The sequence below is a fragment of the Coenobita brevimanus genome, chromosome 8, assembly GCF_032717465.1.
Source record: "Coenobita brevimanus isolate Jiangsu-jjx chromosome 8, ASM3271746v2, whole genome shotgun sequence".
In the NCBI taxonomy this organism is placed as follows: Eukaryota; Metazoa; Arthropoda; class Malacostraca; order Decapoda; family Coenobitidae; genus Coenobita; species Coenobita brevimanus.
In genome coordinates this window covers 24,266,028-24,338,116 of record NC_136961.1, presented here as the reverse complement: position 1 = coordinate 24,338,116, position 72,089 = coordinate 24,266,028, and positions in this window count along the sequence as shown.

The window sequence follows — 72,089 nt, the reverse complement described above, 5'->3', positions numbered from 1 at the left end:
TAAAGATAGAAAGCAGGACGATGATTTCTGCCAAGAACTGGTTGAAATGGACACTCATAACAAACTGGTTGAGCGAGTACACAGGCTTGAGACTGCTTTTGAAAATGAAATTGATGAAATTAAAAAACAGATGCACTTGCAAAAGGAAGAAATAGAAAAATTAGGAAAGGAAGTCAACAAGAAAGACATAACAATAGGAGAGCTAACAGTTGAAGTGGGAACACTTAGTAGAAAAATTAGTGAAATGGCAAGTACAGTGGTCAACAACGAGAGTATTATGGAAGAGTTCAAAAGTGATACAGAGACAATTAGGCAAGTAAGCAGTCTGATAGATCAGAGCAGTGATATTGAGGAGAAGATAACACAGGTGAATGAAGCTGTGCAAAGCTAGATGTGGAAAAGACATATGCTGAAATGGTGAAAGTAAAGAAAGACTTAGAAACAAGGGTGGAAGAAAAAAGCATTAAAAAGAAAGTGAAAAGAATAATCCAAAACAATCCTAAGTTAGTCAGAGATTCAGTAGATATTAACAAATCTATAGTAGTCACTGGTATAGAAGAGAAAGAAGTAAAAAACAAGATCTCAAGAGACAAAAAGGAGATGGCAAATGTAATGGGCATTTTGAAAGAAGTATCAGAGGAAATCTTTAGTAAAGACATAGAGGAACACAAAAGGTTAGGGAAATACGAGAGAAGTAAATCAAGACCCCTAAAGGTAACCTTCCAGAGTGCAAACACCGTGCAAAGAATCTTATGGAAAAAGAGGAGTTCAAAAATGTATGGATACAAAGATGCCTAACACAAGAGGAACTGGAATTACTGAAAGAGAAGAGGGAGGAAGCAAAAACAAAAAAAAAATGAGGGAAGATCAGAGGAGGAGAAGAACACATTTTTTTTTACAAAGTAATTGGATTGCAGGTACGAAAGTGGTACATAAACAGGAGGGAATAAAAAGGAGGAAGGTAGTAGAACCAAATCATGACAAGTATATAAACGAGATTAAGTTGATGTACTCAAATGTGGATGGAATGGTATGTAAATTATTAGAGATGAATGATTATGTAAGAGAAAATGAACCATATATAATATGCTTAACTGAAGCAAAATTAACACCAAGGATATCGAATGACATCCTAAACTTAGAGGAATAAAAATATGGAGAAGAGATAGGAACTTAAAAAAAGGAGGAGGAATTATAATATTAACTAAGAAAAATCTAAAAGTCAAAGAAATAGAATTAGATATACCCTCACAAGTAGAACTGATTGCAGTAGAGATAAATACATCTGAAGGAAAAGTAATTGTAGCCAATTTGTACATGCCACCCAGATCAAATACATGGGAAAGAGACGATTATGAGGACCTGGCAGAGAGTACAGTTCAGAGTTTAAGAGCATTACTACATAAAATGGAATAGAAAAAAAAAGAATTATACTAACTGGAGATTTTAATACAAACATTAATTGGAATACTCTAGATATAATAAGCCAAGAAAGCTGTTGGGACCAAAAGCTCCTGGATCTTGTGCAAGAGTTTTTCCTGACGCAACATGTAAGGGAAAGCACCAGAAAAAGATGACTCGATGTACCCTCAATGCTAGATCTCATATTTACTAGGCAAGAAAACGATATTGACAATTTAATATATCACCCTCCATTCGGCAAAAGCGACCATGCAGTACTAAATTGCAACTTCAGGATTGCATATGACATAGGTAACAGCAACGAAAGTTACAAAAAGAGCCTAAACTATAAAAAGGGAAAGTATCATGACCTAAAGAAGTACTTCTTAGAAATTGATTAGGAAAAGGAGCTTAGAGGACAAGATTTAAGTGCTACATATGAAAAATTCTGTGAACTTTATGAAATAGAAGTCCAGAAGTACATCTCACAGCACAAAGAAGCAGAAAAGAAAATAAAGTAATGGTTCAATACAGAATGTAAAAAAATCAAAAGAAAAAAGAGATTTGTTGTGGAATAGATACAGAAGACACAGTAGTGAAAAGGCATGTAATAATTACAAACAGGCAAGAAACGATTATACAAGAATCCTCCCCAAAAACAGTTTGAGGAGGATATCATAAATAAAAGTAGTGATCAACCAAAGCTATTTTACAGCTACATCAGAAGCAAAAGTAAACTAAAAGATAAAATACAGTCCATTACGGACGATGGAATCACCTATACACAAGAGGAGGATACTTGTGAAGCACTAAACAAGAATTTCCAATCAGCGTTTACAGAGGAAAACAATTTTGAGAGGGATTATGTGGAACATGCATGCCCACACATACTACCAGATATACAAACATCAGAAAAAGAAATACAGGAGGAGCTAAGTAAATTAGACATAGGAAAAGCAAATGGTTCTGATGAAATTTCATGTTGGGTGCTATGTGAATATGCAGAGGAGTTAAGTAAACCATTATTTTTAATTTTCAAGAAATCCTTGAGTCAAGGTAAACTACTTGATATCTGGAAGAAAGCAAACATTGTTCCCTTATTCAAGAAAAGGAATAGACAAAATCCACTTAACTACCGACCAGTATCACTAACCAGTGTTGTAAGTAAGGTATTAGAAAAGCTTATAAGAAAAGCTTGGGTAAATCATCTGGAACACAATATGATAACAGAAAGACAGTTTGGTTTCAGAAAAGGAAAATCATGTGTTACTAATCTGTTGAGCTACTATGACAGAGTAACAGACACATTACACGAAAGAGAAGGATGGGTGGATAGTATCTATTTAGATTTCAGGTAAGCATTCGACACAGTACAACACCAAAGATTTTTATGGAAACTATACCATCAAGGAGGAATTCGAGGCAAACTGTATTGTTGGATGCAAGATTATCTCATAAAATGAAAAATGAGAACAATACTAAGGGGAAATTACTCCTCATGGAAAGAAGTGACTAGTGGAGTACCACAAGGCTCAGTGCTAGCACCAATCATGGTTTAAGTGTATGTAAATTATATAGACAGTAACACTGGAAATGAAACCTATCTAAATATGTTTGCAGATGATGTAAAAATACAAAGAAGAATTACTAACACAGACTCTTGTAAAGAGCTACAAGAAGAATTAAATAAACTTCCTGAATGAAGTAATACATGGCAAATGGAATTCAATGTGGATAAGTGTCATGTAATCAAGTTTGGTAAAAGTGAAAAAAGACCTGATTTGGATTATATGTTAGGAAATAAAACCCTACATACATCAGAAAGAGAGAAGGACCTAGGTGTGATTGTCAATAAGAGACTATCTCCGGCTGACCACATCAATGAGAAGGTACGGAACATGTATACACTGCTTGCCAATATGAGAATAGTGTTTATATACATAAATGAAGACATGCTAAGAAAAATAATAACATCATTCATGAGACCAACCCTGGAGTATGCATCAGTAGTCTGGAGTCCTCATCTCAAAAAACACGTAGATAAGATTGAAAAAGTTCAAAGGGCCGCTACAAGATGGGTACCAAGCTCATGGGATCTAAGCTATGAAGAAAGACTAAATAAACTGAATCTACCAACACTACAAGAGAGAAGGAAAAGAGGTGACATGATTTTGCTATATAAATGCATATCAGGGAAGGAGAAAATAGACCTAAATGATTACGTAACATATGGGGGAGCATCAGCAAGAGGACACTGCAAAAAATTCCATAAAAAGAGAGATGATAAAGACGTAAGGAAATTTAGTTTCCCAAACAGAGCAATTTATTAGTGGAATGCACTACCGAATGCAATAGTGTGCGCTAAAACAATTCACAAATTTAAGGATATGTACGATAAATATGATTTAAGACAAGGGACAGTACGAGCTTGACTCATTCCTGTAAAAATACAATTAGGTAAGAACAATTAGGTAAGAACAGACACACAAACACACACACACACACACACACACACACACACACACACACACACACACCTAAGCCTGGAGTTGTAATCCCCCCCTCACACACACACAGATATACACACATGCGCCTCCTTTCTTAGCATATAAAATCTAATGATTGTTCTTTGTAATTTTAGGGAATGTTTGCAGTGTTTGGAATGGGATGTGCAGCTGGATGCCTGGTCTTTATACTGGAGTACATCGTGGCCCATATAAGGCCGTTGTCTCAACAGCAGTGAACCAACAAGATTCTGCCAAAACCCCTCGACAGCCTATGGGAATCACAGCACTAATAAAGCTTTGAGCATGTTTCTTTTCAAATAATTTATTATGCTTTTGTGGACGCTAATTCTTTACATAATCTTCTAAAGTCTTAATTTCTGGGACGGTAGAGTAAATGTAATCTAATTTTGATTTTCATAAAACATGTAATGCGTGGAATACCTACATATACTTTAGAGTATGCATCACGCTAGACATGTTCTGTATAATCAGATACAACGTATGATATCGATTACAAACCAACCATAACACAAACAAGAATGATTATCTCATCTCATCTCTCTCTCTCTCTCTCTCTCTCTCTCTCTCTCTCTCACACACACACACACACACACACACACACACACACACACACACACACACACAATCTAGGCCACTGGTTCTCAAACTGGGAGCCATGGCCCCCCAGGGCGATACAGCAGGATTTTATGGGGGCCATGGCTGGCTAGTGTATTTCAGTAGTAAATTGGAGTGTGTCAGTGAAATCATACTTAGAGTCCTCTGGCCATTTCCCACAATATATATAAGTGCGTTATCAGTGACTCAACCTCGAATCTCTACAATGACTGAAAGCAAACAGTTCTATCTATGCCAACGATAGGAAACAAAATATGTACTGTGACTGATAGCTGTAAGCATTAAAATAAATGGAGAATAGTACCAACACATTTTTTTTTTCATCATTATTTACGAGAGGCTTGAAAGAAAACTGAAGGGGGGCCACGACAATGGTATCCCCACAAGTGGAAAATGAAATGAAAAAGTTTGAGAAGCATTGCTCAACGCTGACCTAAGCCCCCATGACTGAGACTCAATGAACGTGAGGGATCTAAGTCACTGTCAGGGAAGCTAGCGTCATTTATTTACAAATATTTTCATCTAGGTGTCTTTACGCATGTTCACTTCTTTAGCCCCAAATCAGATTCAGTGACGTATGCTACGATTTTGTGACCCCCTTTCTATAACGATTTATTCTCCAACTTTTAACTCAGTATCCTCAGATATGTTACTGCTTCCAACCATGTCAAAGCATACAAATCATACAAAAGGATACCGGCACAAAAGAAGGATTCTTTGCAATATGCTGACAAGTGGTGCCAGGCACAACAAACCTCGCCCGACAGCAGTTAGTATATTTTCAACCGTTTTCAACTTCAAACCCTCTGAAAATCCGTAATCTTGCGTTTGACCTTTCAAGGTAACTCAAGATCAAAGGTCATGGTGCCAAATGAAAGCCCGTATGAACTTACATCTTGATTATAGTAAATATCTATATCTTCAACCATTTACGAGTTACAGTTCCCATAATATCCGTGACCTTAAGTTTGACCTTTCACTGTCACTGAAAGTCCAAGGTCATTGTATCAATTAATAACCCATATGGGATTTCATTTATACTGAAAATAGTAAATATCTCAATCTTCAGCCAGCTTCGAGTTGCTCTCTGAAAAACCATGACCTTGAATTTGACCTTTCAAGGTCACTTAAGGTCAAAGGTCATGGTACCAATTAAAAGCCAATATCTGCAACAGGTTTCGAGTTATAGCTCCCTGAATATCCATGACCTTGAGTTTGACCTTTCAAGGTCTCTCAAGGCCGAAGGTCTTGGTGCCAAATGAAAGCCCATGTGGGAGTTCGTGTATGCTGATGATAGTAAATATATATTCAGCGAGTTTGAAGTTAGAGTCCTCTGAAAAACCGTGAACTTGATTTTGACCTTCCAGTGTCACTCGATTACTTGCAATATTTAATTACTTTTGGCGGGACCAGTGTCCACATATCCTGAAAGTTTTATGTAATTTCGTTCAGCCGTTTTTCCGTAATGTTGCAAGCAAGCAAAGAAAATCGACCAAAAACAATACTTCGCTGGATTCTGTCCGGACAAGATGAAAATATCTACGCCATCTGGCGTAGAGGTTTTACTCAGGTCAGTTCAGGTTCATTCAATGTAGGTCAGGTGCAGCTGTATCCATTCGTCACTTCAGGCAACTTCAGGTACATAAACCCACACAGGAACCATAACTCTCCCTCTCTCAGCTTCGCTACATCATCTGGTGTTAGTTGGAATGGAATACTAATCTTGTTCCGACAGTGAGAGGGTTTACGTTACCAGTATTAACACAATCTGGCCTTTATTATGCCTCTGATAAAAAAAATGAAAGAAAAAGAACAAAAAAAAAAAAATGTCAGGCGTTGGCTTATATACAGTGGAATACTAGAAGTGTTTTGACCATTAGAGTATAAGGCAACGTTGGCTGATATACAATAGACTACTAAATGTGTTTTGACCATTAGAGTATAAAGCAATTTCCCGATACAAAACATATCGGTACTTGTATTATATTGCGGTTAGGAATACATATTATTTGATCATGGTGTATGGTTAACTATACACGGTTCCACGGAGTCTGACGCACTGATTTTGCCAGCCGAGGACAGGTGGATCTGGTAACACTGCTCGACGTACTCGGGCTGTGATTGGTGGATTTCCGTTGTGTTTGAACGTGCACAAATTGACTTTGTATTTCAACCAAGGCCTCATTGATTTGTAAGATACTGGATTATACAGATACAAATTAAAGCAATGATATCTTTAATGATAGATATGTGCCTTTTAAATTACTAGAGATAAACCTGAACGACAATGATAAAAAAAATTAAGTAAAGTCGCGACTGGACGCATGCGGACAAGTCAGCGACTGATTTAAATTCATTTCATTATGTTTGATTTCGTTTATTCCCTACGCGGTTTTATTATAGCAGCATATTTCAACTATTATTTTCTCATGGAGTTTGCTTTTATCTTACTTTCCTTTCTGCCATCATTAACAAAATTTCGGTTCATTCTATAATGACGTAATCCATTACTTTCCCGGCTCTTTGTCGAGGGGGCAGAGATACATGCTTGAGGATGCACTGTGACCAGGGATAGGGTGTCCATCTGTATGTCTGTCTCTTATGATACAAAAATGTTATGGAAAATCAAACACCAAACTTATTCATGTAAGAAATAATTCTACTGAATTTGATTATGAATACAAACAAATGCAGATTTTTAAAGCTACTGTTACCTATGAAGGTAATGAAAATATGTGTGTACACTATGTGTATTAAGAATAGAATTGCATGTATTAGCCCCAGTGAGGTGTGTGTGTGTGTGTGTGTGTGTGTGTGCTTACATAAATAATTATCAGAAGCTAAGCTAAGCATATCTAGGGCCAGGTTGTATATTAGTAGATGAGGTAATGAAGGGCATAGTGCAGACTGTAGACTGTGACACTGTGTAGTGTTGGGAAAAACATTCGTGCCTTCACAGGACCTCGGAACCACCTCGCTATGAACGTCTGAATTCCCGCCACAGTCGCTGACTTGTCCGCATGCGTCCAGTCACGACTTTACTTACTTTTTGTTATCATTGTCGTTCAGGTTTATCTCTAGTAATTTAAAAGGCATATATTTATCATTAAAGATATCGTTGTTTTAATTTGTATCTGTATAATCCAGTATCTTACAAATCAATGAGGCCTTGGTTGAAATAGAAAGTCAATTTGTGCACGTTCAAACACAACGGAAATCCACCAATCACAGCCCGAGTATGTCGAGCAGTGTTACCAGATCCACCTGTCCTCGGCTGGCAAAATCAGTGCGTCAGCCTCCGTGGAACCGAGTATAGGCTCTAGTGCCTTGCGCAAAATCATAATGTTTGTTTCATTGTACCGCTTTTATGTACTGAATCCATTATGGCGTAACAAAAGCTGTGCAGGTGATGCGACAGACAGGAACGAGTGGACCGAAATGAGAAAGTTTCGTGAAAAACCACACTTGCATAGAATTACGAGCGCGCGAGCGTGCATGTGTGTGTGTGTGTGTGTGTGTGTGTGTGTGTGTGTGTGTGTGTGTGTGTGTGTTTGTTTGTGTGTGTGTGTGTGTGTGTGTGTGTGTGTGTGTGTGTGTGTGTGTGTGTGAGGAAGAAGGAACCAAAGGCAATCAACCCGCAAAACTGTTCCTTCCAAGAGATAAACAAAATACAAGAGAGAGCCAAATTCAAGATCCATTCATTTTGAGATGCCTGGACACATTGCGTTTGAAAGACTGGAGATCATAGGAAGCAGGAAATACAGACAGAAGGAGACAGTTCCAGAGTTGACCTCTTGCATAAATGAAGGACTGGTAGTAATGGTTAACTCTTGCATTAGAGAGTTGGACAGAAAAGAGGTGAGAGTTTGCTGCTAGACGGGTGCTAAGCGCCCGTCGTAGAGGTGGAGGAATGCATGCAGACAGTTCAGAGGAGCAGTGACCATTGAAGTAGTGATAGAAAAGAGATAAAGATGTAACAGTGCGGCGAAGAGACAGAGGTTGAAGGGAGTCAGTAAAAGGGGGAGAGTTAATGAGACGAATAGCCTTTGACTCCACCCTATTGAGAAGAGCTGTATGTGGGAAGCCTCCCCACACATGAGAGTTGTACTCCACGCAGGGGTGGATAAAACCCCTGTATAGAGTCAACAATTGTGCAGGGGTAAAGAAGGAACGGAGTTGGCTTAGCACACCCAATCTCTTGGAAGCAGATTTTAAAAGAGATGTATTATGATCTTTCCAAGATAAGTCCCGAGTAAATGAAACCCCAAGCATGTTCAAGGATGATGCAGGATTAAGCTGAATATTATTAAACATTAGTGGGTATACTTGTTGAAGATTTTGTCGGGTTGATAGGTGCAAAAACTGAGATTCTGATGCATTAAAAACAACCAGATTATTTTTACCCTAGTCAGAGATACAAGCCAAGTCAGACATTAGGTGTGCCATAGCCTCATCCCTTGTTTGTTGAAGTAACTTCTGAGATGGACGTTGTGGGAATCGAATGGAAAGGTGAAGGGTGGAGTCATCGGCATATGAATGGATAGGGTTAGATGTACAGCTTAGATTAGGTCATTGATGAATAAAAGGAAGAGAGTTGGTGTTAGGACAGAGCCCTGAGGAACACCACTGTTGATAGATCTAGGAGAAGAACGATGGCCGTCTACAACAGCGGCTATAGAACGACAAGAAAGGAACCTCGAGATGAAGGCACAGATAGAAGGATAGAAACCGTAAGAGGGCAGTTTGGAAATTAAAGATTTATGCTAGAGTCGATCGAAAGCCTTTGAGATGTCAAATGCAATGGCAAAGCTTTCGCCAGGGTCCCGAAAGGAGGGTGACCAGGTGTCTGAAACGTAGGTGAGAAGATCGCGAGTGGAGTTCCTTGACGGAACCCATACTGACGATCAGAAAGAAGATTGTGATAGGAAAGATGCTTTAAAGTTTTTCTATTAAGAACAGACTCGAGAACATTTGAGATACAGGACATTAAAGCAATTGGACGATAGTTATAGGGCTGGGAATGGTTACCTTTCTTTGGGACTGGCTGAATGAGAGCAAATTTCCAGCAAGTTGATAGGCAAAGGCGAAAGAGTTTGCCTAGGCAGGGTGTAAGCACAGAAGCATAGTTCTTGAGAACAACAGGAGGGAGTCCATCAGGCTCATATGCCTTATTAGTATTGAGGCCTGTGTTGGCAGAAAATACATAAGCTGAAGAAATTTTAATGTTAGCTATGAGGAAGTCAGAGGGGGGAAGTGTGTGTGTGTGTGTGTGTGTGTGTGTGTGTGTGTGTGTGTGTGTGTGTGTGTAAATAACTGGACCTGAATGACCGTATCTGAGTCTACGTGAGCTTAACCTGACTAAAGTGAACCTGAACTGATTTGAATGAGCCAAACTGAATGCAAAGTTTTCAGTGAAATGTCTTCGATTCCATAAGAGCCTAACGTCCACTAAGTGTATCTGCAATAAACACTCTTCTCCCATATCTACCCAATCCTCTAATTTAAAGGATACCTGGAATGCTCAGCCCTGCTTGAACGCCTTTAGCTACCTTTGGATATGTCTTTTTCGATATGTCTTCTCGTCGGCTAATGGCCTCCAGTCATTCAAGTGCAATGTGACAAAATATTTCGTAATGAATGGATCTTAATTTTGCAACTCCTAGTATTAAATCTTTGTTAGAATTAATTTATCGTAGACTGTCATCCTTTCGCTTATTTCTTTTGCATCTCGAAATGCAATGAATATAAACCGTATTTGCTCTACAATTAGAAAAACTAATTAGTTGAATGAAAGAAGAAAGAAACAGTGTAATTAATGAAATCCGGTAGGAACCCAAATATGGACAACACTCTTAGACTTGTAAATACAGTCATGGTGGTAGGTAGTGGATACCATCATCCACTCATTTAATGTAGGGCTACCTACTTGTTTCTACATCTTTACCATAATATTTCTTTTCTGTATCTTTAAACCTCTTCTCTTATGTCTCCCATCCTGCTGCTACTTTTAATACTACTCTTTCCAATTTAGGTGGCTTTTCACTTAGTGTCTAGCCTAATGGTTTCCTGTAACCCCGGAAGATAATTACAATGCTGAGTGATAAACATTTGAGAAAATGGCAAGGTAATGTGGAACCTATCATGGTACCCCTGTTAACTGGGTGGAGAGACACAAATGCGACTTGCATTCGGGAACTCTGCCGAGAGAACATCGGTTCTCTGCAAGAAGAACCTTAAAGCTAGGGGTTTGCTTACCTGAGGTTGATGGATCAGCAACATCGACTAAAATGGTCATCCCCGTCGGGTGAATAAAAACAAAGAAACATGGGGATGGATTAGTTTAAGGAAAATTGATATTTTTTTTTTTTACATTTTGTGTGTATCTCTGTAAATGTGTGTGTGTGTGTGTGTGTGTGTGTCTGTGTCTGTGTGTGTCTGTGTGTGTGTGTGTGTGTCTGTGTCTGTGTGTGTCTGTGTGTGTGTGTGTGTGTGTGTGTCACAGAACTCTCTGCTATCATCTGAGCTTGTATGGTCAACGAAGGGACTCCTATAACGCCCGAGTGGGGCAGAAAATAAAATGTATGGAAGATGTAAAGCACTGGCTGTGTAATGGCAAACAAAATACTAGATAACTGGTAGAAACTTGGAAAGGAAAGATCGAGTGTGGTTTGGGATAAATTTATCTAATATCTCAGATTCTGCGGTACGTCTACATGCATCACTGCATTAATACCCATTATCGAAGCTTTAAATACATTTCATGACAGATAAAGCGAAATTTTACAGTAAAGAAGATGCAAAACAACGGAAAATGTAACATACCTCAAGCCTACTAGCTTTGAAGATCAGGATGATGCATAAATACATACATATATATACATACAGAGAGAGAGAGAGAGAGATGCAGCCTCTGTGGTACAGTGGTAAAGTGTGCGTTTTCGTACACAGAAGAACGAGGGTTCGTGCCCCGCCAGGGTAATAAACTTTGGGAGCGTTCTTCAGGCCACGTACTGCGTTAGCAGACACAAGAGGTGCTGTGGCTGAACCAGTGTCGCGTACTATAAAGTATGCTTGCACCCAAACGGCTTGCGCGGGCCGATTACGCTTGTTTCAGAGACTACACGCACATCCAAAGCCAGTCCAACACTACAATTACACTTACAAGCACTTCTCACTCTACATACAATCTCTACTAGACAGCCTAAGCTGCTTGGTAGAGATACATTGGCTGTATCGTCCCCACTTCGGTCGGGATAGGCCAGTCATGCAGTGGATACTCAAACGGCTGATATATATATATATATATATATATATATATATATATATATATATATATATATATATATATATATATATATATATATATATATATATATATATATATATATATGTTTGTATATTAGTCAGTTTGTGAAAACAGTGATTTTATGAAATGCCAAGCGAATTCGTGAAATGAATTTAAAATGGGATGGGTTAATTTATGGTAGGTTAATTTAGGCTGCGGTTGGGTTAGGTTGGGATAATCTAGATTAAGGTTAGGTTATGTTGACTAACCCAGCCTAACGTAACCTAAACTTAACCTAGATTATCCCAGCCTAACTTAACAGCAGCCTACATTAAACTAACCTTAATTAACCCATCACAACTTAAATTCATTTTATAAATGCACTTGGGATTTCATGAAATCACTGGTTACAAAACTACGTTCCTTGACAGCAAGCAAGGTGTGGCAGAAATAATGTGTGGACCCAGAGGTAGTTTCACAAAGTATTTTTCTTATTGCCATAGCAGCCAATATCGTGTTAAAATGTCTTTCATGTGTGATCATCAGTTAGTAGAGAATTATTGCTATTCTTGGTAGTGTTTGGATTAAACGAGGATACAGAGACATTCGTTAGGGATTGGATTTTACATTCTTTTAGCTTAATGGTTTCCATTATATTATTTTTGTGCTAAATGTTATGTGCCATCTTCTGCCTTCCTCTAACACCACTCATTTCTGTAAACTATATAATGCTTACTTAACCATCATACTCAGTTGGGGAGATTTATATAACTGGATTTAAACGTGTCAGTCCTTCAGCACTTTGATATTACCAACCCGTTCATAAAATCCGCCTAGAACATTGAGGAGTGTGATATTTTCTACAATTACTTCTAGTCACTTAGTGATGGCCAAGGTAGAGCTGCAAAGAAAGTGGTTGAGGAGACGAAGGGGAAGACAGGAGGAAGCAGCTCCTGTGAGAAGAGTGGAGAAATTGCAAAATAGTGAGAAAATGACAGAGTATAAGAGCATAGTGGAAGAAAGATTGGGAAGGTATGAGCTAGAGCAGATGGAAAGGGTGGAAGACGTATGTAAGATATTCACGGAAAAGATAGGCGCAGCGTGTGAGGCTGTTTGTGGAGTGAGGAGGAGATGCAAGGGTGTGCAAGGGAGAGCATGGTGGAATGATGAGATGAAACGAGCTGTGGAACAAAAGAAGAAGGCATATAGTGAATGGTTAGCGAGTAGAGGTAGGGGAGAAGATGAGAGAAGAGAGAGGTATATGTGAGCAGGAGAAGGGAGGTTAAGAGACTGGTGAAGGAGAGTAAGAAGAAAGTGGATGAAGAGTTTAGGAGGAATCTGAGTGTGAAATGGAGGAAGAGTAAGAGATTGTTTTGGAAGGGGGTAAAGAAAGTAAGGCAGTGTGAAAGGGGAAATAGTGGGGGAGTGAAAGATAGGAATAATAGATTGTTGGTGGAGAAGAGAGAGAAATTGAGGTGATGGATGGAGCACTTTGAGGATTTGTTGAATGTAGAGAGTGAGAGCAGTGAGAATATAAGTGGTTGGGGAATGGCTGGGAGAAGAAGAGATGAGAGGAGGGAGGAAGAGATCAGTAGGGCGGAAGTAGTGGAAGCGATGAAGAAGATTAAGTTGGAAAAGGCCCCAGGAATTGATGGAGTGTTTGGTGAAATGCTTAAGTATGGGGGTGAGATTGTTGTGGAGTGGATATGGAAGTTGTGTAGATTGGCTTGGGAAGAGGGAAGGGTTCCAGAGGACTGGAAATCGGGTATAATTGTTCCTTTATACAAAGGAAAAGGGGAGAGAGACGTATATGGTAACCATAGGGGTATTTGCCTTCTAAGTGTGACTGGTAAAATATATGGTAGAATACTCATTGATAGGGTTAGGCAAAAGACAGAGGAGCTAGATGGAGAAGAACAAAGGGGATTTAGGAAGGGAGAAGGGTGTGTAGATCAGATATTTCTTCTAAGATGTTTAGTGGAGAAGTATCTAGAGAAGGGAAGGAAAGTGTATGCTGCCTTCATGGACTTGGAGAAAGCTTATGACAGAATAGATAGGCAAGGTATGTGGAAGGTATTAAGAATATATGGAGTGGATGGGAAATTGTTGAGTGCTGTGAAGAGTATGTACGAGGGATCTAGGGCTACGGTGTGAGTGGATGGTGAGCTGAGTGAGTTCTTTGATCTCAGTGTGGGACTGAAACAGGATTGTGTGATGTCTCCATGGCTGTTTAATATACAGTATATATGGATGGGGTTGTAAAAGAGGTGCAGGGTAGGGCAGTGGATGTGGGGGTGGCTCTAATGAATGAGGGTGAGATTTGGAAGCTTCCGGTGTTGCTGTTTGCTGATGATACAGTACTGTTGAGTGAAGATGAATGGGAGTTGCAATGTTTGGTGAATGAATCTGGGACAGTGTGTAGGAGGAGGAATCTGAAAGTTAATGTAAACAAAAGTAAAGTTATGGTGTTTGAGAGGAATGAAGTCACAGAGTGTGCAGTGAGGTTAGATGGTGAGAATATGGAGAATGTGAGTGCATTCAGGTACTTGGGTAGTGTGATGAGTAAGGATGGAACTTTGGGGGACGAAGTGCGTGAAAGGGTACAGCAGGGAAGGAAGATTGTTGGTACACTGAAAGCAGTGATGAGAAATAGGGAGGTGAGTATGGAAGTTAAGAAGTCACTGCATGTGGTTGAGAAGATTAGGAGAAATACACTGAGGTGGTTTGGATGTGTGAAGAGAATGGAGAATGAAAGACTGACTAAGAGGGTGTATGTAGGTGAGGTGGCGGGAGGGAGAGGGTGAGGTAGACCGAGGATGAGGTGGAGGGATGGAGTTGAGAGGTATATGAGGGAGGGGGGGGTGAGTTGGAGGGAGGGTAGTCAAATGGTGGGTGACAGAGCGACTTGGAGGCGTTTTGTCTGCGGCCACCCTTTGCGGGAATAGGGCGTCGGGCTATAGATAGATAGATAGATAGACTTCTAGTCAAATTCAGTGTAAAATATTGGGGCCCGTTTTGAGGCAGTTGGCCACGCGGTTCCAGCAAGGCATTACACTAGTCACATCGAAAAGAGCTGGAGGTCACTATCTTATGCTTTAGAGACATTGCTTTGGATTTTTAGTGAAGTCAGTATTTTCTCCTGCAATGGATGGACCTATAATGCTCCTAATGATTAATTATTTTTATGCAAACAGTAGCTCTGAAAAGTGAATTAGCTATGAAGCTATGAGAGAATGTGAGAGAGAAAAGAGGATACTGCAAACCTCGGTTTTTATCAATAAGGTCGCCAGCATAAGAATATAAAAAAACAACAAGAAAAAGACACCTACTTCCCCTAACAGCTCTGACTTCCAAACTAAATGTTCCTCTCACGTAACTGGAAGTCCACCACCTATATGGAATAAAAAGCAAATTAACCTGCCTCATGCCAGCAGACTTTGAACCTTCATGGAGCAGTGGTGCAGGTCAATTTTTGACCTTTTTTTTCTTTTGCTCGATGGGTTAGAAATGATGAGAAAACATGGAGAACAACCATAAAAGTATTCACAGAAGCCATTTAGGTCGATTTTGAGGTCAAGCCTCCTTGACCAGGCACCTGAAAACTTCAGAGTAACACCCATAGACTTTATCGGCCGCCTCCGACACCCACTGAGTTGAGGTAGGAGATCTTCGTCTTCTTATTTGTTATCTATGCTATTCGAACAAAAAATACTCTAGTTCGGTATACAGATGATATAGGAGGGCCTAGAGAGGCCTAGACAGATGCAGGAACATCCCAGTTGATTTTTTGATGCCTAATATGAAATTTAGAATATTGGCAAATACTGCACGTCAAATTGCCAACATTCATATATGTTAACGACACTGTCATTGCACATAGGGGCCAACGTACACGTACGTCATTGGCAGGGGGCGGGTTAACCAGCGCACCACAATACTCTAATCATATTTATGTTTTACTCAATGACAGTGGCCGTGGAGAGGATCTTTGTACGGTGCCACTGTAGCCCTGTGTGGAGAGAAGCAGATGCGACTCCTGCCTAGGAATAGAACCTCTCATCCTGCCCTGCGTTCTCCTGCATGGTAACTGGTCCAGCCTGACAGGGTTCTCTTTCCTGCATATGTCAAAGGCCACCAGATGTCAGGATTATGTGGCCTTGATCTTTTGTTATGGAGAGAGATGATTTATATTCTCATCTGGTTGATTGAAGAGATCCAAGCAGAGAGAGAATTAATGGTGAGGCATTATAGAGTTATCAATGTAGGCCGTCTCTGTTCCGTAAATAAAGTGAGGTGATGAAATAGGCGGATTGGAGTCACTGGAGTTTATTTGTCAGACATTTGCTTGACTGAGAATGTTAAAGAGCATGGCATGACTCGTTTTTATTCTCAGGTGCAGTTTGTGATGGCTGCAGTCCTCCTACTTTACTACTCCCTATCATTCTCTGGGAATATATCTCCTTCTTTCTTGGCCACCTCTGGAAGTCTCCTACTCTTTTGGCTGTCTCTGGTTCTCTCATTCCCTCTCTTATGACTTCTACACATGGTTTAGGACTTATTTTTCCCCTTTGACTTCCAGCTACAGTTTACGTGCATGCGTGTGTGTGCGTGTGTGTGAAGCACATGTGAATGGTAGCTTCCATTAGACCATCCTGTGTTTTGGAATACTTGAGTGTCTGGCTATGGGGAAGAACAGACATAACTACCTATCTTACATATTGTTACCTATTGCTATATAGTTACACAGTTGTATACTGTGTTGTAACATATAAACCCTTTCGCGTGCTGATAAATTTCTAAGTTTTCTATTCTACTACATGTCTGCTTTTCTCTCCTCCCCCCCCCCCGGCCACTGTACGTTCCAAAAAAGTGTATTCTCGGCTTATTTTCACCACCCAAACATATTTATTTTGCCACAAAACCCACATATTCCTATTCGTCGATGTTTGCTCTACACGAAAAAAAAAAAAAAGCACACACACACACACACACACACACACACACACACACACACACACACTATACTACATTAGAGCCATGGGAATAAACACTCGGGAACATAGATCTCAATTCCCAACATCATAAGTCGAATGTTTACTAATCAATCTCTGCATGTTATACAATCATTGGAAAGAGAATTTTATTAGCTTTCGAATGCCGGGGGTCCCAGTTTGATACGAGGTATGGTGTTCGAGCAATAATGGAAAAAGTAAAACCCATTTCCGACAGACAACAGATTTTTTATTCGGGGAGCTCTAGTAAAAAACTTTCCCCGGAACTGTTATTTTTTTATTTTATTATCCTATAGAGCATTGCATTGGCTTTCATTTAAGACCAAAACAGTGATCCTAGGTCTCATAATTTTTGGGAAACATGCAAAAAACTACAATGTATTTTCCTGTGCGCTGAACCCCTGTCAGCAGCACTCACATTATTTTCCTGTAGTGTGCAAACATTTTTATGCTTGCTAGCTACGTTTTCTTTGGTTTTACGCCAACAACTATTTTATATAATTGCTTCTGTTTTGTTTCTAGTCCTCTCAGAAACCACACATGAACACTAAACCTGTTCCTAGCAACTGAAACTGAAGCTGTACTTATTTCCCTGTCATTTATGATGAGGTAAATAACAATATAAATGTATGTGTAAATATACTGACATAAAGATAGGTACACAGATAAATAAAAAAAAAGAAAATCCCGTACTTCTCCAGTGGCGATGATCTTCCTGCAGGACCAGATGGGTAAGGAGATGAGGAGTTTTCTAGAGTGTGTGTGTGTGTGTGTGTGTGTGTGTGTGTGTGTGTGTGTGTGTGTGTGTGTGTGTGTGTGTGCCTCCACTAGTGAAGGTATTGCTCAATATGGTACTGGTCAAAACAATCACCCATGCAAAGCGGCACATCAAATACAGGACACATGTTCCTTGTGTCCTTCTTCACCCCGAGCTTGAAGCACAAGGTACACATGAGCCTCTTCCTGTCGAGGATCCTCGCTCGGTGGTGGCCCAGAATGCGATCCAACCTCATGTCGTCATCAGTCACCCAGCAAAACTTGCTTGGATGCCCACGTGCTCTGTGGTCCTGTCGTGTGGGAGCTGCAGGCCCAGGCACGGGTTCTCCTGACAGACCAGCAACTGGATGTGATGGCAGGGCTGCGACCTGTGATGGACCTCCTGTAGAGGGTGCTGGTGGTGGTGATGGTGCCCATAATGGCCCTGCTGCGGGCAGTGATGGTGGGGGTGGTGGGACCTGTGGTGGTCCTCCTGCAGGCAGCGCTAGTGCTGGTGGTGGCTGGGCGAATCCAGGCACTGGTGCCTGTGTCTGCTGGGTGCCAGGTGTTGCAGGTGCTGGCCACTGGGTAGGTAGGTGTTGGGAGTGGTGGATTATGTGTCCAGACGTGGGCCAGTCCTCTTCATAGAAATCCAGATCATAGATGATCTGCTCCACAAATTCAAGGAGAGTTATTGTCCTGGATCTGTACTTTTTCTACAAGGCAAACATGTTGAAGAGTGCCATGTCGACGAAATAGAAGGTGATCTTCATGCACTTGATGGTTCTCAGTTGGATGGGGTAGTAGTGGACCATATGATCAAAATGATCAACCCCACTCACGTATTTGCTGTAGTCCTCCACAGTGACGGGCTTGTTGATGACCTTCTCCACATAGGTTGTCTGTCCATCATTACCCCGCACCTTCCATTGAACCCTCTTTGGAATGGTGTCAGCGATATAGAAGATGGAAACCACGTTGACAATGCGCTTATCCCTCCATAGCAAGACGAGCACATTGTCCTTGTGCCTGTATGCCATGCCCACCTCAGGCAGGCTCTTAGCCCTGGTGATGGACTGCAGCTGGCTTGGTGCTCCAGTAGGCAGCCGTAAGGTCCCACACAAGTAAAGACCTGCAGTGAAGGGTCGTTTGCACAGGGCTACAGAATTATAGTAGTTGTCCAAGAACAATTTGTAGCCATGGTCCTTCATCAGTTCCACGAGGCCTCACACAGTGTTCTTGAGGGTCCACTGCACCCCTGTGTAGACCTCGAGGACCTAGATGTAGCCCGAGGACAACTCAGCCAACATGCAGAGTTTGATGGAGTACTTGGTGGGCTTCAGGGAGTTGTACATGTGGAAGGACAGCCTGCCCTTCCACGCTAGATAGCTCTCATCCAGGCTGAGCTGCTCCTTGGGTTGATATGCTGACTGGAACCGCTGAAGGAGATTCTCCATGACCGTGCAAACACGGATGAGCCGATCTTGATTGTCCTGGGGTATGGTGAGCAAGTTGAAGATGTGGAAGTGCTTCAGGATCGTGTTGAATCACCTTCCACTCATCACCCGCTGGACCCTAGGGTAGTTGTGCGGCTCGGAGTTCCTCCAATAGTGCCTGATGGTCGGCTTGTGCACGACCCCCATGAAGAGATACAATCCCAGGAACGCCATCTCCTTTTTATTGTGGGAAAACCAAACATCCATCTGAATCCCCAGGAATGTGGCGTACTGGTTCATTTCCACAGTGAGGTATGACAACAACTACCGCGTGAAAAAGAGCTGGAATAACTGCAGGGGAGTTGTTGGAATATCCACCTTTATCCCTGGGGAGCCAGTGTGTCACGACTCAAAAATATCTTAATACATAACAGCTAACAACATACACATATAGTCTAGAGATTAGGTCAATGTCAAACCTAAGGGCCAAAAGGAAATAACATTAGCACCTCTCCAGAATGCCTCATACAAGCACAATAGCCCACAAACAGCGCCTCGTGACCATAGACACACATACACACATACACACACACAGGCTTCTAGAACATTTCCATGATAGTATAGCCCATGTGACACGTCCCCTGCTAAACGAGAATGTAGGGATCAGAGCTCAGAAAGGAACTGGCTATAGAACCGGCAGGTAGTAGGGAGAAGGAGGCTAGCAACAGGGGCGAGAGTGTGGCAGAGAGAGAGAGAGAGCGAGACAGGGAGGTAGCTAGCGGGACTCTACTTTATACTTCACTCGCATGTGAGAGACTGTTAATATTTCCAAGACAAATATAAAATAGTCCCATACTCCTCTTTACCTCTCCTGTCATTGCATGACAAAAGGTAACGAAGATTATCTACTTACAAAAACTACAGTACAACTGCTTGTCCACGAGTCTAATATATGTATAACTGATCTACAAAACACACTACAAGAAGCTACGAAGTTTATACAAGAAGTGAACGGCCCATGGTTCGGTATGAACAGGCCACTGCTCCACCCAAGATCCTCTTCAGGGACGGTGGCGGTTGTGGCAGCTGGTTGGCCTGTCTACACACTTTGGCCTGCCCTCCAACCCCTTGGACGTTCCCTGTGTCCAAGCAGTGGACCAAGGCATCCTCATCTAGGAGGGGATGCCTCGGATGAGGACGAGGACGAGACAGAGGGCTCTGGGGACACCAGTCTCCTCAGCCTGGCCTGCAAGGATGTCACCGTAGCATCCTGCATGGCAGATGAGGGTGGAGGGACCATCACAACGAACGATGGCCCGGCTTCTGGTGACACTGGCTCACCGAAGGGGGCAGAGGGGAGTGAAGATTGAGAGCCAATGAAGTGTGGTGGGACCGGCAGGTCCCAGAGATGGGGAGTGTTCTCCAGTGGGGCTGGCCGCTGATGGTGGTGTGGTTTCTCGTGGTGGAAGGCGGCGGGGCAGCTCCACTTGCTGACCGGATGGCGTCGACTCAACCTCCTCCACCCCAGAACGGTCACTCTCGCTGTTGCTTTCCGACTCAATCTCGTCAAGGAGTTTCTTCCACCGCTCTGGTGCCAATCCACTTTTCTTTTTTTGGAAGACTGATGTCGTTGCAAGCCAACTGGAGAATGAATTGCTGTCAAAGGGCACTGTAGTGGAATGCTGTGCTAGGGGTGTGAGCTGAAGTAAAAGAGTCAAGATATTTTATTCACAGCCAGCCAAGATCTTTGCTCAACACTGGCACAATGCAAGGATTGATGATATACGTGTATGTCCTTGAAAAACATCGTCTCCATTATGTCTGAGCTAAGGTGTAGCAAATGATGTTTCCCTTATGAGGAGATGCTGCAGTGTTTATACTTTTTTCACATTACACATAACCAAGTCCATCATTGTATGAGAATTACGGTATATTTCACTACTAGAAGTGCATGCACGTGTTCCGTATCTCACATTGCATTTCACTACCTTTGTGCTAACTCAGGTGTACGAGATGCTCTCATTCTTATGAGCATGTGGTTCAGTCTTTCACTTCATTTTCACAGAAAACATAGGCAAATCTATCATTTTATGAGATACACAATATATTTCAACAATAAAATGTAAATGCATGTGTTCTGTATCTCACGTTGCATTTCGCCACCTTTGTGCTAACTCACGTGTACGAGATGCTCTCTTTCTTACGAGCACATGGTTCACTCTTTCACTTCCTTTTCACATGAAACATAGCCAAATCAATTAATATATGAGATATACAGTATATTACACCATTACAAGTGCATGCACTTCTTCTGTAGGTCAATTACGTGGCCCCTACCTGGGCGCTAAGGTGTAGCAGATGATGATTTTCAGACGATCATGTGGTTCACTTTCACTTTCTTTTAACATTACACATAACCAGATCTATCATTTTATGAGATACACAGTATATTACACGATCTAACATTACGTATCTCACGTTGCATTTCGCTACCTTTGTGCTAACTCAAGTGTATGAGATGCATTCTTTCTTACGAGCACGTGGTTCACTCTTTCGCTTCCTTTTCACATAAAATATAAAATCTATCAATATATGAGATACACAGTATAATACACCACTACAAGCAGATGCACATCTTCTAGAGGTGAATTACGTGGTCCCTGCCTGGGAGCTAAGGTGTAGCAGATGATGTTTCCCTTACAAGAAGACGCTGCAGTGTTTACGCTTCTACTTCACATTACACATAACCAAATCCATCTTTTTATGAGAAATACAGTATTTTTCACCACAACAGTACATGAACGTGCTCTGTATGTCATATTTGGAATACCTGAGGTATCACAGATGATATCTTCTGATGAGCACGTGGTGCAGTGTTTACATTCTTCCACACAAGTATACGATAAACATATCACTCTAACACTCATGGTATATTTCACACAAAAAGCATACAGAATAAATATAACAATATGATAAAATCAAATATCCCTATAAACCTCCTCTATTTATCCCCTCCTGATAATGGCGTGCCATTGCTGTAAGGCATTTGAGACTCATGCCCTAGCCAATATTTTATCAGGTACACTCGTTGCACTGTGCTCCTATCTGTTGCACAGTAACACTATCCACCATATATCAGCATAAAACAAGGACTTCATCAACACCTTGGCAAATATTCCATTCAAGACAATGCTGTGTCGTAAGGCGGTTTCCCGCCTCCCCCTAACAAAGCTGCTAAACGTTTCACCATGTTCTTGCTCACTAGCTATTGCACACTATATTCACCTGATTCACAGTCACTATTGTTCAATGGTTGAATACTCACATTTGGTACTGGGTAGAGGCAGTGTAGTTGTTGGGCCATGGAGAAAAAGGGGTATTCCTAGCACAATCTTCATTGGGCCAAAGGCTGATAACGGCCAGGAATGATTCCCCTATTGCAAACACCAAATCTAATCACAATAGTGCCCAAAAGTGAACACAAGCACTATTGGTATCGTGGAATATGATGCGCGCCCGGGATGGGGGTAAACAAAGGAGAATTTAACCCCTCAAACGCGGCCGTGTACAGTCACACACCCCCGAGTGGCGTGGTTGTATCGCAGTCTGAGTACCTGTAGGAAAATATTCGCCAAAAATCAGAGATTAACCCTAGAACATTATACTTGGTATGGCAGATAGTACTTACATTCAGCTTTCTCCAGAGAGAGGTGTTGAGCCTTCGTGGACTACCCAAGGACTTGTGGAGACTTGCAAAGTTGGGTAACCAAATCTTCACTTTCACACCTCCAGCAACCCGGTTTCCCCTCTACCACAGCCTCATTCTGTCACAGTAAACTTTATACTACAACGTAAAGGTAGTTAGGAATCCGTATTTGTACAATAAGCACTGAAAATGAGGCTAAAATCAATGGAGCGTACGGCCGACATGCAGTGCGGTGGCGGTATAGGACTACATAATAGATAGATAGATAAATAGATAGATAGAGAGACAGATAGAAGCAGGAAGTCAAATGATGAGAAGGTGTTGTGTTTGCGAGAAGCGAGCAGCGCTAAACGCTTACACGGGGGAAAGCTGACGACAGCGGCCAGTAAGGAGATGATTCAGTTAGCTGTCAGCAGTCCTCTCGTGAGAAAGATCTAGTCCACCCACGAGGAACACATGTGACACACCCCTGCTATACCAGAATTTAGGAAAGAGAGCTCAGACCTAGATTAGCCACCGAACAGGCTAGACAGAAGGAGACAAGCGACCCTAGAGAGAGGTCGAGACGGAGATTAGCTTTAGAACAGAGAGAGAGAGAGATAGCGAGACAGGGAGGTAGCTACCCAGGACTTATACTATTATACCTGTTTAATATTTCCAAGACAAATAAAAATAGTCCCATACTATTCTTTACCTCTCCCGTCACTACATGACATCTGGTGGGGAAACTACTACAAGATATAAAAGCCGCTCGACCACAAGTCTAAAATATACTTCTCTACAATTAACTACAAAGTTTTATGACATTTGGTGGCAGCGAACGTATACGAACCTCGTCTACGAATCAACATTAAAATCCTACAAAATATCAAGATTGACAACAACCAACAATATCAGCTCCTGCCCCCTCCGTCTCCCAGATCATTACGCTGATGCAGAGGTCAAGAGATCACTCGACGCCTTGCAAGTAGCTTAACGACAAACCAGCAAATCTGCGGACATCGTCTCCGAATTAAAAGCAAATTTCTACAAAAGCAACCGAGACTACAAGGTTAGCTTCAGTTCTACAAAGTCTACAGCCATCTACAATCAACTACAGCCATCTACAATCAACTACAATTAACAACTCTACGTCGTCTGTATAATCTTCTACACGCACCTACAAGTAGCGGCAGTCTTCATCCCACAACGAATAAATCACTAGAGAAAAGGACAGAGAAAACTTCCACATAGAAAAAAGGGAACAAACAAACGAAGAGTGAGACACGATTTACAACTCATCTTACTCACTCGTCTTCACTCAAGTTACTCATCGCTACTCATTCACTCACCACAGCTACCAGTGTGGGAAGCCGACGTCACCATGTGCTGAGATGACATCACAACGCGAGTCTGCCATGCCAAGCAACGTGTGACGGACACCAGGCACTTCTCACCCACTACTCATTACTCATTATTCACATAGCTCCTACTCATATTCACTTATTTTCACAGTTAAGTTGGAAATTCGACGTTCTATGTTGAGGTTTGCCTGGGACAGCCGTTAACCACTACAAATACCAGGCCATGGAGTTTCCTGAGTAATATCGTCCATCAACACACCACTAGAATTATCAAGAGATCTTCAATCAAACCTGTATTTTCTTCCGAGATCGACTTTTGTATCGACACACCTCTACGATCTGTATCAAGTGGGTAAAATTATACTTGCTCATTTCTTCTCAGTGCTAAAATTAGCTATATTCAACTTATTTAATCATCTAGTTTGCTAGGACATAAATAAACAAGAGGCGTATTTCATAACATCATATCTTAATGACAGGAATATTTTCGCAACCACCCACGTTAATACCAGATGACACACAAATTGCCACAACATCAGACTCACAATTAAGAGACAGCCCACCCATTGTACAACCCACACCACACGTTATAGATAAGGAAACAAATACGGGAGTTTCGGATGATGAGGGAAACCCCTTCAGATGTTGAGAGTATCGACTTCGCAGCTGCCTTAAATACGTATGCCAATATACTTAACAGGGTTCACCGGTCCGGTCATACATATTCTACCATTCCCTCACATAACGATAAATTCGTACAAGTTGAATTAACAGGGCAATCATTAAATATGAATCAAGAAACAAATACTGCTGATCTAAAAACCACACCTCACGTTTTTGTGTATCACGAGGATAAGACTGCCCCAAAATTCTCTGGCACAGACAAGGATCGCATTGATGTCATTTCATTAATCAGTCAGTGCGAACAAATGTTCATCAAGCGCCACATACTAGATGAACAAGAGAAAATTGCTATTTTTTCATCTTGCATAAGCCAGGAAAGATGTCCAGCAAGCAATTTATTGCGCTCCCGATAAGCTACATCGTGCTAGGACATATGATGAATTTAAAACTGAATTTCTGAAGAAATTTTCTGGAGGTATGAACTTCTTGCCAGGTATAATTCCAGAATTACATAAAATTGTAGATCTTGTAAGGGAGCACACTACAAACCATGTGCTCAGTGAAATAACTGCTGATGTCTCCACAATCAAGAGAACCCTATTAGCTACTCTGGAGAATTCTAAGTGGATAACAGATGATGGAAAGATGTCCCCAGACCTCGTCGTGGACATCATTGGTTATGTAGCTGCCTTGTGTAAATTACCTGACAGAACCCTTAAGATCGCCAAAACAATCGCGTACATCCCTGGAATGTGCTTACTAGACTTAATGAACGAGGTAGAGATGCAGTGCAGTAAAGCAGGTGTGGTCGACACACATGCACATTCTGGTAGAATCAGGGTACCTGAGACAGTATCAGCTGTGAAAACATCAACACCGACCCCAAACAGAGAACAAAATCGATCGCGACCTGAAATGAGGCAGTCCAAACAGACAAAGACGCCTAGACCTCGTTCCCACACGCCTTCCTACAGGCAGTTTCATAAGTTTTCGCGCAGCCCGAGCAGGTCTCGCGCTATAAACAACACTTTTTATGGGAAATCACCTCGTAGGTCACAGTCAAGGGATAGGTCCATTCTGTGTCATTACTGTGCAAAACCAGGACACACAAGGTATGAATGCTTTATCAAGGCAAAAGAGGATAATCAAAAGACACAAGGGTTTGGTCCTTACTGTAGGCATCATAGATACCAAGGGCACTGGACTAGTGATTGCAAAACAGTAGAAAAAATTGTGTCTATGTTCAAATCGGGGAAGACCAAGTCATGACAAAAACGAACAAACATAAAAAAGAACAAGGTTAAACTTCACATAGGAGGCATGTTGGGAAATGAGTGTATCTTGATACCAGCTGTATGTGAGGATCAAAACGTTTCCTTATTTTTAGATACAGGCTCTCCAGTGAACTTAATAACACATGAAGAACTAAATAGAATTCTTAAAAATAAAAAGAAAGTAACTTTTCTGGATGAAGCTGATTTAGAATTAAACACAGTAGATGGTCAAGAGATTACAGTAAAAGGTATGATAAGATTAAATCTCAGTTTCACAGAAACTACAAGACCATTCTCTGCATTGTTCTATATCGTTGAAAACTTAGCAATTAAAGCTCATATGTTACTGGGCTTAAGATCCATGAGAACTGAGAACATAACTATACTCCCACAAATGAATGGAATAGACTTTGATAATGAATTTATAGAGGAAATAACTTCAGAGCCCTCACCGATTGGTAGAAGAGAGCCAAAAAGAATTGGTAATATTAAAGGCTTAAACAAACATACACAAACAGATGAGTGTATAGATCCACTTACACCAGCAACCCCATCCTCCAGAATTAGTGACCCAGCTAACAGTACTGATTTATCAATTTTTCCAGCCCATCTCACTAATGATTTGGTTATACCACCTAATTCATACATGAAGGTTACCATAAAGAGCAAATTACGGAATAGTACTGTTCTTGTCTTAGAAGAATTATGTAAAGTAAAAGGATTGTCAGTAGAAAACGCATTATGTCATACGAACGACGAAGGGCTAACTCAGATATTCATTATTAATCACATGAATGGGGAAGTTCAGGTTGAAGAAGGGAACTTGCATAGTTAATATTGAAAAATGTTTCGCCCCTGTAAAGGAAATAAATATTGGTGGAGTAACAAGTGAGATAAAATCTACGGATAGAGAAAGAATAAAAGAGAATTTAATTAACTCATGTGAATTTGACGAATAAAATGATTTGTTAACCCTGATGGAAACACACAGGGACACCGTAGCCTTGCCCGTAGAACGATTAGGGTGTACTAACTTGATTAATCACATGATTAATGTGCACCCAGAAACACCACCAATTTTCGTACCAGCTTATCGCATACCACACTCCCAACGTACACTTGCTAATCAGTATGTCGATGAAATGTTAAAGCTTGGAATTATTGAGCCTTCAGTTTCTCCGTGGAACGCTCCCCTTTTCTTTGTGCCCAAGAGAAATGGAGAAATGCGTGCGGTAGTAGATTACCGTAAACTAAATAATCACACCATCCCAGACAGATTTCCCATGCCATTGCTAAGTGATGTTCTACAGAATATTGGTCCTGAGAATAATATATTCTCGACCATCGATCTCCTAAACGGATACTATCAGATTCCGGTATCTCAGGAGTCACGTAAATACACTGCCTTTTCAACAAACAGAGGCCATTATCAATATACAAGAATGCCAATGGGACTGAGGACAGCCCCTGGTACGTTCCAGCGTCTTATGAATTACGTATTGTCCGGAATTTTAGGACAAGGAATATTTGTTTATCTTGACGATATTATTATCGCAACGAAGAATATTAAGGATCATCTCAGGAAATTAGACTTACTCTTACAAAAGCTTAGTGATGCTGGATTAAAAATTAAACTTTCTAAATGCAAATTTTGCTTTAAGGAAATAAATTTCTTAGGCCACAAATTAAGCTCTGATGGTATTCACACCACTGATGACAAAATACAGGCAGTGAGAGATTTTCCTGAACCCACTACGACTGACGAAGTTAGACAATTTTTAGGTCTGGCTGGGTACTATAGGTCCTTCGTACCACAGTTCTCTCATATAGCCTTCCCTCTATTCCAACTACTCAAAAATTGCTGTATTCCAATGGGAAGAAGAACAAAAAGGGCATTTAACAATCTAAAAATTAAACTAACGAATGCACCTTGTTTAGCATATCCAGATTACACGAAATCATTTCTTATTTGTACAGACGCATCAGTTAAAGGATTAGGGGCTGTACTGATGCAGGAAGATAAAAGAGGAAAGAATCAACCAATTGCATTTGCCAGCAGACAAACAAGAGGTGCAGAAAAAATTATAGCACTACAGACTTAGAGGCACTTGCAGTGATTTTTGCATTACAAAAGTTTCGAGATTTGGTATATGGTTACGAAATCCACTTATTCACCGACCATAAACCACTGGTGGGTATGTTTAAAGAAAAACTCCTTTCTGGGAGGAGAGCAAGATGGAAATGTACAGTTGAAAACTACAGTGTACAAATACATTATATACAAGGTAAAATGAATATAGTAGCTGACGCATTATCTAGGAACCCGAACACAATTCAGGTTGCGGCGTTAGATCTCAAAGGAAATATCCCAAACCACGAGGATATCGCAAAGGCACAAAGACTTGACCCAGTATGGTCAAAGTAATATACAAGTTAGAAAGTGGAGATGACATACAATTACCCAAACTGCATGTCCCACTTGAACAATTCACAATGGTCAATAATACATTATACAAAATTAACTCTAAACAACCAAAACGCCAAAGAAATACTAACCAGTTGGTAGTACCTAATGACATGATACCCCAAGTATTACGAATGATACACGACAGCCCACATGCAGGACACCCTGGAAAGGATAAGACATTCAACCAAGCCCAGCTATTATATTACTGGCCTTCATTACGAAGAGATATACACAATCATATAGACAGATGCGAATCATGTGCGAAACACAAAGGATACCCAATCACACCTGCACCGATGGGTAATTACCCAGTACCACATCAACCATGGGACGTTGTCGCTGTTGATTTACTCAAGTTGCCATTATCATACAATAATAACCTATACTTATTCGTAGCAACGGATCATTTTTCCCGTTATGTCATTTTAGCTCCAATTAAAGATAAGACAGCAGAGACAGTAGCAAAGGCAATAACAGATAATGTAATATGTCGCTTTACTACCCCAAAGGTATTAATAAGTGATAATGGAGGAGAATTTAATTCTGAGATCTTACAAGAAATATGTAAACAATACAACATTAAAAAGGTTAACGTTTTGGCCTATCACCCAGCATCGAATGGGTTGGTAGAGAGACAAAATAAAAAGGTATTAGATGTGCTACGACACATTCTCAGTGAAAATTATGCAAGCTGGGATGATTGGATTCCCAGAGTAGAGGCCTCCATTAATGGGTCTATAAATAAATCCATTGGTGACACACCACATTTCATTATATATGGCACAGATAAAAAATTACCATATGAGCTCCTAGAAGGTGACAGCATGCCTATATACAATTACGATGATTACTCTAAACTCCGTTTACGTGAATTCCAGGACATACACAAAAGAGTGCAAAAACAATTAACGATGTCCAAGGAAGAAATGACGGAGGCATTTAACAAAAAGGCAAAAGATTCACCTATCAGCTTAGGAGACATTGTTTACGGAGTCATTCATACGAGAGACAATAAATTATCCCCTAAATTTGAGGGCCCATACAGAGTAATTAACATAAAGGCAAACAAAGTTTTAATTAAGTCACTTTCAAGTGGCGAGGAAAAAAAGTTCATATTGACCATTTAAAACGAGTTTCAAGGGAATTATCACATAATTATTCAGCCTCGGATACAACCGAACAGGTGAACGTACCTCAAGAAACCAAGCAAGAACACAACAATGATTACAAAAAGAAATTAAGGTCATATACCAAACAATCGAACATAGGTGCAACTATTCCAATGAAATCTACAGTACATCATTTACGAGAATTAAATATCGATTTAAACTCCTTCTATAAATGAAATAACAGCCAACCGTAACGCACATCATCACTATCATCAACCACAGCTTTATAGGAAATTAATAGATTTTTTTTTCGGTAGGTTACGATGAAGGGACTTATGCTATGGATTCTCCTATACATAGTAAGAGTATATGCGCACCTAGACCCCAAGCATATAGTACGACAAGGATGCCTCATAGCTCCAACGGCCACGACTACAATCGTCAAGGATGTCATGAGTACTGAAATAAGTCTAGATTACTTGTATGACTTACCTACTTATATAGAAAGACTTGCGACGCCGATGCGAACTCTGGACTTCAAGATAGGGAATTATGTTTCACAATCACATATCACCAAGGAAGTGGATGAAATGGTGAAGTTAGCGAAATGGAAACTAGAACAGGCGAAGTCAACTATGCTCGTCATGATCCAAGATCTCCCATCTTCTGGAACAGAGGTGCTGAGCGACAGGAACAACATCACACGTACTCGCCAAAAGCGCGGTTTGTTCGATCTGGGCGGCGCAATTCTTGGGAACATCTTTGGATTGGCTACAGAGGATGACCTTAAAGAAATAAACAAAAAATTTAATAAGATAACTCAGGTACTAACATACCAAGATAAATTCATCACAGGACAGAACTCAGCAATGAAAACAATTGTGAAAAATCTGAAACAAGCAGAAAACGTAGCTCTCGAGAGTATAGATAAAATAAATAACTTGGAGGGTAACGTTACCCTTTTCCAGCACTTCTCCATCATCACAGAACATATTGACACGATTCTACTACAATTAGAGAACACTAGAGATCATTTCAGGGCACTTATGCAAGGAATTTCGAATGCTGGTGATGGCAAGATCACAAATGACTTACTCCCAGTTCATGAGCTACGTCAGATAGTTAGTCAAGGCATACATACACATAAATTGAAGCCATTGTTCCGCAGTAGGGAATTTATGCAATATTACCCGTACTTGGAAGCAACACTAACACCAACATCAGTGATAGTTCATGTACCATTCATCACGGAAGACCTGTTCACAGTATACCAAATACACCCCTTCCCCTATAGAAACAACAACACTTTAGTCATCATCAACATCAACACAGACACCGAACTCATCATGGTCTCCAAGAGACGAGACACTGTCACTTTCGCAAGTGAGTCAACGATTGAGCGCAAGTGCCGCACATCCTTACATGCTGTTCATCTTTGTCCTGCGTACATTTTCACGTTTCAGCCTACTGATACGGTCCCTTGTGAAATGGCTATCATCAGCAATAACAATATTCATCATCATTGCAACTTCACTTTTGCTCCAGATAAACTTGTACACCATCAACGCATTGGACACTCGCAGTTTTTATTTCCCTCATAACACATCAGTTTACATAGTCTGTCCAGATATACCACCATCTCATACATCAGCCTCAGGATTATACATAGCACCAGACTACTGTGCGGTATTTACACCATCCATGTCTACTTTTTCCACCATCAATCACTACGCCATCCTCAATCATACACACAAACATTTCCACCCACTGCCTGATATGGACTTAAACATGAGCACAAGTATTAAGCTGACTTCACCTAAGTTTGAAACTATGCAGCTGATCAATGAAACAATGAAGCCCTGGGAAGATTTGAGTTTGAGTATGTTCAACCCATATTATGTGTATAGCCAAGCACCTTCTGTCTTCATAATTATCTGCATTGTGGTTGCAGTATTGCTGTTGGCCATGCACAGAATGCATGCAAGAATTGCTAATTTGGAGTCATTGTTTAGTGGGGGGAGAGTTAACATCACAGTTAACCACCCTGAATGAAGTGTATATATTTTGTATATAGTATTAATTATATATATAAAAAAAAAAATAATAATAATAATAATAATAATAATAATAATAATAACACAAAGAAGAATGACCCATATATGGCAGACCAGTACCATTATTTTTAAATGAAATATTAGTAACTCTTACAATACTCTTAATTTTAAACTATTTTTATTCTTGCATGTATGCATTTCACTATAATAACCCAAGTACATACTGTATTACAGTTAAATAATTTACTTTAATGCATTTATTCCAATATGTATTCAACTTATTTAAAATGTAATATTACTGAATAATCACTATTTACTATGAATAATATATGTATACAATATTCATACAATTATGTTACTTTACAATATTATGTATTTCACTTAATTAGCTTATAAGTTCATTATAATGTGTATGTAGTATGTATTAATATATTATAACTATTAAATGTCGATGGTACGTCATTTTAGCGCGGCCGAGCAATTATAGGACTACATAATAGATAGATAGATAAATAGATAGATAGAGAGACAGATAGAAGCAGGAAGTCAAATGATGAGAAGGTGTTGTGTTTGCGAGAAGCGAGCAGCGCTAAACGCTTACACGGGGGAAAGCTGACGACAGCGGCCAGTAAGGAGATGATTCAGTTAGCTGTCAGCAGTCCTCTCGTGAGAAAGATCTAGTCCACCCACGAGGAACACATGTGACACACCCCTGCTATACCAGAATTTAGGAAAGAGAGCTCAGACCTAGATTAGCCACCGAACAGGCTAGACAGAAGGAGACAAGCGACCCTAGAGAGAGGTCGAGACGGAGATTAGCTTTAGAACAGAGAGAGAGAGAGAGATAGCGAGACAGGGAGGTAGCTACCCAGGACTTATACTATTATACCTGTTTAATATTTCCAAGACAAATAAAAATAGTCCCATACTATTCTTTACCTCTCCCGTCACTACATGACATCTGGTGGGGAAACTACTACAAGATATAAAAGCCGCTCGACCACAAGTCTAAAATATACTTCTCTACAATTAACTACAAAGTTTTATGACAGCGGTCTTCCCGTCACTCAACAAACATTTCCATTTTCACAGCTAAAAACAAGTATACTACATTATTTTCAATCATATTACTTCCCAAAAGATCACCACAGTGTGCTTTTTATTCTGCCTTACGCCCGTCACTTTATTCTCGTTCCTGTCGGCCGCTTGCACTGACTCGGAAGAGCTTGAACTCGCCATAATGTCACTTTGAAAGCCTGCAGTAAACTGACGCTAAACAGGGGCAAACCGTGAGAAAAAAAGCTAGTGTTACAACTGGGGAAACAAGCGTTTCCTATTAGCATAAACTGCTTGTGAGAGGAGAGTGTAGATTTACAGTTCTGAGCACTCAGAGCGCTGCCATGTATCACAGCCAGGCTGGCAGGGGCCGTGGTGGGGGGGAGACGGGGGAAAAACGTGATACTTGGCAACAACGGAGGTCAGTGGTACAAAGGTCAAGTGTGCTAAAAGTAGCTAAAGGGTGGTGGTACTTATAGACAATACCAGCTGGAGCCTGCCTGCCCGTGGTTATTCAAAATTTACTAGAATCGCAAACGCGACGATCCGCCGTTATGTCCTTTTTGCTGAGCGTCGCAAACGCGACGATCCGCGTTTAAAGGGTTAAAGGGACCGCCACACGCTACCTTCTCCCTTGACAGCCAGTATGGTACTAATCAACCTGTCTGGGCTGCCGCATGTGGTTGGCCCCACAGTTGCCAAATCCTTATTTTTGATGAGTGGCGCAGAGACTACAACGCCTCCAAAATTGACGCCAATCAGCCAAAAACTTTTTCTCTAAGGTTTTTATCTTAGCCCTTTCACACGCAATGACGCGTTTGTCGTCATTTGGGGCATGTCTGTGACTATACTCGATGACGTGTTTGTCGTCATTTGGGGCATGTCTGTGACTATACTCGATGATGTGTTTGTCGTCATTTGGGGCATGTCTGTGACTATACTCGATGACGTGTTTGTCGTCATTTGGGGCATGTCTGTGACTATAGTCGATGATGTGTTTGTTGTCATAAAAGCATAAAAATCTTCGTCAGAGAAAAAGTTCTTGGCCGATCGGCGTCATTTTTGGACGTGCCATAGTTTCCGCGCCTCGTCAAAAGTAATGAATTGGCAACCTCATGGCCCGAGATGCTCAGCAGCCCAACCAGGTTGATTAGTTCTGCATCAACTGTCGAGGGAGGAGGCAGCACGTGGCTGGGCATTTAAATCATATTGTATTTACCCCATCCTGGGACACGCGTCGTATTCCACTAAACCAATAATGATTGTGTTTACTTTTTGGGCACTATTATGATTAGATTTGGTGTTTGCAATAGGGAATTAGGTTTTGGTGAATCTTTCCTGGCCGTTATCAGCCGTTGGCCCAACAAAGATTGTGCTAGGCCTACCCTGTTTTTCAGCATATCCCAACAAATACCCAGCACCCAATGTGGGTATTCAACCATTGAATAATAGTGCTAGTGAATCAGGTGAATACAGTGTGCAATAGCCAGTGAGGAAGGACATGGTGAAATGTTTAGCAGAGAGAGGTGCCTGATGACACGACTTTGTCTTGAATGGAATATTTGCCAAGGTATTGATGAAGTCCTTGATTTATGCTGATATATCGTGGATAGTGTTATTGTGCAATAACTAAGAGTATAGTGCAACGAGTGTCATAATGAAATACTGGCTAGGGCAGGAGTTATGTACGCCATACAGCCACAGAGTGCCGTTGTCAGGAGGGGATAAAATAGAGAAGGTTTATAGGGATATTTGATTTTATCATATTGTTATATTTATTCCGTATCCTTTCTGGGTAAAATAAAGCATAAGTGTTACTGATATGTTTATTGTATGATTGTGTGGATGAATGTAAACACTGAATCATGTGCTTGTCGGAAAATATCGTCTGCGATACCTTAGGTATCGCAGATGTGACATACAGAGCACGTTCAGGTACTGTTGTAGTGAGATATACTGTATGTCTCATAAAATGATGAATTTGATTATCTGTATTGTGAAATAAAATTTTTAACACTGCAGGTAAGGGAAACATCATCTGCTACACCTTAGCAGACAGGTAGGGGACATGTACTTGTAATTGTTGTGGTGTGATATGCTGTTTATCTCATATATTGATAGATTTGGTTATGTTTTATGTGAAAGACAGTAAATGACTGACCCAATTGCTCATAGGGAAGTGTACATCTCGTACATCTGAGTTAGCACAAAGGTAGCGACATGCAGCGCGAGGTTAGGAACAAGTGCATTTACATTTTATTGGTGAAATATACTATGTATCCCATACAGTGATATATTTTGCTATTTGTTTATGTGAAAAGCAAGTGAAAGTGAACCACGTGCTCCTCTAGAACTTACAGGCCAGGAATGGGCCACGTAATTGACCTACATAGGACGTGTGTTTACATTTTATTGGTGAAATGTACTGTATATCTCATATATTGATAGATTTGGCTATGTATTATGTGGAAATAATGTGAAAGACTGAGCCACTTGCTCGTAATGAAGTGTGTGTGTCGTACTCCTGAACTATCACAAAGATAGTGAAATGCAACGTGAGAAACATAATGGTAGATGGTGTGATATGCTGTGTATCTCATACAGTAATATATTTTATTATTTTTTTATGTGAAAAGAAAGTGAAAGTGAACCACGTGTTCCTCTAGAAATCATCGTCTGCTACACCTTACCAGCCACGTATGGGCCATGTAATTGACGTGCATTTACATTTTATTGTTGAAATATACTGCGTATCCCATTTATTGATGTATTTGGCTATGTTTTATATGAAAAGACAGTGAAAAATGGATCCACATGCTCGTAATGAAGAGTGTGTGTCGTACACATGAGCTAGCACAGAGGTAGCAAAATGCAATGTGAAGTTAGGAACACGTGGGGGGGTGAAATATATTGTGTATCCCATGTATTGATATATTTGGCTATGTTTTATGTGAAAAGACAGTGAAAAACGGACCCCCATGCTCATAATGAAGAATGTGTCTTACACCTGAGCTAGCACAAAGGTGGGAAAATGCAACACGAGGTTAGAAAAATGTGCATTTTTTGTGGGGGGGGGGGTGAAATATACTGTGTATCCCATGTATTGATATATTTGGCTATGTTTTATGTGAAAAGACAGTCAATAACGAACCCATGTGCTCGTAATGAAGAGTGTGTGTCATACACCTGAGCTAGCACAAAGGTAGCGAAATGCAACGCGAGGTTAGGAACACGTGCATTTTATTGGGAGGGTGAAATATATTGTGTATCCCATGTATTGATATATTTAGCTATGTTTTATGTGAAAAGACAGTGAAAAACGGACCCACGTGGTCATAATGAAGAATGTGTGTCGTACACCTGAGCTAGCACAAAGGTGGGAAAATGCAACACGAGGTTAGGAACATGTGCATTTTTTTTGGGGGGGTGAAATATACTGTGTATCCCATCTATTGATATATTTGGCTATGTTTTAGGTGAACAGACTATGAAAAACGGATGCACGTGCTCGTTATCTCGTAAGGGAAACACCGTGTGCTACACCTTAGTGCACAGGTAACGGTCTACGAAAGATGTCCATTTACATGTTACTGGTGAAATGTACTGTGTATATCATAAAAATTATAAATTTGGTTATGTGTAATGTTCAATGAAAATGAAAGAGGTACCCACGTGCTAATGGCCCCTACCTGTGCGCTAAGTCAGGTGTAGGAGACGATGTTTTTCAAGGACATACATGTATATCATGAACCCTTGTATTGTGCCGGTGTTGAGCCAAGTTCTTGGCTGGCTGTGAATAAAATATCTTGGCTCATACAAAGTGATAGATTGGGTTATGTTTTATGTGTAAAGACAGTGAAAGACTGACTACTGAAGTGTGTTCTTGTAAGGGAAACACCGTCTGCTACACCTTAGTGCATAGGTAACGGCCTACAGAATGCATCCATTTACATGTTACTGGTGAAATTTACTGTGTATATCATAAAAATGATAGATTTGGTTATGTTAATGTGCAAAGAATATGAAAGAGGTAACCTCATGCTAGTGGCCACTACCTGTGTGCTAAGTCAGGTGTAGGAGACGATGTTTTTCAAGAACATACACGTATATCATGAACCTTGCGTTGTGCCGTTGTTGAGTCAAGTTCTTGGCTGGGTATGAATAAAATATCTTAACTCCTTTATTTCAGCTTACACTCCTAGCACAGCATTGGACAGCCACAGGGTCCACAATCCCTCTGACAGCAATTTATTCTCCAGTTGGCTTGCAATGACAGCAGTCTTGCAAAGATAAAACACAGTTGGAACCACATGAGTGGCATAAGATCCCCGATGAGGTAGAGTTGGAGAGCAACATTGAGAGTGACCATTCTGAGGTGGAGGAGGTTGAGCTGCAACCATCTGGTCAGCAAGTGAAGTTGCCCTACTTCCTTCTATCGGGGGAAACCACACCAGCATCATCGGCCGGCTTCACCAGAGAACCATCCCCACCTCTAGGACCTGCCGGTCCCACTGCTCTCTTCATTGGCTCCCAATCTCCAGGCCCCTCTGCCCCCCTTGGCATGCCAGTGTCACCGAAGCCAGGCCATCGTTCCTTGTGATGGCCACTCCACCCACTTCTGCCATGCAGGATGCTACCCTGTGATTCGTCCTCGTCCTCGTCCAAGGCATCCCCTCCCAGACGAGGGTGCCGTGGTCCACTGCCTGGACATGGGGGACGTCCAAGGGGTCGGAGGGTAGGTCAAAGGATGTCGACAGGCCCACCTGCTGCCACCATTGCCACTGCCGCTGAAGAGGATCCTGGGAGGAGCAGTACCCCGTTCACACTGAACCCCGGGCTGTTCACTGGTTCCCCAGGGATCCATGTGGATATTTCAACAGCCTCCCTGCAGTTCTTCCAGCTCTTTTTCACACGGGAGTTGTTATCATACCTCACAGTGGAAACCAACCGGTATGCCACATTCCTGGGGACTCAGCTCGATGCCTAGTTCCCCTGCAATGAAGAGGAGATGGCCAAGTTCCTGGGGTTATACCTTTTTATGGGGGTAGCGCACATGCCAACCATCAAGCACTACTGGCAGAGCTCCGAGCTGCACTCTCCTAGAATTTGTGGAGCAGATCACCTACGATTATCTGCATTTCCAAGAATAGGACTGGCCCACATCTGGACACACACTCCACCATGCCCCAGACCTACCTACCTGGCGGCAAGCACTAGCATCACCTGGCACCCAGCAGGCATAACCACCAGTGCCAGGATGAGCCCAGCCACCACCAGCACCAGTACAGCCTGCAGGAGACCCCACACCAGCACCACCAGAAGCATGACCATAACAGGTGCCACCATCACCACCAGCACCACCTGCAGGAGGCCCTACAGGATGCCAGAACCACCACCACCTCCAGATGCTGGTCTGTCGGAAGAACCCATGCTTGGGCCTGCAGGTCCCGAACGACAGGACCACAGAGCACGAGGGTATCCAAACAAGCCCCCCTGCAGTTCTTCGGGTGATTGATGACGATGTGAGGTTGGATCGCACTCTGGGCCATCACCGGGCAAGGTTCTCTGACAAGAATAGGCTCAGGTGTACCTTGTGCTTCAAGTTGGGGGTGAGGAAGGACACAAGGAACATGTGTCCTGTATGTGATGTGCCGCTTTGCATGGGTGATTGTTTCGACCGGTACCATACCGAATGATACCTTCACTAGTGGAGCACACACACACACACACACACACACACACACACACACAGTTGTTTAGTCTACAACTCTGCACCAGGGAATGTAAGTAGTATATGTGCTCTTAGTACTGCATGATGGCCACCTACTTTAGTAAAGCAAATTTGGAAAAGAAGAGAGATAAAGGCAGAAAGTAGGATGATGATTTCTACCAAGAACTGGTTGAAATGGAGACTCACAATAAACTGGTGGAACAAGTACACAGACTAGAGATGGCCTTTCAGAATGATATTGATGAAATTAAGAAACTGAAGTCAACAAGAAAGACACAACAATAGATGAACTGACATTAGAAGTGGGTTCATTAAGGAGGAAAACTAGTGAAATGGCAAGTACAGTAGTCAACACGAGAGTATTATGGAAGCGTTCAAAAATGATTCAGAGACAATTAGGCAAGTAAGCAATCTGATAGATCAGAGCAGTGATATTGAGGAGAAGATAACACAGGTGAATGAAGCTGTGCAAAGCTACAAAAATGATGTGGAAACCACTTATGCTGAAATGGTGAAAGTAAAGAAAGACTTAGAAACAAGGGTGGAAGAAAAAAGCATTAAAAAGGAAGTGAAAAGAATAATCCAAAACAATCCTAAATTAGTCAGAGATTCAGCAGATATCAACAAATCCATAGTAATCACTGGTATAGAAGAGGAAGTAAGAAACAAGATCTCAAGAGACAAAAAAGAGATGGCAAATGTAATGAGCATTTGGAAGGAAGTATAAGAGGAAATCTGTAGTAAAGACATAGAGGAACACAAAAGGTTGCGGAAATACGTGAGAAACAAGTCAAGGCCATTAAAGGAAACCTTCCAGACTGTAAACACTGTGGAAGAGATACTAAAAAATGCAAGGAATCTTATGGAAAAAGAGGAGTTCAATAATGTATGGATAAAAAGATGCCTAACACAAGAGGAACTGGAAATACTGAAAGAGAAGAGGGAGGAAAAAAAAATAGGGAAGATCAGAGGAGGAGAAGAATACATTTTTTACAAAGTAATTGGATTGCAGGTACGAAAGTGGTATATAAACAGGAGGGAAAAAAAAGGAGGAAGGTAGTAGAACCAAGTCATGACAAGTATATAAACAAGATGATTAAGTTGATGTACTCAAATGTGGATGGAATGGTATGTAAATTATTAGAGATGAATGATTATATCAGAGAAAATGAACCACATACAATATGCCTAACTGAAGCAAAATTAACACCAAGGATATCAAATGAAATCCTAAACTTAGAGGAATATAATATATGGAGAAGAGATAGGAACTTAAAAAAAACGAGGAGGATTATAATATTAACTAAGAAAAATCTAAAAGTGAAAGAAAGAGAACTAGATATACCTTCACAAATAGAAATGATTGCAGTAGAGATCAATACATCTGAAGGGAAAGTAATTGTAGCCACCCAGATCAAACACATGGGAAAGAGACGAATATGAGGATCTGGCATAGAGTACAATTCAGAGTTTAAGAGCATTACTACATAGAATGGAAGAGAAATTGGAAAGAATTATACTAACTGGAGATTTTAATACAAATATAAATTGGAATACTGTAGATATAATAAGCCAAGAAAGCTGCTGGGACCAAAAGCTCCTGGATCTCGTGCAGGAGTTTTTCCTAACGCAACATGTAAGGGATAGCACCAGAAAAAGAGGACTCGATGTACCCTCAATGCTAGATCTTATAGTTACTAGGCAAGAAAACGACATTGACTCTAATATATCACCCTCCATTCGGCAAAAGCGACCATGCAGTACTAAATTGCAACTTCAGGATTGCATATGACAAAGTATACAGCAATGAAAGTTACAAAAAGAATCTAAACTATAAAAAGGGAAACTATCACGACCTAAAGAAGTACTTCTTAGAAATTGATTGGGAAAAGGCTAGAGAACAAGATTTAAATGCTATATATAAGAAAAATCTGTGAATTTTATGAAACAGAAGTCCAGAAGTACAGCCCACAGCACAAAGAAGCAGAAAAGAAAATAAAGAAATGGTTCAACACAGAATGTAAAAAATCAAAAGAAAACAAAAAATTTGTTGTTGAATAGATACAGAAGACACAATAGTGAAAGGGTATATAAGAACTATATACAGGCAAGAAACGATAATACAATAATAAGGAAGGAAGCCCAAAAACAGTTTTAGGAGGATATCATAAATAAAAGTAGTGATCAACCAAAGCTATTTTACATCTACATCAGAAGCAAAAGCAAAGTAAAAGATAAAATACAATCCATTATAGATGAGGGAATCACCTATACACAAGAGAAGGATATTTGTGAAGCACTAAATAAGAGTTTCCAATAAGTTTTTACAGAAGAGAACAATTCTGAGAAGGATTATGTGGAACATTCATGCCCACACATACTACCAGATATGCAAATATCAGAAAAAGTAATTGAGGAGGAGCTAAGTAAATTAGACAAAGGAAAAGCAAATAGTCCTGATGAAATTTTATGTTGGGTGCTACATGAATGTGCAAAGGAGTTAAGTAAACCATTATATTTCATTTTCAAGAAATCCTTGAGTCAAGGTAAACTACCTGTTATCTGAAAGAAAGGAAACATTGTTCCCTTATTCAAGAAAGGTGATAGACAAAATCCACTCAATTACCGACCAGTATCACTAACCAGTGCTGTAAGCAAGGTATTAGAAAAGCTTATAAGAAAAGCTTGGGTAAATCATCTAGAACACAATATGATAACAGAAAGACAGTTTGGTTTCAGAAAAGGAAAATCATGTTACTAATCTGTTGAGCTACTTTGACAGAGTAACAAACACATTACAGAAAAGAGAAGGATGGGTGGACAGTATCTATTAAGATTTCAAGAAAGCATTTGACAGAGTATCACTCCAAAGACTTTCATGGAAACTGTACCATCAAGGAGGAATTCGAGGCAAACTGTATTGTTGGATGCAAGATTTTCTCAGAAAACGAGAATTGAGAACAGTATTAAGGGGAAGTTACTCATCATGGACAGAAGCGACTAGTGGAGTTCCACAGGGCTCAGTGCTAGCACCAATCATGTTTTTAGTGTATATAAATGATACAGACAGTAACACTGGAAATGAAAGGTATCTAAATATGTTTGCAGATGATGCAAAAATACAAAGGAGAATTACTAACACAGATTCTTGTAAAGAGGTACATGAAGAATTAAATAAATTTCATGAATTGAGTAATACATGGCAAATGGAATTCAATGTGGACAAGTGTCATGTAATTAAGTTTGGTAAAAGCGGAAAAAGACTGAGTGGGATTATAAGTTAGGAAATAAAACCCTGCACACATCAGTAAGACAGAAGGACCTAGGTGTGATTATCAATAACAGACTATCTCCTGCTGACCACATCAGTGAGAAGGTACGGAACATGTATACTCTGCCGGCAAATATGAGAATAGCGTTCACATACATAAATGAAGACATGCTAAGAAAGATAATAACATCATTCATCAGATTAACACATAGACATGATTGAAAAAGTTCAAAGGGCCGTTACAAGATGAATACCAAGCTTAAGGGATCTAAGTTATGAAGAAAGACTAAAAAAAATGAATCTAACAACACTACAGGAGAGAAGGAAAAGAGGTGACATGATTGTGCTATATAAATGCATATCAGGGAAGGAGAAAATAGGCATAAATGATTACATAACCTATGAGGATGCATCAGCAAGAGGACACTGCAAAAAAAAAAAAAAACTGCACAAAAAGAGAAGTGATAAAGACGTAAGGAAATTTAGTTTCCCAAAGAGCAACTGATCAGTGGAATGCACTACCTAATGAAATAGGGTGTGCTAAAACAATTCACAAATTTATGAATATGTACGATAAATATGGTTTAAGACACGGGACAGTACGAGCTTGACTTATTCCTGTAAAGATACAATTAGGTAAGAACAATTAGGTAAGGTAAGAACACATACACACACACAGTACAAAAATCCTCTCCTTCCATCTGATCTGGTCCTGCAGTAAGATCATCGCCACTGGAGAAGTATGTGATATTCTTTTTTTATTTATCTATTTACCTCTATTTTTGTCAGTATATTTACACATACATATATATTGTCATTTACCTCAATACAAACGACAGGGAAATAAGTACAGCTTCAATTTCAGTTGCTAACAACAGGTTTAGTGTTCATGTGTGGTTTCTGAGAGGACTAAAAACAAAACAGAAGTAATTATACAAAGTAGTTGTTGGTATAAAACCGAAAAAAGCGTAGTTAGCAAGCATAAAAGTGTTAGCGTGCTACAGTTAAATAACATAAGTGAGCACGGCTGATGGCAGGTCAGCGCTCTGCAAAATACACCGTAGTTTTTTGCATTTTTCTCAAAAACTATGAGGCCTAGGGTCACCGTTCTTTACTGAGATGAAAGAGAATGAAAATGTGCATTGGATGATGAAATAAAAACATAACAGTGCCAAGAAAAGTTCTCACAAACCCTCCCCGAATAAAAAAGTTGTTTTCTGTTGAAAATGGGTTTTATTTTTTCGCTTATTACTCGAAGACCATACCTCGTATCAAACTTGGCCCCTCTCCCATTCGAAAGCTAATAAAATTCTCTTTCGATTGATAATATAACATGTAGAGATTGATTAGTAAACATTCGACTTATGATGTTGGGAAGTGAAATCTATGATCCTGAATGTTTATTCTGAGGGCCCTAACGTACGTATAGTGTTTTTTGGTATTTATTTTCGCTTATCATGTAGAACAAACATCAACAAATAGGAATATGTGGGTTTTGTGGCAAAATAAATAAGTTTGGGTAGTGAAAATAAGCCGAGAATACACATTTTTGGAGCTTGTGGCAGCCGAAGGGGAGGGGAGAAAAGCCCGCGTATTATAGCCCAGAAAACTTATGAAACTTATCCACATGCGAAGGGGTTAAATGACGACAAACGCATCAACGAGTATAGTCGCAGTAACACCCAAATGACAACAAACGTGCCAACGTAGGCGAAGGGGTTAATGCCTACATATTGCTCGGTCATTCCAAACTGTTGTATCCACGATGTCTGGCTACATTACAGTTTTGCAAAGTATATAGTAACATGGCACAGTACATTGATATAAATATATTGAACAAACATGGTATTGATCACAGTACTGTCATGACAAAACACTGAAGAAACATAACATAATAGTTATGGTATATTGCAGTAGTATAATTGTGAATGTATAACAGACATAATACAATGGCAAGGCTACAGTAGTCAATTGTATCAAAAATCACTTATATTGTAAGTACATTGTGTTAATGCAACTTTTACACAAGTGTGGTTATAACAAATTGTAGATACATCATGTTAATGGAACTTTCACAAAAGTGTGGTTATAACAAAACTGTAGGTAGGCCTACATCGTGTTAATACAACTTTTACACCAGTGTAGTTATAACAAAACTGCAGTTACATCGTGATGAAGCAACTTTTACACACGTGTAGTTATAACAAAATATAGTTACATCGTGTTAATGCAACTTTTACACAAGTGTGGTTATAATAAACTTGTAGTTACATCATGTTAATGCAACATTTACATAAATGTGGTTATAATACAGTTGTAGTTACATCTTGTTAAAGCAACTTTGACAAGTTTTGTTTAAAACTGTACTTATATTGTAGTAGTGATGATGACAGTGATGTTGGATGAAAGGTGTTGGTAGGGTTTGATTAAGGTAGGTTAGGGTCCTGGTATGTCTGCATCAAAACTCGGTGTCATCACTGCAGGGTCAACACTGCTCGCCTGTTGTGGTGGTGATGGTGGTGGTGGTAGTGTTGGAGAAGGTGGAGGAAGGAATGGTGGAGAGAGGGAGACTGGTGGAGGGTATTGGTGAACAGTGATAGAGATGTGGTTGAGGGTGTGGGTAAGCTGAGGTACGCTTATCTCAGTCTCGGCACATCAAAACAGTGCTCTCATTGTAGGTCACTTCTTTCCTCCCCAATCTTTCCTCTTGCTCATCTTCTTTTTGTTATGATTAACATGTAAGCTTGTTCTTTGTTACTTGTAGTTGCTTGTAAATCATAGAGTTGGGTCGAAGATAAGTAGTTTGATTGATGACTGTCGAATGCAAATGTTGCTTGTTGCGTGGTAGTCATAGATACTTGAAGTAGGCGTCTTGTTTTCTTATTCTCGCTATTGTTTACCGTTGTGTATAGTTGTTTATCGTTGTTTACCGCTGTTTACCGCTTGCCACCACTAAAGTCAAAGGCCACCAGATGTCAGAAATATGTAGCCTAAACCTTTTGTTATGGAGAGAGATGTATAGGCTTGTCTGGTTGACTGAGGCCATCCAGGCAGGGACAGAATAAATAGTGAGGCGTTGTAGGAGTTATCAGTGCAGGCTGTCTCTGTTCCGTAAGTAAAGTGAGGTGATGAAATAGGCGGATTGTGGTTGTTGAAGTTTATTTGTTAGACAGTTGCTTGACTGAGAAAGTTAAAGAGCTTGGCGTGACTCTATCGTGTGTAGTAGAGATGAGAATCTCCTACATTACAAACCATACTTCACACCGGAGATTGCCGTTTTCAAAAGACGGTGCAACGAAATTAAAAACGACTCACCTCTCCACACAAAACACTTTCACAAGGCTCCGTGAAAAAAAAAAATGAGATGAAAAAAGGAAATTAGTATAAAAGTTATGGAACACTGGAAGGAGTTTGAAACAACACTTTAAAACATTACACAGACCTCTTTCGGCTTTACAAAATAACCAGCTGCAGCACTGAGTAACAAACATGCATGCCCAAAACACACACCACCATCATTTTTCAAAACCCAATTCAACCCGTCCTAAAAAGAACAATCATACTCGTAAACGACTAGGCAAAAGTTAGTCACATAACACTAACACGCTCTGAGTCTGAAAAACAACCCTCTCAGCAATGGTTGTCCTTTCCACTCATCACAATGCAACCCTCTTCAATTTAGAACAGTCACGTGTCATTATTAAGAAAACCTCGATCAAAAAACAACACTTCAAGTTTCTTCCCCTTCTGACATCCACCAGTCGAAAATTTCCTTAAACTGAGATGATCGAGAACACCTAGCTAGGCTTAGACCAGTACATCAACCATCCCTCCTCAGCTACCAGCTTATATGTGGGTTAGGTGGAATCAAAGAGGAGATGTGTCCAGCTTCTTTAATAAGGCCAAGCACCATGACACAGATAATGGAACAATACATTTGGCACACTAAGACCCAGAGACAACATCAACGGTACTGAGAAACTATGGCACAAACCCATAGGGACCGTTGCTTACATGGGGTCGACAGTTCTGCTTGGCTAGCGCAACAAAAACTCAGAATCATTTAATGTTGTTCGCATTAGCTTCTCGATTAGTTCAAAAATTCACAAACAGAAAATCCTCGACAATTTAGACATAACTGTCGCAACAACACGGTCTTTTAAGAGTCTGTGTTTGTGTGTACTGAAATTGCCATATAGAACTAAAATCAAGTGTCTATAACTCTCTCTCTCTCTCTCTCTCTCTCTCTCTCTCTCTCTCTCTCACACACACACACACACACACACACACACACACACACACACACACACACAAACACACACACAGTCACAGCATACACAGGCAACGCCCTAAGAGAAAATTAATTACCTTTTACTCTCTTCAGTCCGATGATGTGTTATATAATAGTTTTGTAACTTCACACGAGTGTATTAAAGTTAGAAAAGACTTTAGGTGCTGATGAGTTGTATGTCATCTTAAATAACCTCTACCCTGTTAGCACCGTCTCCGTGCTAAATATATTGTGCACTTCCATCACAAAAAGTATAATTAGGTTGGAGGGGTCAAGGAATCCTTATCTTTAGTAAAATAAGTGACTGTTGCCGGCAGGGCGATGGTGGCTATTACTGGAAGATAATGGCCAAGGCTGGCGTGTCCTGCCTCCTAGTCCACGCTCGGCTGCCTCGTCGCTGTAGTCAGTAACCAGGTTTATGTTTAACACTCTGACGCTATCTGACCCACTCACCTAAATGAAGTCATCTGGCACCAACTAAAATAAAATGCTAGAGGTTTTCCAAACATGTCAGTTTTAATGTTATCAGTACTGATACTTCCTTGTTCTTATAATTCAGCCTTAGCTAAATATTTGTCTCACATTAGTTCGAATAGAATACAATAAATTGTCCAGACACTGAGAGGGTTAATTATGCAAGTACGAGTAGTACAACTCCAAGTCTTCTTTTCTTTGTATAAATCATATATAGTCGTCAGGTATTAAGTAGATTAGGCAGCCAGAGTATCCCCACAGATAAGAAAGTCAGTGTTAATACCACCAGGATTCTGTTCCCACTACCATGTGGGTGTGTTACCAGGGAATTTGTTATAACCAGTGATTTCACGAAATCCCTAGGGAATTCATGAAATGAGTTTAATTTAGGGTGGGTTAATTAAGGTTAGGTTAAGTTAGGCTGCGGTTAGGTTAGCCTGGGATAATCTAGGTTAAGTTTAGGTTATGTTAGGCTGGATTACTTAGGTTAGGTTAGGTTAGATTAATTTATATGAAGGCTAAACTATGTTAAGCATTCTTATAAAATAATCTAACCTAACCTAACCTAACTAACCTAGCCTAACATAACCTAAACTTAGCCTAGATTATCTCAGGCTAACCTAACCGTGGCCTAAATTAATCTAACCTTAATTAACCCACCCAAATTTAAGCTCATTTCATGAATTCCCTAGGGATTTCCTGAAATCACTGGTTACACAAAGTCCCTGTAACAGGTATAGACGTGAAGCAATAGCTGACACTGAATACAAACATTTTCATAACCATAAGAGCATTCAAGAATTACAAAAAATATTACTTATTAAACGAATGAACATAGTCTGAGACAGAAAAATATTTAATATTCCCAACTACAGAAGGAAAGAATTTTTATAACGTGAAAATTACTATAGTATTTCACATGTTATAACAATTATTAGATTCTGTGGGTTGTCTATAAAATATATTATTTAAATAAGTCTTTAACAAAAATTTTAGTTTTACAACGGATTACAAATGTAATCACTGTTCAGGTTTAAGTCAGAGGGTGGTATTGGTACAACAGTGGCCACCATGTTCACCACCGAGTGGTGCTCCCGCTCGTTTGTCCTTATCACAGATGGATGGCACTGTCCGCCTGCGGTGTTGAAAGTGAGTTGCAATCTAATGCCGATCCCTGGTTAGACTTGGCCACTTAAATTGTGAATAACCACAACTTTCTGTAGTTAATGTGTACTGGTTAGTGTCACTATACTTCAGTGTTCATTGTGCACACTTTTTGAAAATACTGTACACTTATATAATGTCAGTTATGACAGCAGGAAGTCAATCAATCAATCATTTCCTGTGGCACCCCACGGGATGCATAGGGCCTCAATGAACTCTCTCCACCAATATTTGTGTCTTGCCATCTCCTTCAGGTCCACCAACACTCCTCTCCTGCTTCTTTTTTCATTGTCCTCAACCAGGTTTCCTTCAGCCTACCTCTACCTCTTCTTCCTCTAGCAATCCACTCTGGCACATCCTGTATTAAACCACCTTCTTTTCTGTATATGTGCCCCAGCCACTTCCAGCGAGACAGTCTTACATATTCATTAACTGGTTCCACTCTCGTAATATCCTTTACTCTTTCATTTGTAACTCTGTCTTGCCACTTTACCCCAAGAATCCTTCTCAGTATTTTATTCTCAAATCCTAATACTTTCTGATCTGTTGCAATTGTACTGTACCATGACTCATGCCCGTAAATTAAAATTGGTCTAACCATGGACTTGTAAATTTTCACTTTAGTATGTACCGAAAGCATATTATTATTCCAAACAGATTTCAACATTCCAACAGCTCGCCAAGCCTGTCTAATCCTCTCCTCAATTTCATTGTTTAATGATCCATTAGATGATACAATCGTTCCCAGATATTTAAAGTTTTCTACATTCTTCACCACATTATTCCCAATTACACAATCGATTTGGTTCTCCACGTTCATAGTAATAATTTCAGTCTTTCCACAATTTATTACCAATCCCACTTTTTCTCCTTCCTCCACCAGACAATTGAGCACCCTCTGCATCTCGTAAATACTTCCGCAAATCAGTACAATATCATCAGCATAGTCCAAATCCATCAGCTTCTTATTTTCTTTCCAGTTAATTCCTGCACCTGTTCTCCTTACAACCTTTTTCATAACATAATCCATAACCAAAACAAACAACAATGGCGAAAGAACTCCTCCTTGAATCACTCCTGACCTAACTTGAAATGGATCACTCAAAGAACCACCCACCATTACCTTACAAAAAGTACCTTCATGCAGGCTTCTAATAATATTTACAAACTTTTCTGGTATACCATAGAATCTCATAATTTTCAACATAGCTCCACGTGAAACACTATCAAACGCCTTTTCAAAATCAACAAAACACATGTTAAGTGGCATTTTCATCTCATTAGCTTGTTCCATTAGATGCCTTACAATAAAAATCTGATCATTACAACCTCGACCCTTTCTAAATCCCACTTGTTCTTCTCTTAAAATTTTATCAATTACTGGCTCTATTCTGTTCAACAAGATTTTGGAAAAGACTTTTGCAACTACAGGTGTCAAAGTTATCCCCCTCCAATTGCCACACACACTTAAATCTCCCTTTTTTGGTATTTTTATAATCACTCCATTTTTCCACTCTTCTGGAATTCCACCATTATCCCAGGCCACATTAAAAAGTTTCAAAAGCGCATTCATCAACTCGTCATTTTCCACCTTAAGCATTTCAGGGAATATTCCATCCTCACCTGGAGCCTTAAAATTCTTTAACTCCTTTATAGATTTTGCTACCTCTGCTAAAGTTATATCCCCTGTTTCTATCTGCAAATCTCTCTCGGCTGGCAAAATGCCCTCTTCAGCTGGGATTGGTCTATTTAGAACAGATTCAAAGTGCTCTTTCCATCTTCCTTTTATATCCAAATCTTTACAGGTATTTCCTTCCTTCTCTTTTCAGTCTCAGTTAACTCCTTTATGGCCTGATACGCTGCTCTTGTGCTTTGACCGTCATTTTTACTTAATTTAATTTCTGTCTCTGTCGCCTTTTCATCATATAGTCTCCTCTTATCACGTCTAACGAGTCTTTTTACTTCAGAATGTAAACTCCAGTACTTTGCTCTAAGTACTTCAACTACCTGGTCATCAACATGTTGTTCTTCACTTCTTAACTTAGCCTCTTTCCTTTTCTGAATTACATTCCATGTTTCATCTGACATCCACTTTTTCCTTCTCGCTTTTCCCTTTTTCTTAATAGTAACCTTAGCACTCTCATGCAAAACCTCTTTTACCTCTCTCCACATTTGATTAATATCATTGTCTTCAGATTCCATCAAAGTCTGTAGGACTAGAAACCTGTTTCTACATTCGCACCGAAACTTTTCCCTCGTGCTTTCATCACTTCTCAGCAGGAAATATTATTTGCCGTGATTAATTATGAGTACTGTGCCCAGCATTGCTCATTAAAATTACTACGAAAAATCATTGCATTATAATTTTTGCGTGAAGGGCAAAGCGAGGTGAGCATCTCGAACATAAATTTATGTCCTAAATGACTTATGGCTTCCAAAGCAGTAGGCCATATTTAGTAAAACTATCACGCACAGTGATAAAACAGAAACAGTCTGATGATTATTATTTTGCTTTTGGGACAAGAGAGTAGTACCAGTCGAACAGGGTGATATTCCTGTGTAATTTTAAGCTGATCATTGTGGTATCTCTCTATAGCACTTGCCATTTTTTTTTTTTTTTACATTGTCAGTTTTGCCTTCGGAATCTCTTTTAAACTCAGATACCAACTGTATAACTTTCTTTCCGACACTGCGACCGATTTTATTCAGTTATCAGTCATGAATAACTGATATCACATCAAACTGCCCAACATTATGCATCCTTTAAATTTATTAACGATACTAATAATGTTCCATATGCCTCAAACTGTGGATATGCCTTATCTATACCCTGTACTTCTGTTACAGTGATATCAAAGTAAAAGCTGGGTTTCTAGACAGTACTGTCGAGATTTTGGACTTTATATATTTCAGTATGAAAAGTCAGTTGCATTTTAATGCACCAGTCATCAAGAATATATTTTATATGATAAGAAAACCTGTGATGCATGACGGAGACTGGAGAGTGATTGACATGTTGCTCCTTTTCTAAGGATATCACTTCTAGAATCAGGAAGATGGATAAAGTGCTTTGCAGTACGTTACCTGATATGAAGAGTTTATATGTTTTAGAGGTGTAGCACACAGGTATATGCGTGTGTCATTGTGCGTCACTTACAGCTTTATCGTTTCAGTTCAGAGATACGTAATTCTGTTTGCCTTGTAATGGAAGTTTTTTTTTTTTTTTTTTTTTTTTTTTAAGAACATTTTACTTTAGCAATCTGAAATGTTGTCAGATACCTAGTCGATAAACTTTGTTCTTCAGGACTAGGCTGAACTATTAGTACCATGGGGTCTGAACATGACTGAGACATAGACTCACTCATGGCGTCAACATTACACAGATTACCAAAACAGTATTACAAGCACGACGGGTAAGTTAAAAGGAGGTACTCAAGTCTGTATGCTGGACGTGATGTATGGTAGTGTGAACTGTGGTGACGTGATGCGTGTACTGTATAACGAGTTTATTTCTAGCATAAGATAAAAATGAGAATGATACTGTAATGCTGGCGGCATACTAATATTTTTGATAAGGATTAAACAGTTTATTTCTGTAGTACAGAAGTAATAATAATTACCAAAGAAAATAATTTCCAATAAAAACTTATAATCAGAGTAAAGAAAACATTTAGTCAGGAGGCTGTGTGCTGTCTATCTTTTACAGTTAATTAGTTGAACATCTCTTTTCGACTGAATAAATTAACCTCGTTACAAGCGCATCAGATCAGTTCTTCCAGTAGCGATAGTGACTGTACAAGACCCCCATTGGCAAAGGTGTAAATAAAATGGTGTTTCTGAACTGAAGACTGTGATTATGCCGTGTCAATGAACTCACGATTCTACCAGTGTTTGGCGGACACTCAACACAACGATATGTCGATGCGTCAGTACGACTTGACAAAGTAAATCTTCAACACTCCCAAACACTGAGATTTTATATTTTGTACAAATTCAGCCTCAGCCTTGAACCCTGAGATATTCTGTACGCCAGCCTACCGACAAATTAACAAGAGCAAAACGCAAGAATGCTATATTAGACTTTGCTTAATCCCCGATTTTTATATCGTCCTCTTCTCCTTTATTTCTTCTTCTTCTTTTCTCTTCACGTTCTACCTTCTTTTCGTTTTTCTTTTCTTTCTTCTTTACTTCCACTTCCTCTTCCTCTCTTCCTACTCCTCCTCCTCATCCTTTTCTCCTCTTCATCCTCCTCCTCCTCCTCCTCCCCTTCCTCTTCTTCTTCTTCTCCCTCTTCTTCTTCTTCTTCTTCTCCTTTTCCTTCTTTTTCTACTTCTTCTTCTTCTTTTTCTTCTCTCTTCTTCTTCTTTTTCTTCCTCCTCCTCCTCTTCCTCCTCCTTCTTCTTCTCCCCTCCTTCTTCTTATTCTTTTTCTTCATCATCATCATCTTCTTTGTCTTCTTCTTCTTTTGTCTTTCTTTCCTTCTTTTATTTTTTCATTCTCACACACACACACACACACACACACACACACACACACACACACACACACACACACAAGAGACCCTTCAAATTGGACACTACTCACACATTGGCTCACACAGAAACGAGGGCCACGAAGGAAGTCCCATTGTATGTATTTTCACATTAATCCTCAACAATAACACAAACAACATAATCACTTTTCCAGAAAGACACAGGATTAGAAAAACAGACAAGCTTTGTCATATGTGGTATCAAAGAAGAAATGCCAACTCATAATGTACACATGCTGCTTGACACGTCCCATGCTGTCCCAGTCCAGTACAACTCTCAACTCCTTGCCCTTACACAGACACCATAACTCTATGATTGCTGGGGAATTAACACTAAAAACACTGCCTGGTAGGAACATAATCAGTACAACCACCGATTCCTCAACTTTGCTTGACAGTTCAACACCATGTAGATTCTCAGTAACACCTCACAATATACCCGTCTCCCAAACCAGGCAAACCGTACCCTCTCTTCCACAGACATCACATTCTCCATGCCAGCAGTCATTCAACAACACCTGGCTAACGGATCACCTTATCATCGTCACTATACAACTACAGTGATCATACCTCACATACAAGTACTACAAGAAAGTATACTGGGTAAAATTCAGTAATAAAAAAGAAAGAAAGAAAGAAAAACACTTTGCCTCACTAAACAACGCACCCATCACATGATTAGGCACAATCAGCATTATATTTAAAGCAGACAAACACTACATTCCACTATAAAAAAGAAGATATTACAAATCATACTTTAAGGCAGAGACTGCCCTTTTCATGACACAACAAATAAAAAACACAACTAGCCTCTTCTCTCCACAGACGACACTTTCACAAGTCTCCCTGAGATAAACAGTAATATGAAAAAGAAAGTTAGAATGAAGAATAAGGAAAACTTTTCCAACACTGACTTCCCCCAATCCCGACAATTTTTGGATAAAATTTTTTTGGCCCAAACCTCCGCTTTTGGTGAGAAACAATGGCCAATCACAAAAAAAGTGTTCACCGGGGTCTATAAGTGGCCTAAACAGGTATACCTTCGTTACACCTGGTACCGTGTTCTGTGGAGGTGGTGTGTGGCTATCATGTTTTCTATGGTTTTATTAGTATGGGAAACCATTCACAATAGGTAGATATATAATTATTACAAACAAGGAAAGATGTAGTACATGAGTAAATTGGTTTTTATACAAAAATAGAGGTGAAATAAACATTGTTCCATCAGGCAAACCTAGCGAAATCGCCCAAACTGTTCACCGATGATTCACTAACATTGTTGTTTCATCATACATTTCAATTCTTCAACTTACATAATACTTCTCCAATAACATTATACTCTTTTCCACTTTAGAGAACTGTTACGATAAAATTTAGTGTAATGTTAGCACATATTTACGTATTGGATGAACTCACTGTGACTGTTGTTTCAACTTGCATTCTCTTTTTTCAACTTACATATTGCTTTTCCAATTACATTATACCCTTTTCCACTTTAGAGAACTGTTTTCACATATTTACAGGCCTTACGATAATATTTAGCGTAATAGTAGTGCATACAGTAATTACATAGCGGGTGAAGTCGCTATGACTATTGTTTCAACTTACACTCTATTTTTCACCTTATATAATACTTCTCCACTAACATGACACATGTCTCCACTTTTATGTAATTGCTATCACATATTTACAGACCTGACTATTCTACTGCATCATATTATCGCATATTTATACAGTGAGTGTAATCGCAATATCATTTGTTTCAACTTACACAATTTTTCAAGTTATAAAATACTTTCCCACTAACATTACACCCGGTTCCACTTTATATCATTGCTATCACATATTTACACACCCTACTGTTCTACTGAGCGTCATATTATCGCATATTTACACAGTGGGTGTACTCGTGATATCATTTGTTTCAACTTACACTATTTTTCAACTTATTTAATATTTTACCACTAACATTACACCCATTTCAACTTTATATAATTCTTATCACATACTTACAGGCTTTACCATTATACTGAGCATCATATTATCGCATACAGTATGTACAGGCCTTACTTCTACAGTGAGCGTCATATTATCGCTATCACACACAGTATCAGTAGAGTAGGTAGTTGTGATATTCTTTGAAACAGGGTTGAAGGTACAATGCTAGTTTGCAGTCTACACACTCGTACCTTGTGTCTTTTCTCTGAGTGGCTGGTCTTACTGTTGAGTGCTTGCATACATGGCAGTGGTGCTGGGGTCTAGGACGGTTTGGTTGAGGAGGGATTGTGCTTGGGTAGTGGCATCCTGTGAGGCATAGGGGAGTCTGGGCAGCAATGGGGGTGCAGGTACGGATTGGGGGCCTGTCCTGTGCGTACCTGGCGATAATTTCACGAGACAGCTCCCTCACAAACCCCTCAAAGGTCTCGGAGATTCCCGTTGTCAAGGCATGGAGGTAGTGTGCGTTGAGGACCGTGATGTCGAGCAAGTGGAAGAAGAGTTTTTTGTACTACTTCATCATGGTCCTGGCACAGTCCACACTGGAAATCATGGAGTCAGACTGATCTACTTGCCTCATGTTGAGATTGTAGTCCAGTACCGACTCAGGTTTCCAGACTTGGTGCCTCCTCTCACTGTGGTGATCAACGGAGTCTGTGTGGTGCAACAGGGGGCTGTATACGGTCGATAGGAGGCAAACTTCCCTGTTGTGGTTCCACGGGGTGGCAAGGATGTTATTTGCCTGGAAGAAAACCACCTCGTTCTTGTCAAGTTTCCTCCCTACCTTGACCATATGGCGATGGTTTCTCTTTACTGTACCACAGACTCCAGTGTCGTGTTGGTGGAGGAACCGAGCGAGAAGAGGGATGGTGTACCAGCTGTCCAGGTTCAACACATGACCACGATGAAAGTACTCCTCTATCATTGTCTTCACCACGGCCCCTGAGAGTCCAATACTACGATTTTCTGTTATGTCTGTCTGTGCACCCATGTACGAGACTATGTCTTGCACATAACCAGTCTTATAGTCACACATAACAAAGATCTTGAACCTGAAACGGTGTCTTTTGCTGGGTATGTACTGGCAAAAGGAAATATTGCCTCTCCACAACACAAGACTCTCGTCTGTGACAAGGTCTTTGTAAGGATAAAATGACCAGCGAAACATTTACCGTAGGTGATCAAAGACAAACCTAATTTTCCTCATTTTATCTGTGTTATTGCATTAGCAGGATCGTCTGCATCATAAAAGTGGAGGCGGCTGAGAATTTGCTGGAATCGATTACGACCCATTACCTTTCCAAAGAAAGGTGTGATGGTCATTGGGTCCGTGGTTCAGTATGCAGGAATTTGATTTTTTTGTACAACACCCTTCAAGAGAACCAGGGCAAAAAATAGGAACATCTCAGCTAGGGTTACGGGATAGTCATTGCTGGGTGCCTGCTCATTGTACCTTGATTTTCACTTTCACGGCACTGGCTGCTTGCAAATAGGTTCGTTTGGTACACTATGCAGCCAACAAACTCCTCCCCAAAGAACAGGTGGAAGAAATCCACCCTAGTGGAGCCCGCGTGGATACCGCCACTCCTCAGTGAAAGGGTGAATGATGGGAGTGAAATTACTCCCATCTTCCCAGTTCCACGACACCCTACTGTCTCCAGCCTGATCCTCATCATTGCCTTCGTCAGAGTTGGGGGGGGAGGGTGGTGGGGGAGGTTGGGGAGGTGGAGAGTGGCGCCCTTCCTCACTCGCACTTCTCTTCCCTCTCCTTTTTCCTTTCCCCTTTCCCTTCCCTTTCCTTCCTTTCCCCACATCATGGGGCTGTGGGGAGGAAGTGAGGGAATATTGTGGGGCAAAAGACGTGCTAGGGAGCAGCTCCACCTCGCCTCCCTGCTGCCCACGTACACCATGTGCTTGTGCTGCCTCCCTCACACCACTTTCCCTTTCACCACTTACTCCTGCCACACCACTTTCCCTTTCACCCCTCACTCCCACCACACCACTTTCCCTTTCACCCCTCATTCCCACCACACCGCTTTTGCCTTCCCCAGACAATACAGAAGGACCATACCTGATTTGCCTTCTCGCCACACCTTCTGATCCTCACGGTGAAATTTTCTCCCTCCCCAACTGCGAGGCTAAATCACGTCCTATGCCGCTGTCCTCATCTTCATCCTCGTCCTTGTCCTAGTCCTCATCTTAATCTCTCTCTAGGGGCTGGAGAGAGGTCCATACATGTGTATGGGGTCCAGGCTGGCCTTCCGTTGCCTTATGGTACGTAACATACAGCATTTTCCTCAGCGAAGGGACCTCCTTATCACTGCTGCTTGTTTCCTCCTCAGGCTGCACATAATCCCTATCCTCCACATCATCCAGTGGAGAATCACTATCACCTGTGAAGGCATCCAGGGCAGATTGTATTTCGTCCTCAGAGAGACCTCTAAGCGCCATGTCTGACCTGGGTCACTGCTAACAGGTGAGTGGCCAAGACAAGGGCGCACGCGGGTCATGCAGGGTCTGGAAGGCTGCCCACCTGGTGGCAGTTAGGGGAGGCTTGCCTGGGTGGGCGAATTAAAAATCACACGCAGATTTTGAAAATTGTGCAAATTATAGACTTTGCAATTGAGGCACTTTTATATACGTCAACGGGATTGGCAGTGATAAAACGTGTGGACGTTTATTCACGTCAATGGGATGGGGCGGATTAAAACCCTGCACAGACCGCACTCTGTTCTACAAAATAGTTAACAGCATTCTTAAATAACAAACATGCCGTCATCACTTCCAGGACGCAACAAATCCCTTCCTACAAAGAACAAGCAAATATAATCATAAACAACTAGGAAAACATAAGTCACTTAACACTAACACGTGCTGACTCTGAAAAACAACCCTCTCAGCATATTCAGTCCTTTCTACTTGATCACAATGCAACCCCCTTCACACTCGAACAGTCACTTATCAGCATCAAAAGCACTAGATTAAAAAAAAATAATAATAAATAAAAAACAGCTCTAGGAGCCCCTCTCCATTCCTGATATCCATCCAACGAAGATATTCTTAAGGAAAGATGATCGAATTCACCTGGCTAGGCTTAAATTAATATATCACCGTTCCATCCTGGGCAATCAGCTTAGATTTGAGTTGGATGGAATCACAGATGACATGTGTCCAGCATCTTAAATAGGCCCAAACAATACGATACACTATCTATCTATCAATCTATATACCTAGGCTGCTTCCCCCAAGGAAAGGGAGGTAACCAAGACAGGACGACACACTTCCCATTTACTCATCCATTCAAACACATTCATTTGCATCTTAGCCCCAAAGGGGAGAACGGACAGATCCTCACTGCACCACACCACACAAGGGTCAACTGCGCAATGCAATAAGTGACATCCGCAGCAGGGCCTGACAGCAGAGCTGGTTTACCCCTGACACATCATAACAGACCCATCCCCTTACCCACACCTGACCTGACTAGCTGATTAGACCAAATGCAGGAGAATATCCCCTCAGGGCTGTGTCATCACTTATTCATTCATAATTTCTCTCCATTTCTGTCACTCACAGCCACTCTTCCTTGCTCAACAGACATCCCTCTTGCATCCAGCACTCTTTTCACACTGTCCATCCATCTTATTCGTGGTCTTCATTTCAGCCTTACACCTCTCACATCAGATCTAGTTATCTTTTTCATCAATCACTCATTATCCATTCTCTCCATATGCTCAAACCATTGCAACAGCCTCCGCTCAACTCTACCAGCCATCTCCCAAACAATTCCAGTTTTCCTTCGCACGTCATCATTTCGCACTCGATCCATACGCGTCACTCCACACATACTCCTCAGACACCTCATTTCCATTACATTAAAACTTTTCCTGTCTGCTGCACCCTTATTCTATGTTTCAGCCCCATATAACGCAGTCGGTACCACAACACCCTCATACGATACACATAATGGATAAATACACATGGCACACAAAACTCCAAAGACAATACCAATGGTGTGGGGAAGCTATGGGACAACCCCATAACGATGGTTGCTTACGTGCCCTTGACGGTTCTGCGCTTTTAGACGAATCAGGATTGCCCAACAAACACCCAGGGAAAATTATGAAATGTTGCTGTTTTTTTTTTTAATCCAAAATTTTCCAGAACATTTAATTTTCTCGATTAGTTATAAAACTCATCGACAGAAAATGATGTACAATTTAGACATTACTGTCGTAGGAATACAGTCTCTCAGGGCTCTTTATTTTGTGTGTATTGAAATTACCATACAGAACTAGCTAAAGCATCTTTAACATCCACCTCTCTCTCTCTCTCTCTCTCTCTCTCCCTAACACAACAAACACTGTTAGCACCCTGAGGAGAAAAATATATTTTACTTTCTTCATTCTCATGACGTATTATATTATTGTTCGGGAACTTCAAAAGACTGAATTTAACTTAGAAGAGACTTTTGGCACTGTGTGAGTTAAATGTAATCATAAAAAACCTCTCCCCTGCTAGCATCCTCTTCCCTGCTAACTGTATTTGTTTACTTTCAACACACAAAAAGTGTAACTTGGTTGAAGGGGTCAAGAAATCCTAACCTCTAATATAATAAGTGGCTGTTGCAGAGGTGGCGATGGTGGCTGATGCTGGAAGATTATGGTTTGGCCTGGGGATGCCCTTCCTCCTGGTCCACGCTCGCCTGCCTCGTTGCTGTGGTCAGTACACAATTCTATGTTTAACACACTGATGCTCTTATGACCCATTAAGCTGAATGAAATTATCTGGCACCAAGTAAAATAAAATGCTAGAGATTTTCCGAACATGCCATTGTTAATGGTACCAACAGTAATACTTCCTTGTCCTTATGGTTCAACCTTACCTTTATATTCGTTTTACCTTAGCTGGAATAGAATGCAATAGTTTCCCCAGCCCGTGAAAGGGTTAACTGTGCAAACACGAATATTGCAGCTGTAAGGATTCTATACTGTCTCTGTTATAATCGTCTGGTACTAACTGAATCAGGAAACCAGAGTAGCTCCCACAAAGAGAATGTCATCAGTGTCAGTATTAATCCATCATGATTCTGTTCTCACTCTCATGTGGGCATAGACGTCAACTGAATACAAGAATTTTCCTAACCACAACAGATATGAAAAATCCTAAACTGTGAATACGGATGTTCACAAGCCGACATTCACCATACAAGAACTAGAGAAAATTTTATTGGTTGTTACACCTGCAGAACATAGACCAAGACACAGAAAAATACTTCATATTCCGCATACTAATTTTTGGGTGTTATAAACATTCTCTGATTGTGTAGTTTGTCTATAAAATACTTTCCTTGTATAAATATTTAACAAAATTTTATCTCACAGAAGAACTGTATGTTTTGATGTGAGAAAGTCAGAGGGTGGTATTGGTGTAGCAATGCCCGTCCTGTTGGCCACAGAGTGGTGTTCCCGCTCGTCTGTCGTTGTCACAAATGAGTTGCACTGACCGGCTCGCATGTTGAAGGTGAGATGCAACCCAACCCAACCCATCCCTGGCTAGCCCACACAACCAAGAACTGTGAATAACCGCAAAATTCAGGAGTTAGTGTGTATTGGACACTGTCGCTACACTGCAGTCATCACTACAAAAACTTTTTGTACACAAATTTATATCGGGGCAGTTATTCCAGAAACAAATAAGGGATATCAACGTTTATTTATTTAATTTTTTTTTTTTTTCCACGAATAGTTATGATCTATGCAGAATACATGCTATTAAAACTGCAGTGAAAAATCACTTAACTCTATTATTTGCATAAAAAACAAACGAAGTTGAGTATCCTGTATAAATTGCAGCATAGTGCCCCCTGGAACACCCAGCCACCCCTACAAGGAATACAGCATGGTGCCCCCATGAACTCCCGGACACCTCCACAAGGAGCCGCTATGACCTGGAGCCCGCCCGCAGTCGACATAGCAGGAATACTGCACTACCTTCCGGGCAAGCCTTAACCAACCAGCTAAGGGGTGGAGCTGCCTATCCAGCTCCTGCCAGCACCCCAAAAGAGACGGCCTGTAGCCGCTCCCGCCTTGGTCAGGAGACGGCCAGTAGCCTCTCTGAAGGTGTCTTCCTCTTTGAGACGGCCTGTAGCCGCTCACTCCTCACTAAGGAAATGGCCTGTAGCCGTTCTGAGGGTAATCAGGAGACGGCCGGTAGCCGCTCCTGCCTTCGCCAAGAAGGTGTCCTTCCAGAGATGGCCGGTAGCCACTCCAAACCCCTCCTGAAGGAGTTGGCCTGTAGCCACTCCCACCTTCATCAGACGGCCTGTAGCCGCTCCGTAGGCATTCCTTCTGAGACGGCCGGGAGCCGCTCGCCCTTCACTAAGGAGACGGCTGGTAGCCGCTCCCGCCTTCATCAGACGAGCAGTAGCCGCTTCGAAGGTGTTCCCCTTGAGACGGCCGGTAGCCACTCCAAACCCCTCCTGAAGGAGTCAGCTTGTAGTCGCTCCTGCCTTCATTAGACGGCCTGTAGCCACTCCAAAGGTGTTCCCCCTGAGTCAGCCTGTAGCCACTTTACACTCCTCCTGCCGGAGTTGGCCTGTAGCCACTCCCGCCTTCATCAGACAGTCTGTAGCCGCTCCGAAGGTGCCCCTGGGTTTGCTGGCAGTTACTCACCCTCTCAGGCAACGGCCAGTAGCCGGGCCTTGGCGTCTTGTAGCCACGCCCCTGGAAAGCCATGGCCAGTAGCCCAGCCCTACAGCAGGAAGCAGCTGAGAGCCGCCCCGCCACCCAAGCTTGACACCTGTTCCCCGGCCCCCGATGCAGAGGGCATAGTGGAGTATTGGAGAGGCCCTGTAGCCTCCCGTGGCCTCTGCTCCCTACGACTGACTCTGGAGGAGACCCACCTGACGGACTCCGATGCAGACCGGTGATGCAGCCCCTCCCTGTCAGCGTCGCCCAGCCCTGGGAACGGCAGGCCTCATGAACCCCAGACCCTCCCCAGAAAGCCCGGGTGGGAACTCCCTACACCTCAACGGCGGAGGACCTCCCCCTCTGTCAGGAGCCTGAACGACCGATTCAGGCAGGTGTTTGGCCCCAGCCCTAAGGGCCACACTCCTGTTCCCAGCCCGGAGAGTATGGGCCCCTTCACCACCCACAGCCCCGAACGAGAGCAGACGCCCCTGCACATGATTCCGTGTTCCCTGAGCACGGCATCCCCTGGAGGTGCCCAGCCCCAACATTAGTGGAGCTGTGTTGCCCCTCAGCCGCGCCCTTGACGGCATATGAACCATACTGACTGTGACTGTGAAATGATAGTGGTAAAGCAGTGATGAGGCAGAACAGTGAAGTGATAGTAATAGACCCCAGTGTTAGCCAGATGAATAGACAAAGTGAAATGATAATGGTCTAGCAGTGACGAAGCAGAACAGTGAATTGATGGTAATAGACCCCAAGTGTTAGTAAGAAGAATAGACACAGTGAATTACCATACCGTAATAAGATAAACACCAAAGCAGTGAAATTAGTAACGATAATTAATCAAAAATCACCTACAAGTAGAAAATAACAAAGTGAACACGCTACCATTAAATTCTGCCTCATACTACCATAATCATAATCGGACCCCAGTGCCTTACACCCCCCCCCAGTGAGAAATATCTCTAGCATCTCCACCCGCTTAGAGACCCTGGACTATACTAATTCAGAACACTCCACCTCGAGTATTGTTTTCACTGTATTCCCTAACAGTATCCTGCGAGATACTATTAACCCTATCTAGTTATAAGAGGTTATAATCGCACAGTATATTGTGTCTGTAACATCTGCTGATTCCCTTGTCTGACGAAGTAATACACGTGTAAGGTTATTGCCTGGAATTTTTGTGTCCTGCCTCTCTTATTTGTCTAAGCCCTGGTTTCGAAAGAGAACCCCGCTACACGTTAGGCGTTTAAGGAATGGGAAGCCAAACCTAAAACACCTAGCATTACACTGGTGGACAGCGGTGGTTCTTGACCCGGGCATACGAGAGAGGTAGTCAGGAAATATCGGAAAAATGGCAACCAAACCACACATGCAATTGCCTAAGTTCGACCCCGAACAGTACGATGTTCACTCATATCTGGCAGTCATCAAAGCTTTACTAGATAACGGGTTTGAAACTGACCAACAAAAAATTGCAGTTATTCTCCTACTGTTGGGCAAAGCGGCAACTAATATAGCACCCAATATCGTCCCGGAGATTACCTGGCAGAATTTCACAAGACTCGTGATCCAAGTCATCACCCCATCACTATGGAAAGTGGTGGCACTATCCCAACTGGATAGTTTGACATTCGATGGGAATCTAGATGATACCCTAAACCGGGCAAGATGCCTGGTCACCGCTGCCTACCTGGAGGCAGATGATGAAACCCAGGAACAATTCATCTTTCACGCAATTATCATGATCCTCCCCAGTTTCATCAAAGAACATTTTATTATACATGACCCTATGGCAGACCTGAAGAAAGACATCCAAATAACAAGGTGCCTTCTAGCCATCCACTCCACCCCTCAACACATCGACGCAATCAGTCAGTTTCCCACGGGCATCATCGTGATTGACCCGTGGGGATTTTCTGCTTGCAGCCACGGATGCCCCATTTGTGACATCCGAAAGTAGCTCAAAGCTGCCTGGTGCAGCAGAACCACCAGAGGGCGCCTACAAGCCGCCCCACCACACACCGATTTCCCTGAGCTTATGGGAAACAGGAAAAAACGGAACAAAAAGCACAGAAGGCGCCCACCACCACCCTTGCATCCCCCTATCCTACCGGGAGCCACCTCACATCCCCCCCAGTCTATGACAGGGGAAAACGGCACATTCCCTTTTATTCTCCTCCCTCTATCTCTTCTCATTTACCCCTCTTTCTCTGATCCACCCTCACCCACCTCATCTTTTTCGTTCACCCTCCCTACCCCACCCTCAACCTCACCATCCCCACGAACCCCCAGCTCGTCCCCAATAACCTCACCAGATACCTCGCTGCCCACCACACCCCTCACCTCACCACCCACCACTCTATTATGAGCTCAGCCTCCTGCTACCACCTGCACCGCCCCATCACTGAACATCCAGACAACACAACGAGGCCACACCTCCCCACCACCACCGGCTCCTCCCCCCACACCTCACCCCACCTTTCCTCACCTCCGATGACACACACCACCCACCACACCCCACTCCTCAGCCCCTGCCACCCCACCATCATCGCCAATACAACCAACTCCAAACAAGCCACCATGGTTCCAGCACCGCACACCGCCCGCCACCACCCCCACACCCTCACCATCCCCTGGCTTTGCACCCACCACCCAACCCACACTGCGAGCACAGAACCCTGCTACCACCCAAACAACCCCACCACCAAACACCGGGATAGCGCCCCAAGACCGCATTCCCTCCTCACCACTTACACCTCAAGGCACATCACCTGTCACCTCACCACTGCTACCGACCTCCAGTGCCAGATCACCCTCACACCCCCACACACCACCCACCTCAAGCCCCACCGCCTCACCCACGTCCACCATTGGAGCGCCGCCCAAAACTACCCCGCCCTGGTGCACCACTTCCACTGCCCCGCCACACGCAGCCACAGCACCAAATGGCCGCGCACTCACCTCGCCACTCACTCCCACCCTAAAACCTGCCCTCACCCGCTCTGGCCCCCTTCTCCCCCACCCGCAAGCCACACCACCCCCTCCCCAATGCCAATTCTGCCTTCCCCACCGCTGCCAACTCTCCCCCTGACTCCTATGATTGGTACATCTCCACCCCGCCACCTCTCTTTCCTGCCTCCACCTCATCTCCCGTCACGCCGCCCCACACCTCACCTGACAACTCACCAACGCCACCAGCTCCCCGCTGCTCCCCCACCTCCTCACCACCCATCACCTCTTCTCCCACACCCAGCACCGCATGTCCCGCCCACACCCCCACACCCTGTCCACCCACCACACCCTCGCCCCCGCCGTCACCCACCACCGCCACCACAACTCCCGCCCCACCACCTGCATACACACCCACCTTCATCTGCACTGCCCACAACCCAACGACACCACTACCCACTCACTCCACACCTCGCTCCTCACGCCGCGCCGCCCACACCCCTGCCACCCCACAGCCGCCCTTGTGTGCCCCATGCACCTCACACACACATGCCAACCCCGCACACCCACATCACCATCCACACCCACCCTCAAAACAACCATCACCCTCTCCATGCGCCTCTCCTGCCCACCTGCCCGATACACCCACTCCCCCACCCCACCACCTACCATCCATCTCAAGCATTCGGCATCACACCACACCACGGGCAACAACTACCACCATGAAGATTCGGCGAGATGTATGGGCACCATCACTCGGATGCAACAAATGAGTCTGAGGACCACACCACCTCCTCCAACTCCTCCGCTCCTCCACCACCACGTCCAACACCTTCCTCACCTGTGATGCAGAGCAGGGCGAGAACACCTCCACCACAGCCTGGCACACCCTCCTCTGACATCTACAGCTGATCTACGCCACCCATGATACACAAGTCTACCACCTCCAGTCATGAGGACATGACTTTTTCCCAGTGGACGGTGGTAAAATGCAGCATAGTGCCCCATGGAACACCCAGCCACCCCCACAAGGAATACAGCATAGTGCCCCCATGAACTCCCGGACACCTCCACAAGGAGTCCATGGAGGAGCAGCAGCAGTGCACCGGGACTCAGTGCAACAACGGCCTAAGCCAGCCCGGGCTGCGCGCCCCTATGACCCGGAGCCCGCCTGCTGTTGCCATAGCAGGAATACTGCACTACCTTCCAGGCAAGCCTTCACCAACTAGCTAAGGGGTGGAGCTGCGTATCCGGCTCCTGCCAGCATCCCAAAGGAGACGGCCTGTAGCCACTCCTGCCTTTGTCAGGAGATAGCCAGTAGCCTCTCTGAAGGTGTCTTCCTCTTTGAGACTGCCTGTAGCCACTCGCCTCTAGCTAAGGAAAGGGCCTGTAGCCGTCCTGAGGGTAATCACGAGACTGCCGGTAGCCGCTCCCGCCTTCGTCAAGAAGGTGTCCTTCCGGAGATGGCTGGTAGCCGCTCCAAACCCCTCCTGAAGGAGTTGGCCTATAGCCGCTCCCAACTTTGTCAGACGGCCTGTAGCCGCTCAGAAGGTGTTCTCCCCAAGACGGCCGGTAGCTGCTCGCCCCTCGCTAAGGAGACAGCCGGTAGCCGATCTGAGGGTAATGAGGAGATGGCTGATAGCCGCTCCCGCCTTCATCAGATGGCCTGAAGCCACTCCGAAGGTGTACCTCTTGATACAGCCGGTAGTCGCTCCAAACCCCTCCAGAAGGAGTCGACCTGTAGCCACTCCCGCCTTCCTCAGACGGCCTGTAGCTGCTCCGAAGGTGCCCCTGGGTTTGCTGACAGTTACTCACCCTCTCAGGCCACGGCCAGTAGCCGGGCCTTGGTGGCTTGTAGCCGCGCCCCTGGGAAGCCACGGCCAGTAGCCGGGCCTTGGTGGCTTGTAGCCGCGTCCCTGGGAAGCCACGGCCAGTAGCTGGGCCCTACGGCAGGAAGAGGCTAAAAGCCGCCCCACTGCCCAAACTTGACACCTGTTCCCCGGCCGGGCGTAGAGGAGTATCGGAGAGGCCCTGTAGCCTCCCCCGGTCTCTGCTCCCTACGACTGGAGGAGACCCACCTGACGGACCCCGACGCAGACCGGTGCCGCAGGCCATCCCTGTCGGCGTCGCCCAGCCCTGGGGACCGCAGTCCTTGGGAACCCCAGACCCTCCCCAGAACGCCCAGGCGAGAACTCCCTACACCTCGATGGCAGAGGACCTCCCCCTCCGTCAGGAGCCTGAAAGACCGATTCAGGCAGTTGTTTGGCCCCAGCCCTAAGGGCCACACTCCTGTCCCCTGCCCGGAGAGTATGGGCCCCTTCTCCACCCACAGCCCCGACCGAGAGCAGACGCCCCTGCATGTGATCCCGTGTCCCCTGAGCACGGCATCCCCTGGAGGCGCCCAGCCCCGGCAGTAGTGGAACTGTGTTGCCCCTCAGTCGCACCCTTGACGCCAGATGAACCATAGTGATTGTGACTATGAAATGATAGTGGTAAAGCAGTGATGAGGCAGAACAGTGAAGTGATAGTAATAGACCCCAGTGTTAGCTAGAAGAATAGACTGTGAAATGATAATGGTCTAGCAGTGACGAGGCAGAACAGTGAATTGATAGTAATAGACCCAAGTGTTAGTAAGAAGAATAGACACAGTGAATTACCATACCGTAATAAGATAAACACCAAAGCAGTGGAGTTAGTAACGATAATTAATCAAAATCACCTACAATTAGAAAATAACAAAGTGAACAGGCTACCATTAAACTCTGCCTCATACTACCATAATCATAATCGGACCCCAGAGCCTTACACCCCCCCTAGTGAGAAATATCTCTAGCATCTCCACTCGTTTAGAGACCCCGGACTATATTAATTCAGAATACTCCGCCTCGAGTGTTGTTTTCACTGTATTCCCTAACAGTATCCTGCGAGATACTATTAACCTTATCTAGTTATAAGAATTTATAATCGCCCAGTATATTGTGTCTGTAATATCTGCTGATTCCCCTGTCTGACTAAGTAATACACGTGTAAGGTTATTGCCTGGAGTTTTTGTGCCCTGCCTCTCTCTCTCTTTTTTGTCTAAGCCCCGGTCTCGAAAGACAGCCCCGCTACATGTTAGGCGTTTAAGGAACGGGAAGCCGAACCTAAAACACCTAGCATTACACTGTACATAAATTTATTTGATATAGGACTTGTGGTTTGCAAACCAGTAGGAAATATTTAGTAAAACAATCTCAGGCAGTGAGGAAAAACAAACTAATGAGTACTTTTTGGAATTTGGGACAAGACAGTAGTACCAGTCGAACAGAGTGATACTCCTATGTAATTTTAAGTTTTTCGTTGCATTACATCTCTCTACCAGATCTTTTTTTTTTTTTTTACATTAATTGTGAGTTTTGTCTGCGGAATCTCTTTTAAACTCAGATGCCATCTGTTTATTTTTACCTTTCGACTCTACGGCCGATTGTGTTCAGCATTATCAGTAATGAATAACTGGTGTCACTTCAGATGGTCCAACATTATGCATTGTTTGAATTTATCAAACATACTGATAATGCCACATACGCCTAAAACTGTGGATATGCCTTATCCTTAACCTGTAGTATTATTCCTGTGATAATATAGTAAAAGCTGGGTTTCTAGACAACTATGTCAAGATTTCGGAGCTTTATATGTGGATATGCCTTATACTTAACCTGTAGTACTGTTCCTGTGATAATTAGTAAAAGCTGGGTTTCTAGACAACTATGTCAAGATTTTGGAGCTTTATATATGTCTTGGCAAGGAAAGTTTGTTGGATTATAGTGCAGCATGTGCCAAGCAAAATAATATTTCATATGGTAAGAAAAACTGTGATACATGAGAGAAACTGGAGACTGACTGACATGTTGCTCCTTTTCTATGGACCTCATATCTAGAATCATGAAGATCCATAAAGTACTTTGCAGTAAGTTACCGGATAAATTGTTTACACGTCTAAGAGGTGTAATACACATGTGTATGTGTTTGTCTCAGTGTACCTCACATACAGCCCTGGGTGGCAGATAGTGGAAGGCCTTGCAGATACATGGTGTACCGTCTTACACAGTGGGACCATGGGACCTCCTATACTGTAGATGTATAGTATAGGGCTCCACCGAATATATTGAATAAGGTGGCACAAAAATTACATCTCACCAGAAACTCTGTGGCAGGGAGGTGAGATTATTTGCCATAATCCTCCCAACCAAACATGAACCCTATTGCAAATGATAAAATAGGCATTCCTGTTGGCTCATCGTCTACTAAAGGTCCAGCCGCACTGCCTCCTGTGCTTACAGGCAGTTTGCCACCTAAAGTGAGCAGAAACTGTCCCGGCAAATTAGTGATCTGGACATTAAACAAACTAAAATCCATGAAGATCTATACATACAATGTAAGAAGCCTAAAGGAAGATTACAAACTTGATAACTTAACCCGTGGATTATGAGACAGAGTTCAGGCTGGGTAGCGTCGTTTTACAAGACACAGCTCAGTCTGTGCTGGCCATTCATCGCTGTTAACTACTGCACACCTACGCAATATTATGCATGACGCATGAAGCTATGCAAAGATGGAGAGATTTTTTTTCCTTTTCACCAGATCATGCCCTGGATGATTATCTTCAAGTTCATAATAAAAAAATAAAAAAAAATCATTACTCCCACGTAAACTTACGCATGGCCCTAAGCAAAGACGTAGAGGGAGAGATTTTTTTTTTTTTTTTTTCACCAGCTAATGCTGTGGATTTTTATCTTAAATTTTATAATATAAAAAAATAAAATAAAAATTTTTTATTAATTTTTTAGCGCAAAAAGGGTTGGGTTTAAAAAAGGTCATTGCACTATCTACGGGTTAATGACTGAATTAGAAAACATTTGTTGCGATATTGAGGCTCTGAGTGAGATCCACAGAAAAGAAGAAAAAGAAGTTAGGCTCCAGGACAGCATCCATCTATTCTACTACAGAGGAAGGTAAAATGAAAGAGTTAGTGGTGTAGGATTGCTAACTAACCGAAACCTTGCAGACAATATTGATAAATTCAGCAGTGTATCTGACAGAATAGCATGAATTGTAATTAAACTATGCAAAAAATACACCCTGAAACTAATTCAAGTGTATGCATCGACTACTCAGATCTCATATGAAGTAATAGAAATATTCTATGACGACATCTACACAGATTATGGAGGAAGAAAAGACCGCATATACTATACTCATGGAAGACTTCAATGCAAGAGGTGAGAAATAAAAAAAAATGAAGAAGCATATATGGGAAAATTTGAAGTGGGTGAAAGTAATGAAAGAGGAGAAATGGTAGTAAATTTTGCTGAAATGTATGACGAGAATAATGAACACATTCTTTCACAAAAGAGCAGGGAGAAAATGGACCTGGAGAACTCCGATGGGAGAAACAAAGAACGAAAATTGACTACACTTTAGCAGATAAGAATAACGTGATCATAGATGTCCCAATTATCAACAAAGAAGCTATAGGAAGTGACCATCGAATGGTGGGTTGCACAGCCAGAAATCAATTTCAGATATGAAAGAAAGATGATGATTAACCCTCTCACGCTCTTTCGAAGCCAAATGAGTCCAACCACTTCCAAGTAGGCCTACTGAGTGACAATCTTTCGCCAGCCCAGACCTCACGCTCCCGCACTCCTCACTCAGCGATTCGTGCGGTATTAGAAACTGATTTCAATAATTTCATTCCCCTACCCTTATTTATAATTGTATTGTTTTGAAACTGGTTTATATTATAAAAGTAATGTGAATGATCTTCCTAATGAAAGAAAAAAAAGAAGAGAATTTCCATATTGTAATGTCCACATATTTATTCAATGCTCATTTTACTCACAGACATGTAAACATTTCATTGCAATGATTCACGAGAATATTGTTGAGCATTTATCTCCGATCCATTTCGTAGAAAAATGATACTTCTAGCTATACTAGAGAAAATTTTTTATGGCATACAGGAATAACAGTAGTCACGTTCATCACGTCTGGCATTACGCTCTGGAGTGAACTATTTCCTATCATTTCATTTCTAGCCCGCCCAGACCCTCACGCTCTTCACATGCAGTTCGATGTGTGGGTGTAATCGAAAAATGATTACAGTTATTTCCTATTCCCCTACCCTAATTTTTTAAATGCATTGTTATTGGAACTGATACATGTTACAAATGAAATAAATGATCTTCCTAATGAATGAAAAAAAATAAAAGGATATAAAACTCCATACTTTACTGCCTCCAGTAAAACAACCAACCAAGAATACCTGATAATCCTGACCATAATGCCCATCTCTTGGACTTATTCTTGACAAATAATCCAGATCAATACAGGGATAGAGGTACTGTTACCACTTGGATCCACTCATGACCACCAATCTCATCAAAGCCTCTAATTAGTTAACCCCCTCCTACACACTCCCCATTCTGAACCTGTCGGGGTGACCCGATGGCACTTTGACAGGGCAGATTGAAGGATGGATTTAGAAATTATCTTGCTTGATATTCCATGGCAGTCTTTTTCTTCTCCGTAGTGATCCCAAGATTCTACCCGAGTCCCACATCTGCACGACTTAATACAGTACCAGCTGGTATGGATTTCGCTTCATACCAAGTCAACAATTCACTAAAAAGATCCAAACTCTCCAAAATGGTTTGATGGCAATTGTGCCATGAGCAACAACCCAAAAGTCATTAGCATATAACTCTTACTTAAAATCAAAAACATCTGAATCCACTTTCCCTCCCAATTTAAAATTGCTAGAAATCATGCAAAAAGCTGTAATAAATCTATCTAAATCAAAACTTTTCTTCAAAAGCAAGGATCAAAACTACTTAACAACCCTAATGACAATAGAATATTCTGGATCAAACTCTTTAATTCTTTCAATAATAACTTTAACAAGTCATCTTCCATTCCCCCACTAAAATCTTCAGATGGCAATATTACAAATGACCCACGTGGGAAAGCAGATAGATATCTTTGCTGAAGTACCTTTGCCAGAAACTCTACCATAGATGATACCAGCCAGAATGTCTCAGTACTGGAACTTGATTCTCCCCGAAATTGCCCCACTTAAAATACAGACCAAGATAAATAACGTATAATCCATCCCATAGACAATTTACCTACCAACAAAGCTCCAGGCCCAGATGGAGTAGATTCCGCCAATTGTTTTGAAAAAAGTGTTCCCCTGAACTTGCCTCTGTCCTAGCTAGAATTATTCAGACTATGCATACGTACTTTCTTTATTCCCAAATTCATGGAAAGAAGCCAATATCCACCCAGTTCCGAAAAGAAAGGGGAAAGTTCGACTGACCCCTCCAATTACAGACCAATAGCTGTCACATCTTCTCTTGGTAAGGTATTTGAAACTTTAATTAATAAGCATACTTTGTTAAACATCCTTTGAATCCAACTTAACTTAATTAGTGATAGACAACACGGTTTTTCGCCACGAAAGATCCACCATTGACATACTCAATCTCTTAACTCATACCATCCATCAACAATCAATTGATCTTTTTGGAGAAACTCATGCAGTAATAGCTCTTGATGTCTCCTTCTAAAGCTTTCGACAGAGAGTATGGCACCGTTCCTGCTGTCCAAACTCCCTTGCTATGGACTAACGTCTTTTGTTCCTTTGATTTCTTCTTATCTTAGTGACAGGAAAATAAGGAAGTAAAAGTAGATGATGTATATTCGAATTTCCACTCAATTAACTAGTTAGCGTGCCACAGGGATCTAGTTCTGGCGCTAACCACTATTTCCTGGTTTCATATTAATAATCTCTTATCTGTTTCTTTACTCTGAACAATTCCATTCACTCATATGCAGATGACTCAACACTACATAGTTCATTCACACTCAGACGTCCATTTACAAGAGTCTAATATCTCTACCTCTCTAACTCAGTACAGCCATCTCCATAAATCAAGATCTATCTACAATCAGTGAATGAGGGACAAAACAACCTTGTCTCTTTTAATGCTGAAGTAAAACTAAATATATACAGTTTACTAAGAGACAAGATATTGCCAGATTCGTCACATTACCCTTTTCAGTGCTACTAACATTCCCATCTCCAAAAGTAACCACATTGAAATTCTTGGTGTCTCACATAACAGTGCCCTCAGCTGGACCTCTCATGTCAGATCACTTGCTAAAACCGCCTCAAAGAAACTTGGATTATTGTACAGAGTGCAAGTAACTTCTTCGCCGATGAGCAGTTAGCATTTCATAATTTATAAGAGGTATCATACTTGCAGCTGTCAGCTT